We start from the raw sequence: 69167 nt of genomic DNA on the forward strand, positions 1-69167 counted from the left end.
CACAACAAAAACACAAGATGGCGCCAGTGCCTTAATGATGTCAGATGATGATTTCATTCCATATATTCAGACTTTCATTCAATATATTCAGACTTCCATTCAATATATTCAGACTTCCATTCCATATATTCAGACTTTCATTCCATATATTCAGACTTTCATTCCATATATTCAGACTTTCATTCCATATATTCAGACTTTCATTCCATATATTCAGACTTCCATTCAATATATTCAGACTTCCATTCAATATATTCAAGGTTCATTCCATATATTCAGACTTCCATTCCATATATTCAGACTTTCATTCCATATATTCAGACTTCCATTCAATATATTCAGACTTCCATTCAATATATTCAGACTTCCATTCAATATATTCAAGGTTCATTCCATATATTCAGACTTCCATTCCATATATTCAGACTTCCATTCAATATATTCAAGGTTCATTCCATATATTCAGACAGACAAACCATAAATATATATATTATTTCCTAAACGGCATGCCATACCATATATATATATATATATATATATATATATATATATATATATATATATATATACACACATACATACACACATACACACACACATACATATATAATAATATTGAGGCCAGATGCTACAACCTGTTTCTATATGTATATTTTTTACATTTCTTTTTTCCCCTGTACAGTGGGTATGGAAAGTATTCAGACCCCTTTAAATTTTTCACTCTTTGTTTCATTGCAGCCATTTTCCAAAAATCAAAAAAGTTCATTTTATTTCTCAGTAATGTACACTCAGCACCCCATCTTGACAGAAAAAAAATGTAGAAATTTTTGCAAATTTATTAAAAAAGAAAAACTGAAATATCACACGGTCATAAGTATTCAGACCCTTTGCCGTGACACTCATATTTAACTCAGGTGCTGTCTATTTCTTCTGATCATCCTTGAGATGGTTCTACACCTTCATTTGAGTCCAGCTGTGTTTGATTATACTGATTGGACTTGATTAGGAAAGCCACACACCTTCTATATAAGACCTTACAGCTCACAGTGCATGTCAGAGCAAATGAGCATCATGAGGTCAAAGGAACTGCCTGAAGAGCTCAGAGACAGAATTGTGGCAAGGCACAGATCTGGCCAAGGTTACAAAAAATTTCTGCTGCACTTAAGGTTCCTAAGAGCACAGTGGCCTCCATAATCCTCAAATGGAAGACGTTTGGACGACCAGAACCCTTCCTAGAGCTGGCCGTCCGGCCAAACTGAGCTATCGGGGGAGAAGAGCCTTGGTGAGAGAGGTAAAGAAGAACCCAAAGGTCACTGTGGCTGAGCTCCAGAGATGCAGTCGGGAGATGGGAGAAAGTTGTAGTAAGTCAACCATCACTGCAGCAATCCACCAGTCGGGGCTTTATGGCAGAGTGGCCCGACGGAAGCCTCTCCTCAGTGCAAGACACATGAAAGCCCGCATGGAGTTTGCTAAAAAACACCTGAAGGACTCCAAGATGGTGATAAATAAGATCCTCTGGTCTGATGAGACCAAGATAGAACTTTTTGGCCTTAATTCTAAGCGGTATGTGTGGAGAAAACCAGGCACTGCTCATCACCTGTCCAATACAGTCTCAACAGTGAAGCATGGTGGTGGCAGCATCATGCTGTGGGGGTGTTTTTCAGCTGCAGGGACAGGACGACTGGTTGCAATCGAGGGAAAGATGAATGCGGCCAAGTACAGGGATATCCTGGACGAAAACCTTTTCCAGAGTGCTCTGGACCTCAGACTGGGCCGAAGGTTTACCTTCCAACAAGACAATGACCCTAAGCACACCGCTAAAATAACGAAGGAGTGGCTTCACAACAACTCCGTGGCTGTTCTTGAATGGCCCAGCCAGAGCCCTGACTTAAACCCAATTGAGCATCTCTGGAGAGACCTGAAAATGGCTGTCCACCAACGTTTACCATCCAACCTGACAGAACTGGAGAGGATCTGCAAGGAGGAATGGCAGAGGATACCCAAATCCAGATGTGAAAAACTTGTTGCATCTTTCCCAAAACGACTCATGGCTGTATTAGATCAAAAGGGTGCTTCTACTAAATACTGAGCAAAGGGTCTGAATACTTATGACCATGTGATATTTCAGTTTTTCTTTTTTAATAAATTTGCAAAAATTTCTACATTTCTGTTTTTTTTCTGTCAAGATGGGGTGCTGAGTGTACATTACTGAGAAATAAAATGAACTTTTTTGATTTTTGGAAAATGGCTGCAATGAAACAAAGAGTGAAAAATTTAAAGGGGTCTGAATACTTTCCGTACCCACTGTACATCATCCGATGACAAATATATTTAAAACCACCACCATTAACTGAAATGCATTACTTTTAGGAAACTCTATAATGTGGCACGCGAGAACTACAAGACCTTGGGCCGAGTACAGACAGCAGCTTTGCAGAGAGCACACAAACCAGACAACATTTCATTTTGTTCAGCAATCAAGTTACAGTAACCTCTGAACAGCGAACTTCATCAGACTTACAGAGAAATAAAGTTGTTACCTTGTGCATGTCCGTCATCATTTCTGTGTCCAGCTCCTGTGAATAAAGACAATTTTAACACAGACTGTAAGTGATCACACATGAAGTCAATGACATGGTCTAAATCTGCATCAGACTATCAGTCTATTGACTTTTAAAATACACAGGGTTAAAGTTCACAGTTTGAACTTTGATTCGATTTGAGGACAACATAAAGTGTTCACTTAAATTGTTTGAACTTAAAATTTTCAAGTTTGATTTACTTAATTATGAGGTGAAAAATAAGAAACACCCTTGCCACTTAATGACTGACAGGACAGCTATTCGATGTGACCTCTGAAAAATCTCATGAAGTCCTTCATGAATTAGTAAGAGATGATTTCACACATACACACCACTTCCTTTTGCCCTGCTGTAAGTACTTAGTAAGTGATGTAAATACAGTTTACTGAATACTGTATTACAGTATCATTTAGGGAAAAACTCAAATTAATAAATAAACCTAAAAAAAACACAACCAAAAAATACAAAACAATCATTCATTAACTGTAGGGCTGTCCCCGACTAAGGATTTACATAGTCGAGTCGGAATCGCACCCCCATATCGCCAAAATGGCGTGAACCTTGTTTCACTGCGAAGCTTCGACTGTGAGATTGACAGTCGAATCGGGCTCCGCCCATCGAAGCATTGAATCTTTGGCTATTTGGGGTCAGCCGTAATTAATAGTACTCAAGGTTAAATGTTCAATTTATTGTGATTTTGATACTAGGTCATATTATTCAGCTCTAGTATCATTTATCATGAAACTCTATCTAACTCTATTACTTATTAATGATTATGAAATTCTGAATGAATTCTTTTTAAAGTAATTTAATGTTCAGTTTTTCAGATTGTTGTCAGATTTTTTTTGAAAAGCCGGCTATCATAGATGGAGAGACATTTTTGTGGAATTAAATGTTTTGTGTATTTTCTTTTACAGAATATAAAAAATACATTCCACTCCACTGCTATCTGGTTTATAATGGATGTATATTTGCCACCTACCATTTCTGAATTTACTGTACAAGTAAACAGCCAGCAGCACCACAACGGCCAGCACCACAACAGCCAGCACCACAGTAAGCACCACAGTAAGGATGGTTGATTGTCCAGGTACATCAGGAGGTAGTTTATGATCTAAAACACAGAAAACAATAGTTTTATATTCACTTCACTTTCAACATCATTTCTATTAGTTAGGTTTAATTTACTGTAGAGTTGATACAAACGTGCAGAAGCTGAGTGACAGTATTGCTGCATTTGGTTTAGTGTTGTCACAAGACTGGAATTTCTGATTTCGATACCAGGGTGGAAAACTGACACAACCTTGATTAAATTACTGAATCTAATTACTAAATAATCTAATCAACTTATCTTAGAAATGAAGTAAAGTTAATAGTATATACGGGAGTGATGATGACGTAGTGGATAAGACACATACCTTTGGTGTGAAAGACCAGGGTTCAATTCCCTACTGTGACACATCCACCAGTGTTTCCCTGAGCAAGACACTTAACCCCTAGTTGCTCAGGCATATATAGCAAATGTAAGCCACTTTTTCTTTATCAGGGACAAATGCATGGGACATCACTTTATAATTTATACTAAAGTCACGTTTCGACCATAGTTACCCGGGACTTTTAAGGCCCCAAACTAAAAGGTTCCTTCGGCCCGCTGTTGAGTGCGTTTCCACTGTGGTTTAAAGATCTGCGAAGATTAGGCAAATTAACCAGCTGATGTAGGCTGTAGGCCTGCATGCTGTACAAAGCGATGCACAGGCATCATTATTTGTAACCGCTATCCATGAGAAAAATTTATAAATGAACAGGTCAGGATCAGGTTTGATTGGAATATAATGAAAAACTGAAGCCTATGCTTGACCATTAAAGCTGCTTTTTTGTAGGAGAGTATAATATACACACGATAAAGTTTGTTACAAATTTAATAACAAACTGGATAAAGCCATAAAGTTCTTAAAATAACTCCATCACAGAGAAAGCAGCAGAAAAACAACATCGCAACAGTTTGGAAGGTTATTAAAACATTTCCAGCGACAAGAGCTTCAGACCAGCGGCAGCATCACTTCTGTGTCGCCTGAGCGTCGGAGGAACAGGATTTTAACGAGCTTTATTACCAGCTGTAATCAGCTGTTCAGCTTGTTTTGGAGAGAAAGAGACCGACTTCGGGTCTGTGTAAAAACTTCCTGACTGATGAAAACTTAAAACAACAACTCAGGACCCAGTACTTGGTGTAACTCCATCAGCTGTAAGCTGTAAACACACCGCTGCACGCTGCCTGTTATCTTTGAGCAATATATCTCAGGCGAACATCGGCGAGACACGTGTGCTATATGACATTTGATTGTGATTTATTGGTGTGCAAACAAAGGTGGAAAAGAGACGAGCAGTAGTACAAAAACAGCTGACATGCACCTATTAAAGTCAGTAGCCTCCACTCGCCCATTCAGAAATTCACTGGAAGGCAAGCTCCACCCCCATCAAAGTTCCTCTGGAGGAAACGCAGTGAGTTCCTCCAAAAGGTTCCTAGTTCCGGGGTTTAGTTCCTTTGGTTGAAATGCAGCTAAAGTAGATGCCATGCAGGTTTCTAGCCATGATTAAATTGCAACCCCTGTCCCTGGTTAAATTAGTTCTGACTTTAGTCAAAGTCTTTTCCTATCAACTGAACTCTGCTGTCGCTTGCATTTGGGCTTGTTGTATCCTTTGCCGGCATCCAATCACATGTGATGAGTACCAGCCAATCAAAGAACGAAAGACGCGTAAATAAACCAGAGCGAATAAGATGAGAAAATGGCGGTGGAGTTATGTGGACACTGCAGCGTTTGCTGTCGGGGGAGAAGAGATCATGAGAGAGTGCATTTCAGGACAGATTCTGCGGAAAATAAATATTAACACGATTTAAACCCGATGTTGTTGACAACACTCGTTTGGTCAGATTTAAATAACATGAATTTAAATTTGTGCTGGTGAGAAACAAAAACAAACTCCTTTCTAATAGGAATGTTGTTGTGTTGCCTGATTTGAATTTGTCACCATAACAGACGGACATGAAGGCCAAAGTTAAAATATCAAAGTTAAAATAAACACAAACGATCTTTTGAGTCTTGGGGCTTCTTTGAGGCGAAGACGAAGAACTTTTGCTGAAGAGGTGACGTCAATCATATGAGATGCTTTCTGCAATAATACTAAACAAGCCAAATACCAAAACCAAAGAAGAAGAAGTTTCTTACCCCATTCCTTTTCAACATGTAACCTGGATGCAGGATGAGTCACTTCACAGGTGAATGTAGACGTGTCGCTCCTTAAAATCTCCACACTGTCTCTTCTCTGGAAGGTGTCGTCTTCATTTGGTCGAACGCCAAAATAAAACACTCCGTCCTCTTTAGTTAGAACACGACCGTTTCTCTTGATGTTCAGGATGATGTCTTTTGGGTAGAAACCTGTGGCCAGGCACGTCAACATGACCTTTGACTCAACTGCAGTGTTCTTTGAGAACATGAAGACCTCAGGTGGAGCTGGACAGAAAAAAAGCAAAGTTGTTTGCTGTTGGCCAAACAGAAATGTACAACCAAGGCCCCGTTACCTGAAAGCATCTGAAGGCTACGATGATGATAAGATAGAGGCCTCCTACCCTCTCACAGGAAGAAGATCCTGAACTTGCAGAACGAACCAACTCAAACTACAAGTTTTATTTAAAGCTAGAGGGCAGGACTTTTACAAATGAATTAAAGTCTGTTACCAAAGGAAGGTTAAGATCAAATCAGTCCAGTAAGAACTGAAGAAGCATCTTGGATCAGCGGCGAAACATCTTCATGTATCTTTAAAGTCCAGTTGCATTGATGTGAACCCACCTTGGTTTTCATGACGTCATGTTTATTTTTGTTTATGGCTCCTCTGTTGTTGCCACACGTTTATATAAATTACAAATCTATAAAATGTTTACTGCACATTAAGTTTCATATTCAGAACAACTTCAAGTACAAAACTAATTTAATTATTATTTTACTTTCAAGTGGAGCCGAGAAGCTACTGTGCACTCGCTCTTAAGAAGGGCTTCTGCTTTGGGAAACACATGTAGAAATGGAAACAATATAATAATGAAAACAATTGTTATCAGGAAACAGGCCCAGTTCATTATTTTCTAGAAAATACATACGGGCGGTTTGTAGCTGCGTTTGCTCATATCCCACAAACTTGCTCAACGAATCATGCACTCGTTCTCCAGGTACTGCCTGGTGACTTCTATTAGGACCTGGTTATTCCACTTCCTCTTGGTTCGGATGGCTGCTTCAGTCACAGCAACCCAGACTTTGTTGGTGTCGTCGAAGGACAGGAAGTCGTTTCCATCGTAGCTGTAAATGTCCTTACCACGGTGAAACGTAATGCTGCCGTCAGGCTGCATGTCGCCCTCACAGCCGCTCATCCATTGAAGAACATGGACGTCTGAATCTAGAGAGACGGCCAGATAAGTAAAACAGCACAGTTTATGTATTATGAATATTTTATGGCACACTGACAGCACAGATAAATATTAATTGGGGCAGTTCATATTCAGTTTAGTACATCAACACACACGGGCAAACTGACTTCACTGAACACAAATAAAGGGATCAGTGTACTGCTTGTTGGGTGGTGGAATAGCAAAGATGGGCATTTCAAGCAAAAATACTATTCGATGGTCACTGGGAACTGTTCAACCATTCTTTGAAGAAACCAACAGTCACACCATCTTCAGGCTGTGATTGGTCCGCTGGGTGAAGGTGAGTAAAGAGCCAGGGTTTGAACTTCTCTCTCAGCTCTGCTTTTTCTTTCTTTACACAACTATTTCTGTAACTTTTCGAGTAAACAACCGAGTGAAACATTATGAATGCCTTCCAGGAAAGATGGTCTGAAAATGTGCACCACTCTCAGCATATTTAAACGATACCACCCCTCCATCTATGATAGCCGGCTTTTCAACCTGCCTGTGAGTGTTAATGTTCAGGACAGCATTAAACACAAAAGATTTCCAATGCGGTCAAACAATAAGTTTTAAAAACTTTGTTATGAATGAGCACGCTATGCTAGCTTCTCTCTGAGGATGTACGTACGGTACGGTTTGATGTTAATGTAACCATAAATGATCAAGCTGTTGAACCTTGAAAAGTAAATATTCAAGCCATCAGGGCAATCATAACGGTGTTAAGGGCTTTCCCAAGGACTGAATTACAAAGGGTTGATGGTCCCCAACTCTGCCTAGTGCGACAGGGTTGTTGGACAGAAATTTAGTTCTTTGCTCTGTCATTGCATCTATGTCAGATATTAAACTAACCACACCCCTGTCTCGTTGTTTAATACAGGAGACCAAACAGAGTTCACATTTCATGGATCTTACCTGAGTCACTCTGTCTCATTCGTTTCATCAGGATGTCGAGGTTGTTTTTTAAACTCTGCTGCTTTTTCAGGCGGGACTGTGTTCCTTTGTCCCAGTAATCTGCAGGCAGTCTCTCTTTCATCCAGTCCTGTTTGGGAACTTTCTGCTGGTGATCGCTGTCAAAGTAGTCGATCATCCTGCCATCCAGCAGACCCATGGCTGAGAACTGGTGGATGCCCGGGAGTCCGACAGGTTTGGAGAAAGCCGTGTAGGTGTAAAATAGGGAATGTGTCTCTGAGAGTCACACAGACAGACAGATATTTATTCTCTGTTCCTGTAATTATTCATTACAATGCTAATGTTGATTCTTTAATTTATTACTTTCCTCGGGTTTAAAAGCACAAAAGGCAACAACATTCAAGAAAGGTCAACATCTGCTGAATGTTCTTCCATCCAAACAATTTTCTCTTTAGGAAGTCAATAAAAGCAACCTGGACCAACCTGGACGAGATCTGTCTGTCTGAAACATATTTACACAAATTAGCTATTTATTTTAGTCACTTAGTTGCAGCAGGCAGTAGTAGAGTAAATTAAAAAACAGAACTATTCCTTATTTTATTTGTAGGATCCCATTTCCTGCCTCACGTTAACGGGACTTACCGCTGTTGACTGTCAGTCTCGTCCCGAGCACGATGGAAACTGCAACCGAATAAAGTGTAAACACAAAGATGACTACCTTCATATTTTCAAAACTACATTCCGATCCATTGTTTACATAAATAGTACATAAATAGTATGTCGTGATCCCTGTTCAGAGATCTTTCCCACATGTCTCCTCTATTGGCAAAACTTTCCAGGACGTAGCTACGACATTGTGAAAGAAACGACTGTAAGAACAGAGTAAACTTCTTTTTCAGTCACAGTTCCCCTCGAAAAAACTCGTTTCACTATCACAAGTGATCCATTTGGTCCGAAAGCATTTGGAAAGTCTAGAAGAGCCGCACGATTAAATCATTTTATCCCTTTCAAAGTTAGAGGACTAAAATCGAAAGTAGTTTGTCTCTAGTGCGCATGCTTAGTGAGTATCTTACTGGACGAAGCCACTCCGCTGATTTAAATGAGAGAAGTTTTGGACCAATAAAATACTCCTGCAGAGAACAAAGCAAAAGGAGCTTTTATAAGGTCACGTAGGAATTGGATGGAACAGGGAGAGAAAAACAGCAGATATTTCTTTACCATGGAAAAAAGTGCTTTCTACGAACAACTTTACTCAAAAGATAATAATCTCAAAGATCCAAATGAAATTTTTAACCTTATTAACTCACCTAACTGTGTGGATGAAGAATATAATAAAAGCTTCTGTCAGGACATAACTATTGAGGAGATTAATTGGGGAATAACTCAGTTAAAGAACAATAAATCAGCAGGCTGTGATGGCCTGACTTCTGAGATGTATAAATGTTTCATTGAGTCATTAGGTAAATTTCTTCTGGCTGTCTTCAAAGAATCTCTGGACAGAGGGGAACTCCCTCCCTCTCTGAGGCAAGGCGTCATAACACTTATTCCAAAACCTCCCAAAGACTCGATTAATTGAAAATTGGCGACCCATTACATTGCTAAATAATGACTATAAGATTCTAGCATCTATCTTAGCAAAACGTCTCAAATCTAAATTACACACTTTAATTGATGAATGCCGATCTGGTTTCATGAAAGATCGTCACATAGCCAATAACATTCGCTTAGTTCTGGATCTGATGGAATACAAAGACTTTCTAGATGATGAACACCTTATCTTATTCTTAGACTTTCAAAAAGCTTTTGACACGGTAAGCCACAAATTATTATTGACACCTTAAAATTTTTTAATTTTGATCAGAATTTTATTAATGATGTGAAAACTCTGTACATGGGAGGAAACAGTTGTATTAAATTGGCGAATGGAACCTCACCTAGATTTTACATAAAGAAAGGGATCCGCCAAGGCTGCCCCACATCGCCTCTTCATTTGTGACTGTAGCCCAAACTCTTTGTGACCTAATTCACAAGATTCATTAAAAGGAATTACATTAAATTAAAGAGAAATAAAATATCACAATCCTGTTTCTAATAAATGGATCCCAAATAGGAATTGCACTAAAGGTTGTGAACAAATTCTCTGAAAGCTCAGGCTTGAATCTAAATCTATCAAAATGTGAGCTGTTTTCTCTTAAAAATAAGCACTCAGGTCAAATATGTGGGATAAATATATAGAATTTAGTAACCTATTTTGGAGTAAAAATCAGTCATAATCACAAGTTACACAAGAGTAATCTCTCTTTACTGTATGACTCTATTAATAAAAAGTTTGATTCTTGGCTTACAAGAGATATATCTACATATGGCAGGGTTCTTCTTTCTAAAGCAGAAGGTCTCTCACAAGCAGCATATTTATTTACATCTATAGAAATAACTAAATTACAATGTGCCAATCTAGACAAACTATTATATAACTTTATATGGAGGAAGAAGCCCCATAAAATCAGGAAAAACATCTTGACCAATAAAATTCAGGAAGGGGGTTTATCGGTAATTGACTTCTCACTTTTCAATGAGATATTAAAAATCAACTGGTTTAAAAGATTTTTGAAAAATCCAAACAGTTTGTGGAACATTGTTCCAAACTTTATCTTTGAAAAAGTTGGTAAAAGCACATTCTTGCTTCAGTGCCCATACTCCATCAACAGACTGCCAATCAAACTGTCAAACTTCCATAAACAGGCTCTAACTTGTTGGTCACTTTTGTACAAACACAATTTCTCCCCTCACAAATGTTTGATCTGGAACAACAGGAACATCAGACATAGAAAGCAAGACTCTCTTTATACAAAACTGGTTTAAAACATGACATTGTACTGGTATCCCAACTGTTAAATAACTCAAATCAAATTTTAACATATGACGACATCACTCATAAATTTAACTTCCATCCTCCAAGAAAAGAATTTGACGTTGTAACCAGAGCTATACCCCATGGGATCATCACCCTGCTTAGAGATGAAAAAGATTTGGATCAAATTAATGCATTTTTCTCCAGCAGTGTTTCAATAAATGGTCTATCTTTTCTAGACAGAAAAGTCAACAACAAAGTAATTAAGAACCTTTTATGTGCAAAATCTATCCCTGCATGCAGGTACAAATGGACCCCCCTGGATGAAAATATTAATTGGAATAGAGCATGGAGTAACCCACATAAATTTTTAATTACAAAGTTAAAGAAATGTCATTTAAAATTCTTCACCATTGTTACCCCTGTAACGAGATTATCTCGAAATTTATCCCTACTGTAGACGAAAAATGCTCCTTCTGCTCTCTGGAAACAGAAACGTTGGACTATTTATTCTATAGCTGTTACATAGCTCTTCTCTGTGGAATGATATGCAATGCTTCGTTAATGGACACTCAAACGTACACTTATCCAATTTTGACATTTTATTTTATTTTTCTGATTCAAACTCCTCTGTACAATATATAGTCAATCTATTAATTTTGTTTGGAAAATTAATTATTCATAAATCAAAATTTATGAAGAACAAACCTCTTTTCAATGTTTTTAAATTTGACTTAAAAAATTATATAGTCGTATTTCTGGATTAAAGGGTAAATCAGCATCAAAATGTTTATTTTTGATGTTTATATTTATCTAATTTAACTTTATAATTAATTTAACTGATATTTTTTGTTTGATACTCTGGCTGTATACTTTATTTTTGTTGTTTATAATTGTTTTTTTATATTTTTTTCACTGTTTTTTTTTCCTTATGAAAATGTGAGCTGTAACCATATAATTCTTGTAATAAAAATAAATAAATACTACTACAGGGCTGCTTCCTGGTGACCCCCTGAACACCCTGCTGTGTACGCTAGCGCACTGCATTTTCCTGGCTTTTTAACGCGTTCTCTTTCTTTTTTTTTTTTTTATTGGAAGTATCAAGATTTACAGACAAACACGGCTGCCCAGAATTTGTTTCTACAGAATAGGATAAGTAAAAAATATATCACATTGCATGAGAAAAACACATGGTCCGTAGTTTCGATATCACTTTCACAAAATGTGCATGTGTTGTCATTTATACCAAAGCGAAGTCTTAGTAATTCTTTAGAGGGGTAAATGTTGTTCATTACTTTGAAATGTGTTTCTTTCACTTTGGGGGGTATAGGGAGTGATAGATATAATGTTCTTAGTTTAGTAATTGAGTCTTTATCAAATTTTTGTAAAATGTTGTTTTTTATTTTGTCTTTCAGGGTAAAGGTATTCAGTAAAACAATTTCTAATAAAGTGGTTAGTGCATTTTCTATCCAGAACAGAGATTCCTTGAATTGACAGTGGGGCCAATTGTGGTTGTATTGGATGATGTAACGGTAGGAGACAGAACGGACCCAAATGCAACGCTGAGGGTTTGAAAAAGAGGTTTATTGAGGAAAAAGGGGGACGAGGAGGGACGGGAGGAAAGAAGGAGTGGTAGACGAGGACCCGGGGGACCGAGTAGCTGGAGGAGCGGAAGGTGCTTAGGCTGGACGTTCGAGGGAGGCAGGCGGACGTGGAGGAGAGGACGCGGTGACTGGGGACCCGGCGGGTTGCAAGGGGGGAAGCCAGAGGGCGTCGTGGAGGCGGCGAGAGGAAGAGGCTGGCGAGCAAGCCCAGCTGGCCGAACTGGGAGGCAGAGGTGAGTGAACCTGGCAGGAGGAAACAGACAGACAGAGTTAGTAGGTAACTAGGACGTGAAACAAAGGGAAATTTCAAAAGAGCCAGAATGAAGCGGTGACACCAAGTCAGGAGCTGCGACGATCGAGCGAGGATGGAGTGGAAAGCCGGGGTAGAAATACTGGTCGTGATGAGGCTGACGGCTGGCAGGTGCGGCGGCCGGGGATGGAGGTTAACAAGGTGCAGGTATGGGTAGCCAGACGGGCTCCAGAGCAGAGAGGGAGAGAGCACACAGAGAGAGAGAGAGAGAAGGCACAGGAGAAACCAGAATGCGAGGGAAAGGAGAAACAGGACACTCACCAACAGCCGGGCTGTCACCGCGACAGGGCGGTGGCGCCAAAGGCGCGGCAGAAGGCTCTCCAGACCTGGGATGTGAACTGAGGACCCTGGTCGGAGACTATGTCTAGCGGGATGCCATGCAGACGGAAGACATGGTTGATGAGGAGGCGGGCGGTCTCCAAGGAAGTGGGGAGTTTGGGTAGGGGGACAAAGTGGGCGGACTTAGAGAAACGGTCGACGATGCTGAGGATGAACAGTGTTTCCGTTGGATTTGGGGAGACCGGTGACGAAGTCTAAGGCGATATGGGACCAGGGGCGACCGGGGACCGGGAGGGGGCGGAGCAGACCGGCGGGTGGCTGATGGGAGGATTTGGCGCGGGTGCACACCTCACAGGCGGCCACAAAGGACCGACAGTCCTTATCCATGGAGGGCCACCAGAACCGCTGGCGAAGTAGGCAGAGGGTGCGGGCCATCCCGGGGTGGCAACTGAATCTCGAGGCGTGCGCTCACTGGAGAACCAGAGAGCGGACGCTCGATGGAACGTAGAGGCGATTAGGGGGCTCGAGGCCGGGACCGGGTTCAGTGGACTGGGCGCGGACTCCACCTCCCAGACCACAGAGGCGATGAGGCAGATGTGGGGCAGGATGGTGTTCGGGGGAGTGTCCTGGAATAGAGTCAGGAGAGAGTGTCTGGTTTAGTGTTTCGGGACCCAGGACAGTAGGAGAGGGAGAAATTTAACCTATTGAAGAACAGGGCCCACCGGGACTGGCGGGAGTTTAGTCTTTTAGCGGTCTGGATATAGGAAAGATTTTTGTGATCTGTCAGGACTAGAAAAGGGTGTTCAGCCCCCTCTAGCCAGTGCCTCCACTCCTCCAGGGCCAGCTTAATAGCCAGCAGTTCTTGGTCCCCCACGGTGTAATTACGTTTGGTGGGGGACAGACGGCGGGAGAATAAGGCGGAGGGGTGAAGTCTGTTATCCTTGGGAGAGCGCTGGGAGAGGCAGGCGCCGACGCCCACGTCCAAGGCGTCCACCTCAACCATGAACTGAAGGGAGGGGTCAGGGTTGGTGAGGACGGGGGTGGAGGTGAACAGGGACTTGAGGTGGGAGAAGGCTGCAGCGGCCTCTGGAGACCAGACGAAAGGGACCGAGGTGGAAGTGAGGCGAGTGAGAGGGGCGGCGACGGTGCTGAAATTGCGGATAAAGCTGCGGTAAAAGTTAGCGAAACCAAGAAAGCGTTGTAGTTGCTTTACGGAGGTGGGAGTGGGCCAGTCCGCGACCGCCTGGATCTTTGAGGGGTCGGCACGAAGCCGCCCCCTTTCATAACGAAACCGAGGAACTGGACGGAGGGTGTGTGAAATTCACATTTATCTGCTTTGACGAAAAGCCTGTTCTCCAGAAGCCGCTGCAGGACCAGACGAACATGTTTTGTGTGTTGGGCAGGGTCGCGGGAGAAGATCAGGATATCATCCAGATAAACGAAAACCAAACTGTGGAGAAAATCACGGAGAACGTCGTTAACTAAGGCTTGGAAAACCGCAGGGGCGTTGGTAAGGCCAAAGGGCATGACCAAATACTCGTAGTGACCGGATCCGCACCAGATGGTAGGCATTACGTAAATTAGTAAAAATGGTAGACCGGGAGAGGGATTCAAAGGCCGAATCCATGAGCGGGAGGGGGTATTTGTTCTTAATGGTGATGGCATTGAGCCCCCGGTAATCGATACAAGGGCGGAGGGTCTTGTCTTTCTTGGCTACAAAAAAGAAGCCCGTTCCTAACGGGGAGGGCGAATGATGCCAGCGGCTAAGGAGTCCTTGATGTACTGCTCCATAGACTCCCTCTCCGGACGCGACAGGTTGTTCAAAACATATCTGTTGTTCCAGAGTACAGATGTGTGGGGTGAGAAGTTATGTACATATAACATTTTCCAATACAAGAGTATTTGTCTATGAAACTCTGACAACGATATAAGTATTTATTTGTCAACATTAAAATCCGCTCTAAGAAGAAATTCTAAGCCTCCAATTTTCTTGAATAAGGCATTTGGAATACAGTACCAGAAGGAGTTGCTGTGGGGGTGAATGTTTTATAACTCACCTGTTTAAATTATATTAAGCCTTAAAGTTCTGCATTATTAGGGGCGTGGCCGCATTGAATGACAGGCGTCTCTGGCCCCTGTCACTGCTGGCACTTGGTTCGCCGTCTGTTAGCCTCACTGAGCTAATACATGGAGCTCTGAGGCTCAGCCTGTTGGAGCCGTTTGGACGGTTCTACATGCAGATACCAGATGAATAATGGCAGGCTGTGCAGTTTATTGGAGAGAGAACCACCAGGAAGTCCGTGTTCCAGTTGGTGAGTGAAGTTCCTGTCCTTTATTTATGTGTTAATATTTAACTGGTATTGCTGTTGGCAAATAGCTTGCGAGGTTAGCTCGTTACGCTAAAGCTGCTAACGATTCTCAGTTAACGGGAGTTAGTGTGTTCTAACCGCAGCTTTTAAGGAGTCAAAGACAAGTCAGCAAGAAGAGAGAAGCCAAAATATATTAGATTAACCTTAGTGTTAGACATTAGGGTGATAATGCTTTGAAGAAAAGGCGAGTGTGAAGTTGTAAAGTAAAGGCTCAGTCAAATGTCTCTGGCTCAGCTCTGTTAGATGACGTTATGTTAACGGCAAACTTTACAAATGGGCAATATGAGATTTCGTCCTGTAACGTAGTAACTGTTCAGTTAGATACTATTGTAATGAATAAATGCGGGGAGAGTCTCCATCGCCTTGTAGACACTTGAATGGAAGGATTCTTGTAGTGATGACTGGTTACTCTCACCTGTGTTTGGTCCGTGGCTGTGGTTTTTGGCACGCAGCGGGACGGTGCAACTTTTAGTGCTGCCGGCAGTGAAGAAGCAGGCAGGGGGTCTGTTCCTGTGTTAGGAGGGGGAGGCACGCGTCTCCTTTAGGTAGAGAGGGATCGGGATCTAGTAAGTGCCTGTACCTGTTCTTCACGGACGGAAGCTGCACGAGGCTGCACACCCTTCCACGGCAACACGCCAATCCAAGTGGGGTGTCCGCAGCCGGGGTCTGAAGCTGAACGGAGTGTGTCTGTGGCGCTTCCTGGTCTACGGGAGATTCCATGTCCGCTCCCCACAGGGGTGGGGGGGGGGTGTGGGGGGTATGGTCGTCAGACCCAGGGCAAATAAGTTTTAAGCTTATACATTTCTGATGTTGTATGTTGTCTTGTCAAGAGTTTTGTGTCTTAGTCTTATTATGAGTTATCTTAAAAAGGTTTTAGTAAATTGACACCCATTAGAGGTGTCCCTTTGTAAAACAGGTAATCCCTCGCTGGTGGCAAAGGGGGCCCTCTGCCTTCCCTATTGGTAGAAATTGTTCTGACCAGCTTGTGGTTTGAAGTGGTCCTTATTAAATGTGGTGCATTTTTATATGGTGTCTCAGTAGTTTGCAGTGTACAGGTTGCGGTGCTGTGTCATAGGGTGGTAGGGCGGCTCTGGGGGCCATTAGGGGTTGACCTTTGTGAGGGCTCTCTGCGTGCGGTGTCCCTTTTTCAGATGAATATGTATTTCCAATAAAGATTGTATTTTGTATTACATTCCTGTCTCTGTGGTTCTGTTCTCTGCCTCTGATGCAGGACCAGACCAGGTAAACAAAGGTGGTGGCAGCGTTGTGCTGCCTTAAAATCTTTAATAATCAACATTTATTACACTATTATAAGTGGCTGCATCTGAACCGGAGGGACATGAAGGGTTTAAAGGCAGAGAGCGGAGGGAGGAGCGGCTGCAGAGTTCTGCCTGAAACTGTTACGCCACCTGGCCGGGGAGAGCCGTGCACCTCCGAGTGTAACGTTACTGTTCAGTTCTTTGTGGGGTTCATCAGTAGGGATGATTGATTCAAAGTACATATAGAAAAAGGTTTAGTCATCAATAAGTTATTACACTTAGATGTAGCATTCCTTGAGATTCAGTAAACAGTCTGAGGTGATAACTGCGTTTGATCAGCAACGTTTCAGATAAGGAGTTTAAGGCCCCATGAACCCACACTATTCTGTATTCTGATCTCCGTCTACATTAAAACGACTGAAAACGCACAGCTAGGACCCGTTCACGTACACTGGCATGCGCGTGTCGGTGTAAACATGAAGCAGATGATTTGGTGAAAGAATAAATAAAGACAGACGAAGCATCAGTGCAGTTTTTTTGTTGTTGCATGCACCAATAACGAGCTGGGACTGTTACTGAATGTAACATGGGAGTGTGGCGGCGGAAAATAGACATAGACAAATAGCCAGGAGAGTGCGGTGTCGGTGATGTTGGAGTAGGTTTCCAGTCGGGAAAGAAGAGTGGAATGGTTGACGGTGTCGTAGGCTGCAGTGAAGTCGAGCATGATGAGGGTGGTGAGGTGACCAGAGTCAGAGGAGAGGAGGAGGTTATTGGCGACTTTGAGGAGGGTTTTTTCAGTGTTGTGTTGTGAGTGGAATCCAGATTGAAATGGTTCAAACTGGTTGTTAGAGGTGAGCTGGGTGGCGGGGAAGCACTGGTCTATGTTGTGTGCGCGCCGCGGTCGGTCCGGGCGCTGCTCTTCCGCGGGTTACGCTTTTTGCGTTCCGTCGGCATTACGTTGTCAACTGGCATTTGGGTCGGCGTCTTCTGCGTTTGCATCGCGGTGCATCTGGGAGTCTTTGTTTTTTTGATTGATTTATTCTTTTTCTTTCTCCCACCCCTATTGGCTACTGGGGTTCTTGCCTGCCTGTTGCTGGGGTAGGTGTGGCACAGTCGTGACGTCCCACTCTCACTAACAACTACATTCTTTAACAGGTTTATGCGCACACACACATGTACACGCACACACATACAGACACACACAGTCTCACACACAAACAAATTTAGGTTGTCCCTGACAGAATTATTCCTGATGCTTTTCTTCCAGTTACTTATTTAAATGAATTATTATTCCAGACAAAGGAGTATATTAATACTCTCTTGTTAAAGTAAAATCTGTCTGGCACAATATGGTATCCAGCTCATCATACTCTATACCAGGCTGCTGGACAGGACAGGTTTAAAAAAAATAATAATTGAGTTTTGGTTTTAAATTGAGCAGCGATAAGATGATAAGAGGGGGAGACTGAAGATAGATGGGAAGTTGGAAATGATGTTGGGGATCAGACCAGGTTTCTTGATGATGGGGTGACAGCTGTAAGTTTGAGTTGTGAAGGAACTGATCTGGAAGTTATGAGGAAGAATTAATGATTGTGATGATGAGTGGATGGGAGACATCTTGGGGTTCCCAAAGAGATCTGTAGGGCCCTATATCAAACCAAAGTGAACCCCCCAACCCTTCGGCAATCAAATCAGACACCTCATTCCAATCTCCAAACATTTGTTTGCATTACCAGGTTAGTTTTAGAAAGTGCACACACATACTTATAGTAAATTTAACATGCAAACGTCCACCATCTTGTGCTAAACACATTTTTTAGTTAAGAAATTATATTTAAAAATTGGAATACACATTCATATTAACAATACGCAATTAACAGACAAAAAAAGTGCCTTGACTGCATAGCACATAAACTTTAAATCCAAACATCCACCATCCTGATGAACAGCTGGAGAAAATACAGCATAAACAGGCCACGTTTGCAATTAGGAACACAAAAATGTAAAAAAAAATAAATGTGGGGATCTTATAATAATCCAATAAGACATTTTGGAGATATCCTTTGGAGGTCAACATGTTATGGTGCATACCGCCACAGAAGCTCTTTACAGGTGGGCACTGTGTAGCAAACCAGTGGGGGGGAACCACATTAGGGGGATTCCAGCATAAGAACAATCATAGAATTTAAAGGGACACTCACGGTTATTATTGCTGTGGGTTAAGTAGGCCTACATAATCAGCCCTTCTCAGGGCAATATACAAGTGCCTGCTTTGCCTACCTGGTCGTAATAGTCGTACATAGTCTCTCTCCGTTGCATGGGTGCCACAGCGGCCGCCCCCGACCATTTCACTCTGCAGCCGAGAGGGAGGCACAGTGGGACCTGTGGAACGAGTCCTCCCTTTGAACTGATGGACCAGGCGGACCAAGATGTTGTATATAGAGACAGTGGTAACTCTTTACTGCAGGTTCAACAACCATTTTGTTATGATTGCCTTTATTTAACATGAGCACATGTTTCAAACACCACAACCCCCAAACAGGGAACATTTAAAGAGACAACACAAGTAAAAGGGGAAATACTAATGTGATCATGTTTTGGCTTTGGCCTTTTAAAGAAAACATACAAAAAATAGAATTGAATTTCTATCCTAAAATTTTGGCACACAGATTCACAATTAAATATTAATGACTAATTATAACTTTTTAGACAGTAGCTGCAAATATTTAATAATCTCCACTACAGTCTTACAATCCATGTTATCGCTGACAAACTACATAACATAATGCAGACTTTAGGATTCACTGGAGATTTCTTCAAATGTCATATTTCATTTCATTTCCAAAGAAAAAGAGATATTTAAAGAAATATTATCCCCAGGAGTGAATGTTACACCACAGGTAAATAAGCAAACGATCCTCACACTTTAAAAAATAAACAGCTGGATAATAATATTTCCATATTTTCTGACTACATAAGTGCCAAAGAACAAATAAAAAATATATTACATTTGTTTAAGGCAAAAACCCCACCAAAAACAATTTACCAGTAAGTCACTAAATTAATGTGTTTACAGTAAAACTCTGCAAACAGTATTAGTTTAATCTTGGAGTAAAAAACTGATCAAATTCAGTGATCAGTGAGCATATTTTATAGTGACAGATAAACAGGCGGTAAAAAGGCACTTTTTAAGAGCTTAAACAATAAAAACATTATTTACAACAGAGTATTAAATGAATTTAAGCAGTAATTTGCTTTAAATGATCAATGTTTTTCACCCATCTGAAAATACATTGATTACTTCTTTTTAATCCAGGCTGAACCCTGTGACTACTTAAATGATCATACCAGTGTATTTATGCATTTTAGCTCATTTACTACAAATCACGTTTACTGAACTAAGCGCTAAAAGCTTCTTTCCAATTGTGTGTTTTGAGGTAGCCATTGGTTTCCATGCACTTTTAATCTTGTGGAATTTAAAACATCCTCAGGTTGAATAATCCACAACAACAAACATCTGTTGTATTTATTGTCAAAGTTCCGTTTCCTGTTGTGGATCATCTGCAGCAAGTCTAAAGTCACTGTTTTCACAGCATAAAATTAAAATAAATTGAGTTTTCCTGAGGATTGTTAGCAGTAATGTGAAGCATACTATGATTTGTAGTAAATGGATTCAATTATGCAATTATATAAGTAAAGGACTCAATTTCGTCAATATGATATTAATATATCATAGTTATATATAATAATAAAAAATGTCCATTAATTTAACCCCCCCAGTGTCCCACCCACCTGCAATACTGAAAACCTTTTTTCACTGACAGCGTGACGAACAAACACCTGTTTCCATCACTGACTTTATTCCATTTACTTTCAGCGCTGGTGTCTCCTCTGCAATCTCTCGTTACTAACTCTAGTAAGATTTGATAAAAATTCCTCTCCTAATAATTCCTTAATTCACACACTGTTGTAGAAATTTAGTTGTAAATGTTAGCATTTAAGATCTCTGATCCAACAACATATTTTTTTCTCTTTAGGTGCTTTAATTTTGTCATACTTTTCTAAATCATCCTGAATCCAAACCTGACCTACGATCTTTTAACCCTGACAAAAACAAGCTCATTCAACTTTTAACTATTTTAGATAAGCACTATAACTTTTACTTAGTGCTCATCCATCTGTTGTTGTTGCAAGGTACAATGTGCTACAACACAACAAGTCGGTGCTGTTTGAATATTGAAGGTTCACGGTTTACGTTTGTATCCCACAGTAAATGTATCTGTTGAATTGCTAAATTAGGTTCCAGAGAGCAAAGTGAATCTTCATGTATGTAATTATATTATCTGCAGAAATTAAGCAGTTCCTCATTATTTCTTCTGTTTTCATCCAGAACACTATTTGTCTAGCCGTCGGTGTTGTTACTGGGCGAGTCGTCGGCTGTAGGAAAGAAAATAAGAGGAGCCAGAGCCACCGCTGCTGAGAGACGATTTTGACCCTGTGAAGAAAAGAAAATGTATTTATTAGTTACACCCATACTGAGAGGTGTGGTGTCATTCACTGTGTTACTGGGGTTAACACACACACACACACAAAATATTTTCGTAGTCTTTCATTCAAGCACCCAGCAAAAAGCACACAAACCAGACAACATTTCATTTTGTTCGATCATCAAGTGACAGTAACCTCTGAACAATAAACTTCATAAAACTTGAAGAAACATAAAGTAGTTACCTTGTGAACTGTTGTCTCCAGGTCCTGTTAAAAAAAGACAATGTTAATAGATCATAGATGAAATCAGTGGCATGGTCTAAATCTGCATCTGTCCTTCCAAAAGCATGTTGACTTTAAAAATACACAGCGTTAAAGTTCACAGTTTGAACACAGATTAAATCTGAGGACAATCAAAAGTCTTCACTTAAACTGTTGATTCAGAAGTCAGTGCTTCCCCACAGGATTTTAAGAGACTATGGTGGGCGGGCCTTGGACCGTCTCGGAGCAAATTTTGTACATTTTAAAGTTAAATGCATTATTTGGTGCAAAATTAAGAGGCTATCTATGAAACACTTTGCACTCTTGTAGACAATGTTGTGCTCTAGTAAACTATTTGATCATAAAACCACTGTATCGCTATAAATGGTGATGAAACAGCAACAAAAGTCAACAAATTTATTCAATGTTTTTCCAGCAACCCTAAATCAAAGAATAGATCTTAATCTCCATTTCCATACTGTATAGACACCGTATTTTGAAAACCTGTGTATCCTCCTCAAGCTAAATTCATCCAGTTTGATAAATAATGTTGTATGTGGTAACATGAAGACTTCACAGCCTCTGTTCAGGCAGGACTCTCATACTGCAACACTTGTCTTTGCAAAGAGACAAACTGACAGGATAAAGTCTCTAACCTGTCTGTCAGCTCGCTCTGGGCCGTTTCAGTTACCATAAAGGCTTTAATACGTGTGCACTCCAAATTTAGGCGCGGCTAGCTTAATCGCCTTCCCACAAAGTGACAGAAACAAGTGTGTGAGCGTGCGAGCTCACAGCAGTGCCTACAAATCACAACATCAGAGGTCTGTAATGTAATTATGAGATGTTTTTCAGAATATTTTTGAATTACTATGGCGGAACAAATTAGACTGATGATCCGCCATGGTCTCGTTAACAGGAAACCCTGGAGGTGGACATTTTGATTCTCAACACTGGAAACTGTATTGTGGAATTTACTTCCACAATACTGTCATGCAGGGACGTGCACAGGAATTTTGAAGGGCAGTTGCTCTGACCTGAAAAAAGGCACTAAACACAGTATCCAAAATGTATTAACAATATAAATGTCACCAAAATACATATGAGAAAAAGAGTTCCTTATATTATTGTTTATTGTTTTTTTTAATCATTATTATTTTTTATTTTTTTTCCTTTTTTTTTTTATTTGAAAATAAATAATCTAGATTGAATTGACAGATGGGGAAAACTCGCTTCTAATAAAATATTAAATAAAAAAACGCTTAGATTTCGGAAAAAAATACAATCCTTTTTTAACCTTTTGGCTTCCCGTACATTCAGTTGCGCTTCTAGCTCGTATTCACTTCTGTTGGTACGTATCACGTATGGTAACTGGGCAAAACTACGCATGATTTGTTGTAGTATGATTGCATAAAGGAAGGAAACAGGAATTCCGGTAGGGAACAGAATCGACTGACGTGCAGGCAGCGCTGCAGCAGTGCAGCCACTTAAACAGAGTTTGCCCTTCCCCTACTGACTTTCACTTTCGGTGCCCGAATGGAAGTGAATGAGGCTTTGCGATCGCGATTATTTTTTTATTTTATTTTTTTTTCTCGGAAGGGTGAGTCGGAAGGGCAACTTGAGTCAGGAAAGGCAAACGGGCAGTTGCCCGGGCAACCAGAGCAACCCCCCTGTGCACGTCCCTGCTGTCATGACATTTACATGCTTGCAGTTAACATGGTAACATGCTAATGTTTAACATGTTGGTGATGGGGTGGGTGATACTGTTAAAATCCTCTATCACAGTATTGAGTTTTATGTTGTGGCAGATCATTTATATTAAGATTATTAATATTTAGTAAATAATCACATGGGAATATTTGAAACCTACTCATCAATGAGCAACTCTGTCTCTAGTGGCCTGACAACTACAGATATTTAACAGATGCATATCTCAGTGCAAACAACAGGGTAGAACACGCCTCTAGTCTCACAGTATTTATAGTCCTAACACTAAACTCTAGCTATTAATATGCTAATAGGCATGGTGGGTTGGCACGACATTCCTACTGCGGGGCTAAAGAAGATGAAATGAACTCCATCAGTTATCCTGCTGTTTACTGCACGCTTTAAGCCTCTTTGACTGGAGTTCTGAACCAAAAAGAAGCTACAGGCTAAAGGAAATCCTTTTTGTTATGGTGGTTTTTATTGGCATTTTATAAGAAATATAGAAAGATATTTAAGTACTACAGGTAGTAAAAGGTATTGTATGTATCTTTGAAACAGAAAACAACAAAGAACTATTAACTGTGAGGCAGAAACCAGGAAGCTCCCAGCAAAATTTCAATTGTTCATCATGGAATTCGATTATTACATATTAATGATTTGATGATGTCCTTGTTGGTAAAATGTTAATATGAAGCATAAACCACGATTTACTGTTAAAGAACCACGGCTGTTCTTTAAGCACAGAACTTTACTGTTCAGTTTGTTTTGTTTTCTCTTAATAAAAGAAATTACATTGTTTGTGTATTTTATTAAAGAATATAAAACTAATTTTAGAAAAAAAATGATTCCAGTCTACTGATATCATGTTGTCAAGAGAAGACGATGGTTACATATAAATGCCACCTACCAATTATGCCTTTTTTGTACAAGACAGCCAGCACCACACCCCACTACGCCCAACACGAGCGTGAACTCTGCAACCCCAACAATGATGGGTCCAAGTCCTCCAGGTCCAGGAGGGAGTTTATGATCTAAAACACAGAAAACATTCACATTAGTTTTATATTCACTTTGAACATTTTTTTCAATATACAAAGACAATGTAGAAGGTGAGTGATAGTAATGCTGCATTTGAATACATTAAACAGAAAAAGAGGATGTTCTGAGAGGAGACCATGTCAAGTCTCAAAAAAAAAAAAAAAAGGTTCTTTTCTTCTACAAGTTCAAAATTTTTTTCTTTTGTTTGTAAAAACTAGGGCTGAACGATTAATCGTTTTCAAATCGAAATTGCGATTTGAAAGAACGCCATTAGCTAATTGTGAAGATGGCGATTAAAATGTAGGTTAATTATCCCGCACATCTGACAGTCAGGCAGTAACAGATTAATCATTCCGTTGTCATCCTTGTGTGACAGACCATGCAAGTTCAGATTTTGCTTATTTGTTGAGTTGTCCTTGATTTTTGTGCTTCTTCCAGGATTAAGTAGCTACGAATTGTTGTGGTCTGTTTTAACTGTGTTTATTGGAGTCTGCAAAGGGTGTTTTATTTTGAAAATCAACCAGATTCTCTATGCCATTGTGTCTGACTTCTAACCTGGTTCATCTGCTCTGTGCTGCTGGACGCGGCTTCAGTCAAAAATAGACTGTCAGTGAATATTGAACTTTAGCTAAAACTTAAATTAAAAAATTACAAATTGAATCTAACCATGATACAAAAATAAATTCATCAAGCACCATCTTCAATCACTAATTAGACAAAATAGATAAAATTATAATCTTAATGATATGCAGCTTTTACCGCACTGTAGCTAAACAAAGACATTAACTCATGATTTTAGATTTTTCCTGTCATGTAAAGCACCATTCTGATCGATTGTAATGTGGATCTCATCGGTTTCTTAACTTTCTAAATGTTGTCGCGGTTACTTCCCTTGTAGTAAATGTTGTGTTTCCTGATATGAATTTGTTACTGGAACAGTTAAGACGTGATGGCCAAAGCTAAATCTCAGGGACTTCCTTGTGGCTTAAGACAAAGAACATTTGCTGGTACAGTGATTTCAATCATAAGAAACACTTTCTGCAATAATGTAGAAACAAATGGTAAATAACTTTAAAAGTTTCTTACCCCATTCCTTCTCTACATGTAACCTGGATGCACGGTGAATCACTTCACAGGTGAATGTAGACATGTCGCTCCTTAAAATCTCCACACTGTCTCTTCTCTGGAAGGTGTCGTCTTCATTTGGTCGAACGCCCGAGGTAACCACTCCGTCCTCTTTAGTTAGAACACGACCGTTTCTCTTGATGTTCAGGATGATGTCTTTTGGGTAGAAACCTGTGGCCCGTCAGGCACGTCAACATGACCTTTGACGCAACAGTGGTGTTTTTTGAGAACATGAAGACCTCAGGTGGAGCTAGACAGAAAAAAATAAATGTTATTGTTTGCTGTTGGCCAAACAGAAACGTACAACCCAGGCCCCGTTTCCACAAAGCATCTTAAGGCTACGATGCTGATAAAATACCTCCTCCCCACTTGTAGGAAGAAGCTCCTGAACTTGCAGAACAAAACTCAAACTATAAGTTTTATTTAAAGCTAAAGGGCAGGACTTTTACAAACAAATCTCTAATCAAAGGAAGGTTCAAATAAAATCAGTCCAGTAAGAACTGAACAAGCTTCTGAGCAAAACATCTTCATTTATCTTCAACCAAGTCGAGCTGCCCTTGAAACAGCCCTGGTTCTTTATTATCTACAAAACAAACTATGAAAAAATTCTGTTGTACATACGGGCATTTTGAAGGCGCATTCGCTGATAAGCCACAAGATTCCTCAACGAATCCATGCACTCGTTCTCCAGGTACTGCCTGGTGACTTCTATTAGGACCTGGTTATTCCACTTCTCCTTTGTCCGGATGGCCGCTTCAGTCCAAGCAACCCAGACTTTGTTGGTGTGATTAAAGGACAAGAAGTCGTTTCCATCGTAGCTGTACATTACCACGGTGAAACGTAATTCTGCCGTTGGGCTGCATGTTCCCCTCACAGCCGCTCATCCATTGAAGAACATGGACGTCTGAATCCAGAGAGAGGACAGTGAAACACAGTTTGAATATTTGTGGATTATGGCAAAACTATTTCTGTAACTTGTCATTTCAACAACTGAGAGCAACACTATGAATGCCTTCCAGGAGAGATGTCTTAAAAAGTGCACCGTTATCACCACATCTAAACAACACAAACCTATGGCGTCTGGCTTTTACCCGTGTATCATCCGATCATTTAATTATCCCCATTTAATCTGGCAACCAAATACAAATCAATATTTAGTTTTACATTTTACAGTTTTACTGCTGTTTAGAGCCTGTCGGGGTGCTGGAGATTCAAATAATCAGTGACGTTATGCAGCTGTACCTCGTGCGTAAATACGCACAGCATCTTTAATGGGGACACGATTTATCCTATTTCACCCACCCCTCCCCCTCAATACTTATCAGGTTCATTTTTATGACAAAGACAAAGATATAACTGCACATCAGTAGAACCCACCTGCAGCACATCTCGCTAATGCACCCATTAAAAAAAAACACTGTTAAAGTAAGGCAAAAGTAGTTTAAAGCATTACAATTCAGAGACAGTAATAACTAATTACTTTGAAATGACAGTAACTAGTAATCTATAATATATTACATTTTGGAAGTAACTTGCCCAACACTGATCCTGTGTATGTGCCAGCCCAGCAAGCACACACACACACACACAGTAGAATAAGCAATTGTGTTAGCAGTGATCAGCGAAGTGTGGAAACAATATAGGAAAAAATAAGTCTTGGAAAGAGTATAACATGTTTATAAGTTTATTCTTTTTTTTTTTAATTCAAAAACACCAAAGTAGAAAGGTAGGTAGAAACAGTGAACCAGACGCCAGCTTTATTCTGAAACGTAGAAACTATGCGTTCTGAAATTTGCAGAATAATATTTGGAGATATGTTATGAGAATAAAGTCACAGTCTAATGAGAATGAAGTCATAATACTTTAACAAAATCTACCCGCCCCTCTGCTGTGGAATTACCTTGCGTTATTGTGCTGCTGATATGGTGGTTATCCCCTTTATATCGTCTGACAGACACAGAGCCCGTCTAGGACTGTAGGCTACTGGATGAGACGAGCGGAGGTGGAAAACCTCAACACTGATCAGACAAATCTCACAAGTCTACACATCCACACAAATGTAAACTTCAGCACCTCTGATAAAGTGCAGCTCACAGTCGCTTCAGAGGGAAACATCCTGGAGCAGAGAGACGGTCAAAGAGAGCAAAGGTGTCTCTGAGCGATGAGGACAGAGACACAGAGAGACAGGTGTCTGTGTCAGGGTCACAACTTCAAACAAAATGAAGCAATATTATTGCGAGCAGCCTCCGTTCTTTGTAGACCTGGGGGCCAATCTGCATCAGGATTATTAGGCTACATATTAATACGGAAAATATTGACTTACATTTGGGGCCACTGTCAAAACAATATAATGATCTCAGAATGGGTCTTTAGTTTGTCTACCGTCTGTGGGAAATCAAAGAAAAATAAAGAAAACGTAAAGTCGACCTATTATTTCGTTTTGGTTTCCCATGTCGAACTGAAAGCAAGGAAACAAACGTCAATTTTCATATTTGGTTCATACAGAAAAACGAAATATTGATTCTTTTGGGTTTGCCAGATTAAATGGAATATTTGAATGATCGGATGATACAGGGACCCTAAAGAGCACCGGAACAGTGAAACAATTCATATTCAGTTTAGTAAGTAATTTGATTAATGCGTCGCACCAACACACACAGGCAAACTGACTTTGCTGAACATAAATAAAGGGATCAGTGTACTGCTTGTTGGCTGGTGGAATAGCAAAGATGGGCATTTCAAGCAAATATAGCCTATTCGATCAACCCCAGGCTGATTCGATGGTCACTGGGAACTGTTCAACCATTCTTTGAAGAAACCAACAGTCACACCATCTTCAGGCTGTGATTGGTCAGCTGGGCGGAGGTGAGTAAAGAGCCAGGGTTTGAACTTCTCTCAGCTCTCTTTTTTCTTTCTTTACACGACTACTAACTGCTGTTTGCAAAGCCAAGAACTCTTTTAATGAAATATTAAGCTAACATGGCCACAATGTCCTGAAAGTGGACAGAAAAATATGAATTTAGGATCCAAAAGCTGGAACAGCTGCTGAATGGACCTTTTAAGGAGTTTGTTTCTTCAACAATTATAAACTGTGTGGCTATGCAAATATATCTTGTTCCTGACTCAAAGAACAAACCAGCAGGAGTTTCATGCAGAAAACAAAACATACAGTTCACATTTCACAGATCTTACCTGAGTCACTCTGTCCCGTCCGTTTAATCAGGATGTCGAGGTTGATTTTTAAACTCTGCTGCTTTCTCTGACGGGACTGTGTTCCTTTCTCCCAGTAATCTGCAGGCAGTCTCTCTTTCATCCAGTCCTGTTTGGGAACTTTCTTCTGGTGCTCGCTGTCAAAGTAGTCGATCATCCTGCCGTCCAGCAGACCCATGGCTGAGAACTGGTGGATGCCCGGGAGTCCGACAGGTTTGGAGAAAGCCGTGTAGGTGTAAAAGAGGGAATGTGTCTCTGAGAGTCACACAGACAGACAGATATTTATTCTCTGTTCCTTTAGATATTTGTGACATTCTTGTTGTTGTCGTCTTGTATGTATTACTTCTCTCTGACTTCAAAGCACAAAGGTAAGAACATTTAAGAAAGGTCAACACCTGCTTTTGCTGCTTTTGCTTTAATCCAGATCATTTTCTCTTCGGGGAGGAAAAAAAAAGCTACTTTTTACTGTTACTGACATGTTATAAGATAAAAAGTAAAGATTTATCAAACATAGCCTATTAATCTAATAATAATAATGTCTTGTAGGCCTATTTGGACCACTCTTAGTCACTTAGTTGCAGTAGGCCTGTGGGATGAGTGTAAATTAAGTTTAAATTAAACAGAGATACTTAGCAGGAACTGTAACAACAATCCCTCTTAACTCTGCCAATCACAGGTACCAACACAGTTGAATGACAGGCTTCTAAGTAGGGATATGTCGCAAATTCAGTGACATTAACAGACTTTCTCAGCTACAGCCTGATTCTTTTTTCTTTACCATTTCTCGCTTCTCATTAACTGAACTCACCGCTGTTCACCGTCGGTCCGTCCACGGGCAGGAAAGAAAATGCGCAATACAGTATAAACACAAAACTGACTACGTTCATGTTCTTCAAGCTGCATTTCGCTCCGTGATGCGCATTAACAGTAGAACTACTCCGTAATATCCCATCTGTCGAGGGAACTTCTCGTCAAAATTGCTCCATATAACCAACTCTTCAGTCTGAGGAGCAAAGCGAAAGCGGAAGCCATCCTGAAGAGGTAGGCAAGCAGCAGAAACATTTTCTTTCATCAGGGGGCAGCAGAAACAGTCTGCGCTCAGTTGCAAGTTTCCCTGTTAGAATGAGGTCAATTGTCATGAACTTTTTGTAAGTTTGTGAGTTTCCAGAATCTATTACTGTTACTGAACAGGACATCAACAGGAGGGAATTCACACGGCAGAGCATCCCCGCAAAACTAGATGAAGGCCTATCAGGTAAAGTTATGAAGCCTATAGGCTAATTTTTAATTAAGTTAAATAGGCTACAGCTGCAAAAAGCTGTTTCCATGGTTACTATCCATTGAGCGCCTGCCGTACGTGCGGAGCGCTGCTGAAGCTTCTTGTTTGGGAGGGTTATTTGCAGGCTGATCTCACCCCTCCTGTGGCCCAGGGTTTGACTGTATGTGTATTCAAAATAATAGCCTAATAATAAAAAAATAAACTGTCAACATGCCATAAAATTAGGAGTTCATTAGGTTAATTCATTAACGCGATAATAGTGGCCAGCCCTAATATAGATAGGCCTATAGGGGAGAGCCGGGACGAATAAAACACAGTAGCAGAACCGGGAGAAATCAGGTGGACACAGAGTTGTACAAAAAAAGCTGTTTACGGAAAGTAAATTCACTCAAGCGATAATTTCTTTGAATGACGAGTTGTGTTTATTGTTCCATGGTCGTGATCACGTGAAAGATTAGTTAGTAGGCCTACTTTAACACATCCTGAAGTTTTAAATGTCAAAGTTTTACAGTTTAGAAGCTAGTGATGTTGAAAGTATTATAAAGTTTAAAGCGGGAGGGGGGCAGAGGCCACCAGGCTGCAGGCTGGACCACCGGGATACTCACAGCCAAATAACAGGATCTTTACAGTAGACCAAGAGAACAGGCTGCAGATGTAGTCGTGTCAAGCTTTCTAAATAAAAACAAGAATAACAAACTATTTAAATGTATATTGTTGTGTTTCATCCGTCCCAATGAAACAATGCGCAGCCTTTGTTCAAAGTGAAATTATACTGAAGTCGTTCCACATTTTAACTAGATAGCACCTGGTTTTGACAGAACACACACTGAGTTGTTGATGACAACAACAACAAATGATTTCTGTCTGTAACGTTATATTTTAAAATGACGTGAAAAGGGTTTCAATCGTCCCGGCTCAAAAAAACACAAGTCTTTTATTTACAGACAGGGTCGAACAAATGGCCCAGGAGTTTGGTCAGCCCACTCTCCGGACAAAGTATTTGTCGGGGGCTCTGGGTCTTTAGAGAACTTTATCCCTGCATTCTTGAGAATTTTACATAACTAAATGAGCCACATTTTCAAAACTAGAAAAACCTCTTTAACACTCCTAAAGTAAAGAAATCAACTGAGCTGAGCACTTGGAATACAATAAACAAATAAAAAAATAAGCCATATCATCATCAATCTTACCATAAACTGCTGATTTGGGCAGTGCTGGCTTTGACTCTGTTCTGCTCTTGCCTTGTCTCATGTCAGCCTAAGTACTGGGGCTGCTGGCCAGTGGTGGGTAAAAAATCTTAACTCAAGAAAAAGTACAATTACTCTCATAAAAAGTAAAAGAAAAAAAAGACAAATCCACTCAAGTACAAGTACAATATGTTTAAGAATATATTTCATCTGCTGGGCAACATGGTTATTTTTAGAATGCTATTTGCTTCACTTGTTTATTATCTGTAATTTAGCTATTTCTGTTTAACACAGTTATTTTTCTTTTGAAGTCTCCATTAATAAGATCACATTAAAATATCACATTTGCTGCTCAGCCTGTGTTTGTTGCTTGTGTCTTTTATTATGGCCATGTAGCCATTTTATTATGGCCAACCAAACCTCTTGCTTTGCAGTAGCACAGGGAGCCAAAACAATCTGATTCTTCCTAAATCATCTAAATTGATTGATTGTGGCAGTAACACGGAGCAGCTCGTTGTTGAAGCAGGTAAACCTACATACAGAGGAAGCTGCGCGTCATGCGTAAAACCCAACAGAACTGTTTTACCCACCATATTTTCTCTCTGTGTGCATCTCAAAAATGATTGTTTCCTGAAAAAATAACAATAACAATAATAAATAAACAATAACAATAATGAAATAAGCCTAGATTAGGTTCATAGGCAACATTCTGTTTACTCACCGTCGGACATCGCTGAACCAATGTGAAAGAAACAGGCTAATGCCCATCAAAAGAAAGCGATGCTCTGCTTAACAACAGGATAACCTACTGTTAATATATCAGAATGTTCAAAGAAGACTCATTTTGGTTAATGAAGCAAAATGCAGAACATTGGTTAAGTAAACCCAGGAAAACTGAGTGGATATTTCCTATATGTGGGTCTGTTCTGGTACTGGCTGAGGCTGGATGTGGATCACCTGCTTGTACTGGCTGGAGTCTGTTCTGGTACTGATGATCCAGCATCTACTCAACTGACAAACTAAAGCAAAGCCCTTGTAAATTATAGATATATACTAATGTTATCAGCTGCATCAGGTCCATTCAAACTGTCTCCTTCAGGTTTCTTTCAATACATTTTCAAATATAAAACACTACTTATAAAATGACTGGGCTGAATATGTGCTGCCCTTAAATGGGATCAAGTTAGACACTTTATTACTGTCTGTAGTGGCTATTTGTCCATAAACTTAAACAAAAACAAATAATAACAAACTTCTCAAATGGCCACTTGAGGCTACGTCATGGTTAGGCTTTACGCAGGTTCAGAGGTACCAAAGCAAGGTAATGTCCATAACAAGACTGAGTTTGAGGAGGTTTATTCACACACATAAGCAAGCTTACAGACATTTCTGCTGCCTCTCTCACGCTGGTAAAAAACCATATGCCCTCGTGCCTGCGGCACCTCTCACCTTGACCTACTTATGCAAATGAACATAACACCATGTGACCAACAAACGACAATGCAAGTAAAGCATAACTACAAAATAAACCAAATTAACTTTAACAAGAAAAGAAAAGAAATAAATTGGGCTATAAATTAACTTAAGCCAAAAATAAACAAAAATAAGAATATAGCTCCAACAACCCAGCCCCTAATTGTAACGGTACTTTACCCACAATTAACCTTAGCTTTAACACACAGGAGCTATTTTCTAATTGTAGCTTAAACATTAAACTGGAATCTTCACATCTTCAGATTCTCCATATCTGAAAGAAACAAACAGATGGAAGACAGAGATAGGAGAAAGAATGAGTCGTCTAGTCAATTATTAGCCTCCAAGAGAAGACAGAGCTTGGTTATTGGTCTGTCCAGGATGCTGATCTTCGTTTGGACCATCATCCATGAGCCTCTTGGAGCTGTGGCATCAGCGATTACGACAATATCTCCTGGAATAAAGTTTCTCTTTTGCTTCGTCCATTTTTGCCTTTCTTGCATTACAAGCAAATACTCTGCTGTCCACCTTTTCCAGAAAAGTTCCGCAACGTACTGCACTTGCCTCCATCTCCTCTTAATGTACAGATCAGATTTCTCGAACAGACCTAATGGCAGAATGGGCTTGCCTTTTAACAGGAGAATGTGATTTGGAGTAAGCGCTTCTAAATCATTGGGATCTTCTGAAGCCTTAGTTATTGGCCGGTCATTGAGTATCGCTTCCACCTCGCAAAACAGCGTTTGCAGACCTTCCTCGTGCAGCAGTTGATGTCCAACAACAGAGGTAAGTACACTGCGCACAGAGCGAATCAGACGCTCCCAAACGCCACCTTGGTGAGATGCAGCTGGGGTGTTAAAACTCCATCTCATTCCTTCCTGCACAAAAGTCCTGTCAATTTTAGAGTGATTTAAAGCGGCCAATGCTTGCCTCAGTTCCTTCTTCGCACCAACAAAATTTGTGCCGTTATCTGACCTTACACTTGTCACAGGTCCTCTTCTGCAGATAAATCTTCGCACAGCATTGATGCAGGAGTCCGTGTCGAGGGAATGCACCACCTCAAGGTGTACTGCATACAGGTAAATATCACTCCATATCGCTTCAGCACAGTTCTACCTCTCCTCACCTCCAATGGTCCAAAATAGTCCACTCCCGCATTTGTAAAGGGTGCGTTATCAGGCACAACTCGTTCCTCCGGTAAGTCGGACATCTTCTGTTCTCCAAGCTTTCCTCTGTACCTTCTGCACACTGTACATTGTGAGAGAATCTTCCTGGCCGCAGAGTTGGCATTTATGATCCAATACTTCTGTCTCAATCTGTGCAGCATGTGATTGCGTCCAGCATGTCCAAGTTGGCAATGGATGTAACGCAATATGAGCTGGGAAACATGCAAATCCTTTGACAGAATCACAGGATGCTTTACCTCCCACGGCAGTGCAGATTTAAACAGACGTCCACCAACTCTGAGGATGCCATCTTCGATGAAGGGGTCGAGGCGATACAGAGGACTGTCTTTAAAAACAGTCTTTGGGTCATGTTCTAGTGAGGAAATTTCAGTACTGAATCTTTGGTTTTGTGCAAACTGAATTATTGCCTTTTCAGCTTCCTCCAAGCGCTTGGTGTCAAGCTGGATTTTCCAAGTGCGGCTTTGAATTTTTTAATCTCCTTTTCCACATTCTCATTCTGGTTGACCACATATTCTTTTCTCTTTCGGCTCAAAAGTAAAAGTCTTACTTTCAGCTCCAACAGCCAGGCCACTGATGTTTTAAGCTTTCTCCAGGATGAAAAATAGTGAACGAGCTGACTGAGAGGATTGTCACTGTGTATTGTAACAACATTCACCTTAAGTTCCCTTTTCACCTCTGCATCATCAGATGGAATGGAAGAGGAGTCCAAGTCGAGTTTCGGCCACCTGGTGGGGGGCAAGTGCAAAAAGTCCGGTCCTTTTAGCCATTTTCCTTTCCCAAACTCCTGAGCTCTTAGTCCTCGAGAAGCTTCATCTGCAGGATTGTCTTTGGTGTTTACATACCTCCACTGATCTTTGTCTGTGGATTCTCTTATGGTGCTGACACGATTGGCAACATATGTGTGAAAGCGCTTTGTTTCATTGAAGATGTACTTGAGAACAGTAGTGCTATCGGTCCAAAAAACTGACCTTTGCAATGGCAACTGTAGCTCTTTCAACAGCATTGTGTTCACTCGAACAGCAAGCACAGCTGCAGCAAGCTCAAGGCGTGGAATGGTTAGTTGCTTTAGAGGAGCGACACGAGCCTTGCCTGTGATAAATGAAACATGCACGTTGTCAGTGCTCTCCAATCTCAAGTATGAAACCGTGCCATATCCTGTTTGACTAGCATCTGAAAAATGATGCAGTTCTGCTTTCACTTGTGTTCCAAAGTTTTTGGGTTTAATGCACCGTTCCACTTTAAATCCACTCATATGCTGAAGTTCAGAGAGCCACTCAGACCAGTGTTCGGAGACATCACGGGGAACTGGCTCATCCCATTTGAAGTTCATTCTGCACAACTCCTGTAACAGTAACTTGGCAGGGATTATGAAAGGAGACAGAAAACCCAGCGGGTCGTAAAGAGAGCTCACCACAGAAAGGATGCCCCTCCTAGTGTGTGGACGTTCCTGCACTGCAGTCCTGAAGCTGAACGTATCTCCTTGAACACACCATTGCATCCCCAGAGCTCTTTCCACAGGGAGTTGGTCCCTGTCCAAATCCATGTTCTCCAAACCCACTGCTCTGATCTCGCTAGGAATAAGTGCAAACACATTTGAGTTATTTGTGACCCACTTTTGGAGATGAAAGCCGCCTTTTTTACAGAGAGATGTTAACCCATGTATGAGCTTCACTGCATCTTCCTCTGTCACAGTGGACTTAAGACAATCATCCACGTAGAAATTTGTCTTAACTGTACGAAGGACATCGGGTGAATATTGCAGTGCATTATCCTCAGCAGTTCTCCTCAGTGCATAGTTTGAGCAGCTTGGAGAGGATACAGCTCCAAACAAATGCACGCACATCCTGTATTCCTCTGGCTCCGCTGTAGCGTCTCCATTGGGCCACCATAGAAAGCGCAAGAAGTTAACGTGCTTATATGGAACCCGGACCTGATGGAACATGGCGTTGATATCAGCCATAACAGCGATGGGCTCTTCTCTAAACCGAAGGAGGACACCAATTAGCGTGTTAGTGAAGTCTGGGCCCTGCAGGAGCTGACTGTTCAATGATATACCTTTGTAAGTACAGCCGCAATCAAACAACACGCAACTTTCCTTTGGTTGGATGACGTACACCATGGTGGGGAATGTACCACACCTTTCCTTGTTCCAGAGTGGGCTCATTTGTGGGAACCCTTTCTGCATATCCTTGCTCCAACATGTTGTTAAGGAAATCAACGTATTGAGCCTTGAATGAAATGTCTCTATTAAATCTCCTCTTCAGGCCTTGGAGTCTTTGTAGTGCAATGCAGCGATTATTTGGCAAAACAGGATCATCAACTCTGAAAGGTAAGTCAATGTGATAATGTTCATTGTTAAGCACTGTCGTACTCTCCACAATTTTCATGAATTTAATGTCTTCTCTTGACATCTCAAGTTGTTCATCACTTGTTCTTTCAGTAAAGTCATGATTATACTGTTGTATCAACATACTTTCCAAGTGTTCCACAGATATGTGATTAGCAGTTACAACAATGCATCCTGATTTGACACCAGTACCTTCAGAGTCTCCAGCACGAAGAGGCCCATTTATGACCCAGCCAACTCTGGTCCTCACTGCATACGGTCCACCACATTGACTGTTTATCAGTTCCCATGGCTCCAAAACTTTAGGAGAGTCGGTTCCAATGAGCAAGTCTACATCTGCATCTACTTCATGTAGCCTAATGCTGCTCAAATACGCCCATTTGGCAACATCATCCTGACATGGCACATTGACTTTAGATACAGGCATTTTTGTTTGTGTCAGAACAGATGGTAGCTCAATAAAGTCATCTGTGTCAAATCCAGACACCTCCAGACCGGTTACTATAGTAGTGTTGATGGTTTTAGTCTGCCCCATTGTCCTTAACACTACATTACAGTTTTTTCCTGATACTCCCAGCCTTTCAGCCATACTTGTAGTACAGAAGGTACCAGAGCTCCCAGGATCCAGGAAAGCATAAGTATGCACAACTTTATTACTTTTCTGACTTTTCACCTGCACAGCCACAATGGAAAAAACAGCAGTATCCTCTTCACCAGCACCAATATGACCACACGTCTGCTGCTTCCCGGATACAGTGCTCACAGTTTCTTTGGAGGTTCTCCTTGTAGTATCCTCCTTCTCCACATGCAGGACAGATGGGTGCTTCCTGTGACACACTTCACAATCCAAACGACTCCTGCAGTCTTTGCTTGTGTGTCCATGTTTCAAGCACCCAAAACAAACGCCCTTCTCCTTTAGAAACTGAATCTTGTCCTGTTGTGTCTTTCTTCTAAACTGAAAGCATTTTTCCAGAGTGTGATTGGTAAGATAGCAGAATATACATTTGAGCTGGTTACTGTGAGCTGTCATGTTTTCCATTTCTTTATGTCCATCCTTTGGTGCATTAATGCTGGTGGCAAATGTACCACTTTTCCCTTTCTGCTTAACTTGCATGGATAGCTTTGTATAGCTTGCTGGAGAAACATCATTAATATTTCCAAACAGAGGATCTGAAACAATTTTGACTTGTTTTTCAATGAAATTCACAAAATCAACAAACACTGCTCTGCTTCCAGTTTGTTCCAGTATGTCACATGCCACATTTCTCCACTTTTCCCTCAGCTTATATGGGAGTTTCATTAGGATCGTCCTGAGGTTAGCTGGCATGTCCAACTCCTTCATATACTTTACATGATGTACTATATTGGAGCAACCTCGAAGGAACAAAGCAAATGACTGCAAAGCATTAACATCCTCAGGTTTTATTGAGGGCCAGTTGTTGATTTTGTCCATGTAAGCCGAAGAGATTTTATGTTCACTGCCAAAATGTTCAATCAAAAGCGTTTTTGCTCTTTGATAACCTGGTTCAGAGGGCATGTGCTGACAACTTCTCACAATGTCTCTTGGTTGCCCTCTAGTGTACTGTTCTAGGAAGTACAGACAATCACTGAAATTTTGAGTTTTATCCTCAATGCAATTTTCAAAGGCTCTGAGAAAAGATTTGAAATACAGGGGATCTCCATCAAATACAGGTATATTTCTCATAGGCAGAGCAGAGGCTGTGTTTTGTTGGACCAACAGCGCGGTTATTTCATTTTGACGCTGCATGATGTTCAAAATGTCCGGAGAATTGATGGATGGATTATCGTCACAAACATCTTGCAAACCCGGTGATTGTGTATCTTGCCTTTGAAACACAGGAATGACATTAGGTATGGGTAGTTGTTTTACAACATGTTTGGGTTGAACACCAACAGGGACAGAATTTAACAAGCGACTGGAGGTAGGTTCAGAGCTTTTATTGGTGGGCACATAGCGTTCAGCATTCGGATTTAGTTCATATGTCCTTTGAGTTTCTGACCTTTTCAAGTAAGAATTCATGCCGTCCGATGTTTGAGATGCACATCTTGACACTTTAGAGCCACACTTTGAGCTTACTTCCAGAACCTCCAATTTTGCATTTGTCACCTTTAATTCTGCCTCCAGAGCAAGTTGTTCCTTTTCTCTCCTTAAATGTTCCCGTTTCTTCCGTAAGTCCTCTTGTTCAAGTCGTATTTGTTCCTCCTGATCCTCCAAAATATGCCTTTGTTTTAGAGCAGCCATGCGTTCCTGTAACGCTGCTCTTTCTGCTTGCACTAATATTTTTGCAGATGCACTGGATGAAGTCTTTGACAGTTTAGAACAAGCCTTTGAACGCGTTTCAGAACCTTTATTGGATACACTGTCCTCAGGCCCAATATCAGTTGGATTATCAGGTGGTTTAATTGGAAGTTCATATGAATGGCCTGTGTTTGATAACCAACCTTTGACGTCATCAATAAAGCTTGAAAAACACTTTTCCTTTTGTTCAAAATATTTATCTTGTTTCTCCTTCTCCTCCTGAGGTATGTCCAGTGACACAAATGACAAATGATGTTGTTTTGCCTCATCAACACATATTATTATTGATCCAAAAGAGACTTGACTGCATCAATATTGTCTGCAGACTGCATCAACTTATCCATCTGATTCATGTACGATTTGGCTCGTCTGCATTGCACCGATCTCTTTTCCTGACACGTCTGCATAAAAAACATCATTCCTTTAGCAGTAAAACTTGCGCGTCTTCTTGTAGGAAGCGCCGTGTCGCTTGTGGCTTTAGATGCAACGTCAGACATTTTACCCTTTGTTGATGTCGGTCATGTACACACACAGTTGCTTGCAAAGAGTGAGTAAAGCACATACCTTGTGGAACTTCATTTGTTGCGGTGGTTGCCTTTGTGCACGGAATTGAATGCACGCAGTAGCTGTTGTTGCGCGCGGCTGTGCGCATCACCTGTGAAGGCTTTGGGCCTTTGCGAATTCAAATTGCAGCAAATAATATCCTCCACTCCGTAGTGCAGCTCCAGCGCTCCAGTAGCTTCATCGTTATCCAGTACGGTGTCCAGGGAAATTTTACACTGTCGGATGGGTCGTATTATTCGATGTTTGCACTGCATCCAGCCCCCTGGCTCCGTCACTCCTAGGCCCTTTCCTTTGTTTGTCTCCCACATCCAGGTGAATAATCCACTTTCGAAACGGCAATTCAGCAAACGACAAGTCCAGTATCCACGCAAACCAACAATATATCCAGGGCAGGTTTTTTACTTAATGTAGTGGCTATTTGTCCATAAACTTAAACAAAAACAAATAATAACAAACTTCTCAAATGGCCACTTGAGGCTACGTCATGGTTAGGCTTTACGCAGGTTCAGAGGTACCAAAGCAAAGTGATGTCCATAACAAGACTGAGTTTGAGGAGGTTTATTCACACACATAAGCAAGCTCACAGACATTTCTGCTGCCTCTCTCACGCTGGTAAAAAACCATATGCCCTCATGCCTGCGGCACCTCTCACCTTGACCTACTTATGCAAATGAACATAACACCATGTGACCAACAAACGACAATGCAAGTAAAGCATAACTACAAAATAAACCAAATTAACTTTAACAAGAAAAGAAATAAATTGGGCTATAAATTAACTTAAGCCAAAAATAAACAAAAATAAGAATATAGCTCCAACACTGTCTTTTATAAATAAAAATACTTTTTAGATATATTTACACGATAAATAAATGTTTTATTATCATTAAAACATTTTTCAAACGTGTCAGATTTCAGTTTTGCAGAGTCGCCCCCTGCTGGCTGTTGCAAAGAATGCAGATTTACTCATTCAGGTTCAGAGCTTCCAGCTTGTTCTGAACAGATGAAGGAGCTGCTGCCACAAATAGATTCTTCCTCACAAAGCTGGTATCTCTTTACTGCAGGACAGCTCATTAAACACCACTTCAGTTCAACAACCATTTTGTTATGACTGCCTTTATTTAACATGAGCACATGTTTCAAACACCACAACCCCCAAACAGGGAACATTTAAAGAGACAACACAGGTAAAAGGGGAAATACTAATGTGATCATGTTTTGGCTTTGGCCTTTTAAAGAAAACATACACAAAATAGAATTTAATTTCCATCCTAAAATTTTGGCACACGGATTCACAATTAAATATTAATGACTAATTATAACTTTTTAGACAGTAGCTGCAAATATTTAATAATCTCCACTACAGTCTTACAATCCATGTTATCGCTGACAAACTACATAACATAATGGAGATTTCTTCAAATGTCATATTTCATTTCATTTCCAAAGAAAAAGAGATATTTAAAGAAATATTATCCCCAGGAGTGAATGTTACACCACAGGTAAATAAGCAAACGATCCTCACACTTTTAAAAATAAACAGCTTGATAATAATATTTCCATATTTGCTGACTACATAAGTGCCAAAGAACCAAAAAATAATATATTACATTTGTTTAAGACAGAAAAGCCACCACAAACAATTACTAAATTAATGTGTTTACAGTAAAACTCTGCAAACAGTATTAATTTAATCTGGAGTAAAGAACTGATGAAATTCTTAATTCAAAAGTCCTATAAATCAATCAGTGAGCATATTTTATAGTGACAGATAAACAGGCGGTAAAAAGGCACTTTTTAAGAGCTTAAACAATAAAAACATTATTTACAACAGAGTATTAAATGAATTTAAGCAGTAATTTGCTTTAAATGATCAATGTTTTTCACCCATCTGAAAATACATTGATTACTTCTTTTTAATCCAGGCTGAACCCTGTGACTACTTAAATGATCATACCAGTGTATTTATGCATTTTAGCTCATTTACTACAAATCACGTTTACTGAACTAAGCGCTAAAAGCTTCTTTCCAATTGTGTGTTTTGAGGTAGCCATTGGTTTCCATGCACTTTTAATCTTGTGGAATTTAAAACATCCTCAGGTTGAATAATCCACAACAAACATCACATCTGTTGTATTTATTGTAAAAGTTACGTTTCCTGTTGTGGATCATCTGCAGCAAGTCTAAAGTCACTGTTTTCACAGCATAAAATAAAAATAAATTGAGTTTTCCTGAGGATTGTTAGCAGTAATGTGAAGCACACTATGATTTGTAGTAAATAAAGTTATAGAAGTGATATTTGTTAAAGCAATTTCTTCTTCCTCCCTTTGTAAAGACTTGATTTCTTCTATTTGATTATCTTAATTTATAAAAATGTTATATTATATAATAATAAAAAATGTCCTGTATGTAGTTCAATGCTGATTAATTTAAGTGTCCCACCCACCTTGAGTGCAATATTGACTCACACAGTTTTATCTATTTAGTTTTAAATGTGAGCATTTAAGATCTCTGATCCAACAACATATTTTTCTCTCTTTAAAGGTGCGATTTTCTGAATTCATTTTTTTCATATATTTCTATTCACTTTCCTGAATCCAAACCTGACCCACAATCTTTTAAACCCTGATAATAAAAACAAGCTCACCCATCTGCTACAACACAAGAGTGGGTTGATGCTTGTATCCCACAGTAAATGTAGTTGTTGAATTGGTAAATTTGGTTCCAGAGGGCTCTGTACTCTGATGGAAATTATATTGTCTGCAGAGACTTCAGGCTTGTTGCTCTTCATCCTGTCCCAGAAGACTTTGGGACTCAGGGCTGGAGTTTTTGTTATCCGCGCCATTTCCTTCAGGGATGAACAAAAGTGTTAATTTATAAATAACACAATAGATAATGAAAACAGAAGACTGTTTGCTGTAACTTTTTCCATGTATTTTCTATGGTAAATACAGTCAGGGCCATAAATATTGGGACATTGACACAATTCTCATCTTTTTGGCTCTATACACCACCACAATGGATTTGAAATGAAACAAACAAGATGTGCTTTAACTGCAGACTTTCAGCTTTAATTTCCAAATCAGGTGTACGGTGTAGGAATTACAACAGTTTGTATATGTGCCTCCCACTTTTTAAGGGACGAAAAGTAATGGGATAATTGGCTGCTCAGCTGTTCCACGGCCAGGTGTGTGTTATTCCCTCATCATCCCAGCAGATAAAAGGTCTAGAGTTCATTTCAAGTGTGCTATTTGCATTTGGAATCTGTTGCTGTCAACTCTCAATACGAGATCCAAAGAGCAAGCCATCATTAGGCTGAAAAATCAAAACAAACCCATCAGAGAGATAGCATTAGGTGTGGCCAAATGAACTGTTTGGAACATTCTTAAAAAGAAAGAACGCACCGGTGAGCTCAGCAACACCAAAAGACCCGGAAGACAACTGTGGTGGATGACCGAAGAATTCTTTCCCTGGTGAAGAAAACACCCTGTTGGCCAGATCAAGAACACTCTCCAGGAGGTAGGTGTATGTGTGTCAAAGTCAACAATCAAGAGAAGACTTCACCAGAGTGAATACAGAGAGTTCACTACAAGATGTAAACCATTGGAGAGCCTCAAAAACAGGATGGCCAGATTAGAGTTTGCCAAACAACATCTAAAAAAGCCTTCACAGCTCTGGAACAACATCCTATGGACAGATGAGACAAAGATCAACTTGTACCAGAGTGATGGGAAGAGAAGAGTATGGAGAAGGAAAGGAACTGCACACGATCCAAAGCATACCACCTCACCAGTGAAGCATGGTGGTGGTAGTGTCATGGCGTGGGCATGTATGGCTGCCAATGGAACTGTTTCTCTTGTATTTATTGATGATGTGACTGCTGACATAAGCAAAAGGATGAATTCTGAAGTGTTTCGGGCAATATTATCTGCTCATATTCAGCCGAAGGCTTCAGAACTCATTGGACGGCGCTTCACAGTGCAGATGGACAATGACCCGAAGCATATTGCGAAAGCAACAAAAGAGTTTTTTAAGGGAAAGAAGTGGAATGTTATGCAATGGCCAAGTCAATGAATCCGATTGAGCATGCATTTCACTTGCTGAAGACAAAACTGAAGGGAAAATGCCCCAAGAACAAGCAGGAACTGAAGACAGTTGCAGTAGAGGCCTGGCAGAGCATCACCATGAAACCCAGCGTCTGGTGATGTCTATGCGTTCCAGACTTCAGGCTGTAATTGACTGCAAAGGATTTGCAACCAAATATTAAAAAGTGAAAGTTTGATTTATGATTGTTAATCTGTCCCATTACTTTTGGTCCCAAGTGGGAGGCACATATACAAACTGTTGTAATTCCTACACCGTTCACCTGACTTGGAAATTAAAGCTGAAAGTCTGCTGTGAAAGCACATCTTGTTAGTTTCATTTCAAATCCATTGTGGTGGTGTATAGAGCCAAAAAGATGAGAATTGTGTCAATGTCCCAATATTTATGGACCGGACTGTATGCATATATTCTCCCATTGGCCCATTGCAGTTACAGCAAATGCAACTGAAATGGTTTGCTGTGTTAATCATCTTTACAAAGATACTCACTGGGGACGCCAGAGTCACCGCTGCTGAGAGACCCATCTGACCCTGTGAAGAAAAGAAAATGTATTTCATTTAACAGCTCAATGCAACACACACACTTTTTAGGCCTATCTGTTACAACCTGTTTTTTTTTTACGTTGTCTTTTTGTTTGTACATCATCTTATGATGTCTTATGTACGTATGAGCGTGACAAATAACTTCACAACAGAAATGGATTACTTTTAGGAAACTATCTCATAGGACATGCAGGAACTACAAATGTATAAAGTTTGGTTTGTGCAGACTTTTGGGTTTCCTCCTTTTAAATCAGGGTTGTCAGTACAATATAAATGTAATCTGTACAAAAACTTTTAAAATTACAGGAATTGTTACAATACAGAGCAGAAAAATAAATCACTTACCTTTGGGATTTGTGACTGCATCTGGACCTGTTTCTGAAGTGAAAACACACACAAAATAGGCTTATTATTTTTACCCAATTAGAAATATTTGGCTAACTTAAAGGATAAGGTTTTGTTCAGTCATGAAGTTACAGTAACCTCTGAACACTGAACTTCATAGGATTTAAATATGCATATATTCTCCCATTGGTCCATTGCAGTTACAGCAAATGCAACTGAAATGGTTTGCTGTGTTAATCATCATGGGGGAAATGACAACTTTACAAAGAAACTCACTGGGGACGCCAGAGTCACCGCTGCTGAGAGACCCATCTGACCCTGTGAAGAAAAGAAAATGTATTTCATTTAAACAGCTCAATGCAACATCATGTCTTGGTTATATCTTTCTAGAGGAAAACACTTACCCTTGAGAGATTTGGTCTCTTCCTCTGTGTTATCACACACACACACACACACACACACACACACACACACACAGTAAATATTTAGGCCCATCTGTTACAACCTGTTTTTATATGTATATTTTTTTCCATTGCCTTTTTATTTGTACATCATCTTATCACTGTTTTCAGGCTAATCGACAGCACAACTGTATAATGGGACATTAAAGAAATTAAAGAACTACAATGTATAAAGTTTTGTTTTGGGTTTCCTCCTTTTGAGTACGGGTTGTAACAATATTAATATAATTTGCATTTAAAAATGACAGGAATAACATTTTTACCAAAGGAGCACAGAAATAAAACACTTACGTTTGGGATCTGTGACTACATCTGGACCTGTTAATGAAGTTAAACACACAAAATAAACGTATTATTTTTACCCAATTAGAAATATTTGGCATTGCCCGTGTACAGCTGACTAACTTAAAGGATAAGGTTTTGTTCAGTCATGAGGTTACAGTAACCTCTGAACACTGAACTTTATAAGACTTCCTGAGAGACAAAGTAGTTACCTTGGGCATGGTTGGCTCCACCGTTGGTAGCAGCTGTAAATAAAGACCATGTTAAAACAGACTGTAATTGATCACAGATGGAGTCAATGGTGTGGTCTAAAATCTACATCCGTTCTTCCATAAGCCTACTGACCTTTAAAATACAAAGTGTTTAAGTCCACAATCTGAACATTAATCACAAAGTATTTGCCCTTGACCAATGTGACGTACATTGATAATTTAAATAGTTATCCAGAGATAAAAATAAACTGGATGTGAGCTGTGGCCCCGTTGCTTGTGTTATTGTACACAGCCACACACAGGAAATGTTAAGTCACGTCATCTTAGTGTTATTTTAGGCCCATCGACAGCACGTGTGAGCATGACAAAATCACTTTAAAACAACCACTACTAAAAGAAATCCCTTTTATGTAACGTGCGTTTCCTCCTCCTGAGTCAGGGTTGTAACAATATAACTATCAATTGCACAAAAACACTTAAACGCTTTTATAATAAAGAGTAGAAAAATAAAGCACTTACCAGGGACAATAATCACAGATAAAGGTTGTGCTCCTGTTAATAAAGACAAAACAGTTTTTATCCATTTAGATAGTTTTGGAATAGCCCGTGTAAGGCTGACTAACTTAAAGGATAAGGTTAGTGTTATTCACTATTTTTCTTTTTGTCAAAAATTCATATGAAAAGACCAAAACAACAATGAGTTCAGTGGAGGGATATCCCCATCCCAAACATTTAGTATTGGATATCTGCTGATACTTAGATTTACCTAAAAAAAAAACAAAGCTGCACACTCAAGTCAGTGCAACTAGTCCCAGTTTAGGCAGCACTCATAAATAAATACCTCTGGATTATTACAAAAGGCAGCGTCACAGCTTCCTTCTAGCAGCTTACATTTTAAATGAAATTAAATAACTCAAATATAAATAGATCTTACAAAGCTCTAACCAAAACAAACAAACACATTTTAGTGCTGTTTGAAAGTACAATTATTCTGTTGGACGTCTTATTGATACAAATGAAAGGGAGAATGTGACTCTGGAAACTAGAGAAGAGGTGTCACTCTGTTGGGAGGGACACATCGTGGGAGAAATAAAAACTCACAAAAGACCTTTGGCTTAATATTAAGAGCAGCTAGCAGAGAGCACACAAACAACATTTCATTTTGTGCAGTCATCAAGTTACTGTAGCCTCTGAACAATGAACTCAATAAGACTTATAGAGAAATAAAGTAGTTACCGTGGGAAGAGTTGGCTCCAGCTGTGCATCTAGCTGGAATAGAGATAATGATAACACAGACTGTAAGTGATCAGAGATGACAATAGCATGGTCTAAATCTGCATCCTTCCTTCCATAAACCTACTGACTTTTGAATACACAGCATTACAGTTCACAGTTTGAACTTTGATTCAATTTGAGGACAATCTAATGGCTTGACTTAAAATTGTTTGAAATCAATTTTACTCTCTCAATTATGAGGTGATGAGGGCAAACTGCATGGTAGAGAAAAAAAACAAACATTAAAGCACAGTAAAATTATCTTAGTTCCACATGTCCACAGCTCTTGTGCCAACAATGTCTTTTTCACATAAAATGTTTAGTTCTAACAAAATCAATAATCCCCACATGTATGACAGAGATCACAGATCATACTGAAAACGGAAGCAACTCTTGTGTTTCCTCTGGATTACAGGTGGACGGACTTTTGTCACAGTAAGTTTCATGACTTTTACATGCTTACAGTGAGCATAACAAAATGCTAATGTTTACTGTTAGTTATGGGGTGGCTTATAAAATCCTCTCACACAATTTTATGTGTTTTATATTGTGGTGGATAAAAATTTATTGCACATTTCCCAAAATTTCAGTAAAGAAAACATGTAAAATAACAGCATAGGCTAATTCAGTGAATTAAACACCAAAAAACATTTTCATCACATCCTGTATATTAAATAATGCCATTCATTCAGACCTGCTCATCAATGAGCGACACTGGCCTAACAGCCCGGAGACATGAGGAAATATTTAAGGGATTGATAGCTCAGTATAAACAGCAAAGTAGAACAAATATTTCTGTAGTCTCACACTATTCAATGTCATAACACCAAACTCAAAGCATTTTAGCATGTTAACATATTTACAGTAGAAAGGTGGGTTTAGAACGACATCACTACTACATGATAGTAGTGGGGCTAAACCTGCTAGAACTGCGTCTTTATCCTACTTTTTATTGCATGCTTTAAGTCCTTTTTATTATGGTAGTTTTTAAATTGCATTTAATAGAAAATATATTTATGTACTACAGGCAGTAGGAGTTATTGTGTGCGTCTAAGAAGCAGAAAACAGCAGAGCACTATAGTTGACTGTGAGGCAGAAACTCAACACCATGAAGCTCCCAGCACAAATTTAGAGTTTTAAAATAAGTCACTGTTAACTTTCAGTTCAGTGAATTAAAAATAAGGAACACCTTCGGCACATAATGACTGAAAGGACTACTCTTCGATGTGACCTCTGAAAACCTCCTGAAGTTCCTCATAAAATAATAACAGATGATTTCGCACTACATCCTTCTGCCTTACTGTGAGACTGTAACATCAAGTACTAATTTTTGAGGAATTTCTTACAGAATAATAATAATAAAAATTCTACCTCACTGCTATCTTGTTGACGATGGTTATATAAATATATGCCACCTACCAAATACACCTCTTTTGTACAAGAGAACCAGCCCCACACCCATTGCGATCAGCCCAAGGACCACAAACACCCCAGCAATGATGGGTCCAAGTCCTTCAGGTCCAGGAGGAAGTTTATGATCTAAAACACAGAAAACATATTAGTTTTATATTCACTTCACTTCGAGCATCATTTCTATTTGTTAGGTTTATTTACTATGGTGTTGATGTACGCTACAAAAATGTAGAAGCTGAGCGACAGTACTGCTGCAATCTGATTATAAGAAAATAACATTAATTTAGTAATTTGTGCTGGTGAGACACAGAAAAGAGGATGTTCTGAGAGGATGTCAAGCATCAAAAAGGATTTTTACCTTCTACAAGTTTGGAACTCCCCAGTTTCCAAAAGAATATTATTGTAAAAACATTAGCCTTGTTTAGTATGCTCCAACAGTTTCATCACATGTAACATATGATACAAAAATACATTTTTTCAGCACCATCTTCAATGACAATGATGATCTCCAGTAGAAGAACGTATTAAAATCATATTAATATGCAGCTTTTATGGGACTTTTACTGCAGTGCACCAAATGATTTACTCATGGTTTTAGTTTGTTCCTGTCATGTAAAGGATCATTCTGATTAATTATAACTTAATCAGTTCCCAAACCTTCTGACTGCTGTCGTGTTGTCTCACTGAACTTCCTTGTTTTAATGTTGTTGTGTTCCCTGATTTGAATTTGTTACCGTAACAGATAGACATGATGGCCAAAGTCTCAGGACTTCCTTGTGGCTTAAGACAAAGAACTTTTGCTGGTACAGTGATTTCAATCATATGAAACACTTTGTGCAATAGTGGTATTAATCATAGCAAGCACAATGACAAATGGTAACTAAACATATCTGTACCATTTTTCATTTAGTCTATAGCAACATCACCTTCACTGTCTGTACCTCTGTGTGTATATTGTGTAGGCTGCCTCCCTCCTCTCTCTCCTTACATCCCTCTCTCTCTCTCTGTTCCTCTCCTGCCCTCTTTCTCTCTGTTGCTCACTCTCTCTCTCTCTCCTTCACCCCAACCGGTGGAGGCAGAGGTTTCTGCCTCTTAAAAGGAAGTTCTTCCTTGCCTCTGTCTCCTAGTGCTGCTCTTGGTGGGAACTGTTGGGCTTCTGTAAATATCATCACAGAGTATGGTCTAGACCTGCTCTTTTATGAAAAGCGCTGTGAGATAACTGTTGTTGTGATTTGGCGCTATATAAATAAAATTGAATTGAATTAAAAAACTAAAATAAGTTTCTTACCCCATTCCTTCTCAACTTGTAACCCGGATGCAGGATGATTCACTTCACAGGTGTATTTAGACATGTCACTCTTTAAAATCTCCACACTGTCTCTTCTCTGGAAGGTGTCGTCTTCATTTGGTCGAACGCCAAAGGTAACCACTCCGTCCTCTTGAGCTAGAATGCGGCCGTTCCTTTTGATGTTCAGGATGATGTCTTTTGGGTAGAAACCTGTGGCCAGGCACGTCAACATGATCTTTTTTTCAACTTTGGTGTTCTTAGAGAACAAGAACACCTCAGGTGGAGCTGGAAAGAGAAGCCGTAAAGAGAGTTCATATTTGCAGTATGCTTCAGATCAATGCAACCACACAATAAACTTTTTGTACTACTGACGGCTTTATAATAAACTGAATGACACATTATAAAGATAATCTATTGCTACAGCTACTAATTTCAGGTCTTTTCCAAACTATTTTCTGTCTGGATTTAAAGGCCATGATTGTTAGTGAGTATGGTGTTCACAATGGTTGGGTTGAGATAGCCGGTTCCATCTTGTTTTGGCCAGTCAGGCCGCCACCTAAAGCTGTAGTGTTTCTACCTCTCAGACCCAAAAAAGCTGATTACAGATATCAAATGTATCTTCTGTGACATTATTTTTAACTTTACTTACAAATTCTTAAAGTTAAATCGGAGTGGATTTGATATGGGAATTTATAGAATATGGATTTGATGAAGATTTGGTGTAAATCCCAATTGTTAGTTTCAACCTGCACAGTACTTTCACATCAATGCTACTTCCATCATCTGTAGTAATAATGAATTTCTTCCATACATACAGGCAGTTCGAAGCTGCATTCGCCCATAGTCCACAAACTTCCTCAACCACTCCATGCACTCGTTCTCCAGGTAGCCTTTGGTGTATTCTTTAAGGACCTGGACCCCATCCCACTTCCTCTTGGTCGGGACGGCCGCGTCAGTTGGGGCGACCCAGACTTGTTCGGTGTCGTTAAAGGACAGGAAGTCGTTTCCATCATAGCTGTACATGTCCATGCCGCGGTGGAACCTAATCGTGCCGTCAGGCTGCGTGTCGCCCTCACAGCCGTGCATCCACTGAAGAACATGGACGTCTGAAACCAAAAGTTATGCCAGGAAAGTTTGATAAATGACTAACAACAAAAGGATAATTACAAAGCCAGACAGACGAGAAGAGGTGGGTCAGATTTGAGTATTTGTGCTTTTTTGGTTAAAAATAAAAGAGTAAATGCTTTAATTTTACTAGAGCATTTATCTGTAAAGTTGTTGGTTTCATGGTCTTCATCAAAAAGTGGTCGCTGCCCTTCTTGTTTCATGGATCTTACCTGAGTCATTTTGTCTCATTCGTGTCTTCAGGATGTCGATGTTGACGTTGAACCACTGCTGTTTGCTCAGGCGGGACTGTGTCCCTTTCTCCCAGTAATCTGCAGCCAGTTTCTCTTTCATCCAGTCCTGTGTGGGAATTTTCTTCTGGTGCTCGCTGTCAAAGTAGTCGATCATCCTGCCGTCCAGGCGACCCATGGCTGTGAACTGGTGGATGCCCGGGAGTCCGACAGGTTCGGAGAGAGCCGTGTAGGTGTAATAGAGGGAATGTCTCTCTGAGAGTCACACAGACAGACAGATATTTATTAGACAAGGCAGATAAAATTCAGTCAATGAACCACCACTGAACCAAAAGTTGAAAATACTGTGTGACTCATTATTGGCAAGGGGAAGAACTTTATTAAACTAAAAGTTATCCAACCTCACCTACAGACCGTTTAGGGAACCTCAGGAAAACAAAGCTTGCGCTAAGGGCTTCTACCAACAAGTATTATACCACCCAGACTCATATGATCCAGCACATTGATAATGTAAAAGCCGTCCTGACAGTACTTTTTGTTCATTTATTCTAATTTGTCTTTTAGTAATTGTATTATTACATTTTTCCTCACCCACGCTTGGATAGCCCCACCTCCTCTCACTCACACCACCGCTTTTTGTCTCATTTGCGCCGAAGGTTGATTCTTCCTGACAGAGTTTCAACAAGCCCTGCCATACTGTGATTGGCTGATACTTTTCATTTGTGATTGGATGCTGGTCAATGGATACAACAAGCCCATATGTTTCCCCTTTAAACTTCACTGAAGTATTAAAGTAAACGGTTGTTGATAAGTTAGTTGTCCTGTTACTGGCCCAACAAACATTTGTACTATTAACTTTACTTAGATACATTGATTAGACATTTAGTAATTATATTAAGTAATTTAATCAAGGTGTTATTGAACATGGTATCTCATATCAATATTTACTCAAGGTATTGAATCGAAGTTAGAAATTACAGTATCAAGACAACACTACTCTACCTCAAGCTCGAGTGAGAAAAAAAACAAGAACGAATGAGGAAAGTCCAACTTTGTTTATGAGCCTATTTTGGCTTTGCTGATCAACTCAGATATTTAAACAATGTTGTCTGCCCAGCTCTGTCACAGCAGCCAGAGGGCGGTGAAACTAGCAATAAACACTAAGACCTGGGTGCCAACCTGAGAAGGAAATAAATACCACAGTAACAACCCAACAGCTTTGCTGGAACATTAAGTTCCTCCTGTAACTGACAGATCAATCTGGTTTCTTAAGCACCAATAATCCCCATAAAAACTAAATATTTTACAACTCATTAATTGAAACAATCAGCCTGCAAATCAATTTGTTAGTTAATTAATTGCCAGTTATTCTTATGATCAACTAATTCTTCAATCACAAATACCAAACATTCTCAGGTGCTCATCTGTGTTTAATTCCTGCTTTCTTCAGTCTTTGCTGATGGTTAATTATATATATTTTAGCTTTTGTACTGCTAGTTCACAATACGAAACGTATACCTAACAAATTATGATTTTCACAATTTAAAAACAATGAATCGATGCTGAAAATAAACGTTAAACTTTCAGCCCTAGTGTTTTGTTTTAGCTTTAAACTGTAGATGTATAGAAATACGCTGGAGAACAGTTTTATTTGCTTGATACTGTAACGTTACACCTAACTTAAGGTTATAACGTTGCTTTACATGTTATAAAGTTACACCCTGCCTAAATAACGAACGATCACGGAAGCAGTCAATCCATTTCTCCTCGTCCGTTTTTAATTCAAGTTACCGTAATACCAAATATAAAAACACTCAACGTCCATTTTAACGACATTAAACTAAAATAAATACCCTATTTTTTAAGACGTCACAACTCTCGTCTTGTTTTTACTTTCACTTTTAACCTCGCTGACGTTAACGTGTCAGAAAACTCTTAACTCACCGCTGTTTACCGTCAGTCCTGTCCCCAACAGGACCAAAAATACGACGAGAGACATTTTCTTCTCAAACGAGACCTTCTCGTCTCTAAAACTCGAGTTTTATCCGACTTTAAGACGGTGTTTACTCCGCGCAGGCCGCGGCTCAGCGATGGCTGCTTCTTGTTCCTTATCTCTGAAAATGGCGGCGCTGCGTCTCTGCCGCTCTAGTCTATATGGTGCATTCAGGGGAAGCTCGTTCGGTCGCATTCCGTTCAATTTTTCAAGCCTCATAACTTTTTGCACCATGTGAGAGTTAAATATTATAAACTACTACAAAGCTACAAATACTTATTAATAAAAATATAATATAGTTTACTTAAAATCCTCTGTATTTTTTGCTCACAAAGCATCTTTACACACCACAGCAGGAAAAGCATTTAATAAAAATCTATGTTTTAACACATTAACACCCTTATTAGAAGGTCTTGTTTCTAAATTTTAATACTGAATCACAACAAGCGCTGGGCTATAAAACAATAATGATGATTATCACAATATAATTTTACTCAATAACAATATATCAAATGTTCAATTAATGTTCATTAATGTTTGTATTGTATTGTATTTTGTTGAGGAAAAGGGGAATGAAATAAAGATTTTACTTTATTGTTTTGAATGTTCCACCACAGATTTGTGAAGTGATCCACTGTTTGTTCTGACCATAATGAAAAGTTTAAAACCACAATTAACCATCTCGGCTCTCCAACTTTCACTCAGGAACAAAAATCAGCCTTTAAACTTGAAAGAAATAATGATTTGACAGTTATCGCGATAATTATCGATATCAAAGGATATAAAATGTTTCATCGTGATGACATTATTAGCCATATTATCCAGCCCTACTCACAACCAATCAATAATTCTCTAAAAATATTGTACCTTTCATGGCAAATTTTACATCCATAAGACTTGAACACTTTTCAAGAATTTTCATTTGTTTTTTAATGAATTACAACATCTCTTCAAGTCACTCTCAAAATTACTGTACAACAACAAAACTATCTAAACCTCTCTAATGATTGGCAAAGTACTCATTAAAAAGACAATTAATTTATAGGCTATATTTGAATTTATATCTCCCTCATACAAAGTCTCATTAAAAAGACAATTAATTTATAGGTATATATGAATTTATATCTCCCTCATACAAAGTCTCATTAAAAAGACAATTAATTTATAGGCTATATTTGAATTTATATCTCCCTCATACAAAGTCTCATTAATAAGACAATTAATTTATAGGCTATATTTGAATTTATATCTCCCTCATACAAAGTGTTTTCTGCTCCTTTTGTTTGTTGTCTCTATTTGTCCTGTTCAGATCTGTCTTCTCCTCAACGCCTTGTCTCTTTCTGTATTTAATGTTGTTGTGTTGTGATGTTATTGGTAATTAATGTACATATTCATTGACCGTAATCAGTAAACTGCTGCAGAATCGTGGGGCGAGTTCAATCTCAAAACGTTGCGCAACGGGCTTCAGGTGTTTGGTGGGCGTGTCTCAGGTGTGTTTGGTGGGCGTGTCTCAGGTGTCACCCAATCAGCTGTGTAAAGTTTATAAACACAACGGTGTTAAAAAAAAAAGGCAGGAAAATGCAGTGCGCTTGCGTACACAGCAGGGTGTGTTCAGGGCATCACCGTTTCCGTTGGAAAAAACCGTTTTGATACGTTTTGTCTGCGCTGAACTCGGTTTGCTGTTTGCTGTGATCAAGTTTTCATCCATGGATCAATAAGTTTGTAATAAAAGCCGGGCTGATAACAAGTTTTAATATTTTAAAAAGGTAGTTCACTAAACTTAAAAGGCGTCTAACAAATAATAGAGTATTATATTAATATATTATTTTACAAGAAAACTTATGTTGTTATTACACATTTCTTTTTCATACGTTACCTCTGTTCAGTGCAGAGAAACGACGTCAGAGAAACAATATAGGCTATTAACCATGACTGATATCATTTTAATCTCACATAATATTAATTCGATTAAGATTACAGCTAACGCTTTATGTAATATAATAAGAACATATAACATTATAACCAGTAAACAGTTTTAAACGGTTATATTTCAGGAAGTAACGCAGGGACAGGCCTCACACATGTTGAGGAAGTAGGAAGTTAGATAAAAGGATCAATACATGTCGTCTATTTTCTTAAATATGTCTATGAATCTGTAAGTTATCTGGACAACCTCGTGAAAATGAGAAGTTAAGGTCTTTAAATAAACCTTTGGTTGTAAATAAATTTGGTAACTTTAACTGTGAACTGCTGTAAAAAACTAAGAGACGTTTATTTCCGTTTAACGTTACATGAACGTGACCGACGACAGTTAACTTACCGTTTGCAGCTGCCTCTAAATTCAGCCACAGTAATGGCAGGAACAAAAACATCCAGCTTGTCGGTGAATTCATGGTTTTAAAACGAGAATGATAAAAAAAAACAAGACAAAAAGCTGCTCAGGACGAGAGAAGTGTGCGCTCAGGCTGCTGCTCGACCAATCGACCAATCAGATAATTCAGAACGGGTTGCTAGGCAGATTACAACACGGAAGGTTTTTTTTTTTGGTGCAGACATGTCGTGAGAAGACCAACTGCGTGAAACCGCTTGAAGAAGTATTCAGATCAAACTATAACACTACTTATGCACTGAAAATGTTGCTAAGTAAAAGTATAAAATGGAAAATGTACTTAAAGTGGGCCTACTTAAAGCTGTTGTAGTATAAAATATACTTTCATTAGTTTGTAGTTTACTGTTTTATTTTTTGGATACATGCAATTGTGTGTATTTGAGTCGGAAATTGATTGACAGTGTTGTGAATGTTTGTTTCAGTGGCTGCATGAGGGGAGTTTTTTTCTCCTTTCTCAATAATGACCAGTGTTGGGCAGTATTACATTTACTGTAATATCAATACTTTCCCCAGTAGTGGTGTAATGTACCATTTACAAAACAGTAGCCTAATATTATAGTTACTAATCCAAGTAATGCTGCGTTACAGCGTTACGTTACAGCGTTACTAAAAGGTTGCAGTTGAAGTCGAGAAGCCAGACCTAAAGCCCTGAGTATACTTACTTTTTAACAATCCGTCGGCGTAGACAGGCAGGCGGGAATGCAAACGGCATTGTTCACATACTTGCCTGCGTACTTTGCGTGTACTTGGAGGGTTAAACCTGAATCCACTAGGGGGCAGGCCAGGACCAGATCATCCCTCCCCGACAACCGGATTATCTTTTTACATTTAATTTATTGAAGCATCTGCTGAAGCAGCACAACAATGCGAAACTTATAGAAGGAAACTCTGGCCGCTGCTGCCAGTGATGAGTGGACTCAAGAGAGTGGCGTTAAGTAACGTTTTATGTTATGCAAAAGCACTGAATAGTGCTGTTTGTTAAAGACTGTAGGCCCATAGCCTATTGACAGCCTGTAAAATATTTAATTATAGCATCATCTGGTTTGAGAGGCTGCAGTGTTTTCAGTTTGGCTCATTGATCCATGGTGGATTCATTTCTAAAATGAGCTGCTGAACAGGTTGTCCATCACTTTTTAGGCTGGGAGGGGGGAGATAGTACCGTAACGAGTAACGAAACTACTTACTATCAATACCAAGCAATAAGTAACGTAGGCTAATATTCTTACTTTAAGGAGTTATAAGTAACAAGGAACAATTTCTGAGTAACTTGCCCAACACTGATAATGACACCAAGCACATCATCTAACCTACATCATAATCTAGGGTGACTTTAGAAACACAGGCTACATCCACACTACTACGTTTTCATCTTAAACCACAGACCCTTTTGCTACGTTTGCAACTACCTTCCTAAAAGACTTAAACGGCGAATCCGAACCCCTAAAACAAAGAAGTTTGAAAACGCTGCTGACCCTGTTTTTGTTTTTAAGAACTCCGGGACAGACAGGCGAAAACGGAGGACTTTAAAAACAATGAGGCTACGCTCACATTTGACTTCCTGATGTGAGATCGTTGTTTTCGTTTTAGTGTGGATGTGGCCACATCAGACAGACAAGAAGACTGACACACCTGTGCTCATTTCCCATTTGGACACAGCAAACCATGCACACAGGCTGGCAGATGTGCTGTGAGCACTGCAAGCGAAGCGAAGCCTGTAACAAAGACATCATGGCAGGGTGGGCCTCGCCCGGTGCCCCTCTACAGCTTCACAGAGAGGCCTGGCGTTACTCAGTGGCATGCATGAGAAAAACACGTTGGACTGTTTGCACGAAAGGTGCATTATTTCACTGTTCTGTGCATATTTTATTGAAAACCTGCAAAATGATGTAAAAAAATAGGGGTTTTATTTAATTTTTTTTTTGTTCAAAAACTGTTAAGATGGTTGTGTAAGGGGTGATTATTAATAATAAATCACAAATCTAATTTTCATTTTTGAAATTTTTAACTGTATTGTACATATTTAACTCATACTTCCTATATAATTACACTAGATGCATGCTTATATTAGCTCAGGTTATTCTGAATCCATAGATATCAATGGTATTGGTAGCAACTAGACTGCAGCTAATGATTACTTTCATTCGGGATTATTCTGCTGATTATTTTCTCCTTTGATTGGTTGATTGTTTGGTTTGTAAAAAAATAGTGAGAAATGTCGTCCCAATTACCCAGAGCCCATAGTGACACCTTTCACAATGATTGTTTTGTCCGGGAAATAGTCCAAACCTCAATGCTATTAAAAATAAATTAAAATGATTAAAAGGAAACTCAGCTAATCGTCAGAAACAATTATCATAACTTCAGCTGCACTTGTGGTTGGTTGTTTTAAACAAAACACATTTTAAAAGCTTTTCACATGTTTTGTGTGTAGAAAAAAATCTTAATTTGTAAAGTAACAAGTAACTAAAGCTTTCAGATGAGTGCTTTTAATACTTTAAGTAAATTATTTCTGATTATACTTTTTCGATGCTGTAACTTGTAACAGAGTATTTTTACAGTGTGGTATTAGTGAAATAAAGGCTTTGAATATATCTGGTGAAACGTCCATACGCTGTTTGAAAGAATCAAACATCTGACCCCAAAATCCGTGTTACAGTCTGCAACTCCCGACTCTTTATTCATTGCTTATGGTCAAGCCAACAAATTAACACATTTACAAAGGCCTACGTCCAATATACAGTATATGTACATGATTTATTACACTGGTGGTGTCTGACAGAGATACATTAACATTTACATTCACTTTTGCAGAGAAGCTTTAACATCGGATGAGTGGACATGTCCTCTTTCTGTCTTTCTGTACATCCAGTCACTGCTTTCTTTGTCACAGAAGCAAAGACAGTGTAGCGGTGTTGAATCCATATCCGTGTATATTACTCTTATTTTCTTTTGTATAGTTTTGTTTAGATGATGGTGATTTTGCAATTAAATCATATCTGTGTTTTGTTTTGGTCCTCCTGTTCTATCGAACTTTTCCTGGAGCTTTAGTGCAACCTGCCCTACACATTGCACTGCATCTTATTTTCAAGGCAGTGATCGAATGGGCAACTTTTCAAGCAACACTTTTAAAAATCATTTAAATACTCCTGCATGTCTGTGTATTGCCTGTTGCTGGAAGCCATCTTTGCTGCCTAGAAAACAGCTGAGTGTATCGCCACCCGCTGACTCATCTCCTCTCAGCTTCACCCTCTCTATCTCCCGTCAGACTCCTTCCCGTCGAAACCCCTCCCTCATCATTTCCACTTATTCTCCTCTGTGCTCCCCGTCCCTTCGTCCGTCCATCCATCTTTTCCTCCCAAAGCGGAAACCGAATCCTCCTTTCTCCCGGCTCACAGCTTGGAGTCCTCCAGCGATGGAGGTCAGAGCGTCATTCCTCTTCCCTGCTTCCTCCCCCTCTCCTCCCTCCTGATAGTGCATGCTCTCCAGAGAGTGACCCCCGGGGAAAGGAGAGAGCGGCTGGGCCATCAGGTCTCCTCTCTGGGCCCTGAGCAGCGCCTCCTCTTCCCAGGAATCGCCCTCCTCCTCCCCAGGCTCCAGCGGGGCTGGCCGGGGGTCTTGAGGCCACTCGGCCCAGGCGTCGGGCCGGACGAGCCAGTCGTCCCTCGGGTCTTTCAGGCCCGACTCCAGCTCAGGTCCATCCGCCGTGGGCAGGAGGGCGCTGGGGGAGAAGGGGTATGATGAGACAGTCCGTGGGATGGAGCAGAGGAGGGTGAAGAAGAGGAGGGTGAGCTGTGAGGTACCGGGATGGAAAGAAAGTGTCATCTGGAAAGATAAATATAAAAGTGTAAAATAAGAATAAAATAAGTTACTTATGTCTCTATAGGGGAAAAAAAACTAACAAGAAAAATGTGTCCCAAATTCACACGTCTTACCTTGTGTTGCGGTCTAACTTGTTGTATCTTCTCTAACACTCGTCGCCTCTGGCCTTTTTAAAAACTGCCCGCCCTCCATCCTCCCCCCCCCGCCAGCATCAGGTCACAGGCTGCTGTCACCCATTGGTCCTTCGCCCCTCTGACGCACACGAGTCAGCGTCGATCCTAACAACCTTCATTCTTTCAGCTGAGAAACCTTGGCCCACCTCAGCGACGAGGCCCGGAGTGTCGCCCGTAATTACCGCCGCTTGATTGGGAAGGCAATTCACAAAGAGGAAGCAACCAATTCATTAAGATGTTTCTGAGAAGAGAAAGTCTCAGAGAGAGAGAGAGAGAGAGGGGGAGGGAGGAGGCAGAGAGGAAGACCATGGCGGTTTGTGGTTTCTTTTGTCATTGTGGTCGTCACAAAGGTCGTCTCGCTGGGAAAACACAGACACACCTGAAAGAATGTCATTCAAGCTGTCTGGTTTTGAGGAACAACAAACCATCAATCATTCTAAACTCTAACTTAATTTGCCACCAATTACCTGACAAAGGATCTTCAGAGCAGCTGGTTGCGCCGATTCTGAAGCGGGATTTTGCCATCAGGCTATTTTAAGATTGATGCTTGTTAAGGATACATTTGATGATATAAGAGGAACAGGCTTAAAATCCTGGTTTATTACAACTTATCTTGGTAGTTTCGTCCATCATTTCTGTCAGAGTTAACAGCTGAGATCTGGGAACACATTGTTAGGGTGATGTCACCAAAATGAGGTGAGGCGGGTCAAGAAACAAACGAAGGTGAACGGCAAAAAAAATAGTTTACAGACCAACTTCATGGTTCTACAAGACAAATCCGATTGCCGGTACATATATAAAGTAGTTTCAAAGTAATGTTACTATTGTACGTCACATCTGGTTTCCTGTTTCTCTGTAAGTTCTTATTTTCTTATGAGTGGGTTCCTGTTTTGTTTGCTCTCACACACACACACAAATATACACATTCCTGCAGCTGGTTTCGCACAGTTTCACTCTCTAGATGTGGTGGTAAAACACCAACGCACACAGCATCGGACCAACAAAGGCAGGGAAGAAGAGGACAGCTGGATTTGTGAGACAATGCAGGTTTTAAAAACACAGAGAAGCAGAAAATCCAATTAAATAAGATGCTGGAAGATATCTGACAATGTTGCTTTAAAAACTTCTTAAAAGATTGAATGATTAACAAAATAACAGCAAATTAATTTTCTGTTCATCAACTTGTCGATGAATCAGCTAACTGCTTGTGGTGCACAAAGAGGAAGCTTTGAGGAAGGAAATGTGGGAAAACAACAGCTGATGGTTTATTCACAGTTGTCACACAGAAAGAGCTTCATCACACAGGAAGCAGAGAAGCACAGCACACAGTCGGGCTCATCATGTGACTTAGGTATTTAAGGAAATAGAAAACTACACTTTCAGTGCTGTCATGTGACGTGATGTAGTCCTTTACCTACTGCTACTAATGATTTGTTACTATTGGTTCATCTATCAGTATTTTTTAAATATCGTTCCCAGTACGAGTTCAAAGTGACATCTTCAAATTAGGGCTGCAACATTTGCGATCGCTTCGTGATCTTATTTCACCAACAAAAAGGGGTAATTAAGCAAAAAGGGGTAATTAAGCATGCGTCTATTGTCTATTTCTGATAATATCCGTATTAATATTGTAGTATTGATCTGAACTATACAGCCCAGCCCATACTTTAATTGATTATAACAGTCAAGAAACTCAAAAGTAGTGTATTTACAGTTATTAATCAGTTAGTGGTTGAAGTGTTGAAATGCTTAATTAAACCCTAACAAGAGAGTTACAACCTCTGTTAAAGTTATAATCCTTAAGATTTTTTAAAAACCCTGTTATTGACATACTCTCAGCATTTGTTCTGCAATTTAAGCCTTCAGTGATTTATATTATAGCCAATGGACAAAAGTTCTGGGACACCTACACATTACTTTTATAACATCTCATTCTAAATCCATACACATTAATATGGAGTTGGTCCCCCTTTGCAGCTTTAACAGCTTCAACTCTTCTAGGAAGGCTGTACACAAGATTTTGGAGTTTGTTGTTGGGAAGTTTTGCCCGTTCATCGAGAAGCATGGGCATTTGTGAGTTTAGTCACTGATGTTGGATGGACACGAGGTCCTGGGCTCTGTCAAGGTCTTCCACACGAAACTGGGAAAACCATTTCTTCATTGAGGTGGCTTTGTGCACGGTGGCATCGTCATAATGAAACAGGAACAGGCCAAACACAAACTGTTGTCTGTTGCATTAAGAGTTCCTCTAACAAAGACCACACCATGAAAAAACTGCCTGAGAGAGGGGTGTCCCAGTACTTTTGTCCATATGGTGTACCTCTCTATATAATAGATTTCATTGTTAATCCGCCATTTTTCCTTCTCACACACGAGTGATGCAGCGAGTAGTTGCTGTAATTTGATCAAACTGTTGACTGTCCTCTCTCCGACAGATGGGTAAGAGCCAGATTAAATTACATTTCCTGCTGATCTCCTTCTCCTTCACATTAAAAACTCACATGTTAAAAGGATTAAAACTTTAACTGTTCTCTCATTTTGAAAAGTTGTTCCTTGAAGTTAAAGAGGTGGTATTATGCTCATTTTCGTACCACAGCAGGTTTACATGGTTACATTTTCAAAAATATTTTTTGTCATTACATGCACAAAAAAGATATAACTCAATAAAATGTAAAGGAGAGGGAAAAAGCCAAAAAGCATAATAACACCTCTTTAAGGATGGACGTAACGACCCTCGACTAGCAGTAATGTGAACCAAAACAACTATCAGGATCAACTTCTCCCTCCGCTCCTCCTCCTGCCTCTCCAAAGTCCTCGTAGGCCTCCAGAGAGGAGATACACCCTGGTGCACTCTGGGAATCGTAGTCCAGGAAGAAGGCCGGGTTTTGCAGCTGATGTGACTGGTTGATTGCTGGACTCAACGGCGGGTCGCTGAGCGGGGCGGTGAGCAGGGAGAGCTGCAGATGGTCGATGGTGCTGGTGGAGAAGGGCTGGGATTGGTCGTGTGGGGAGCGGGCCGGCGGCGGGGAGCTGGTTGCCATGGTTAAGCCTCTGGTGGGAGCGGAGGGCGAGTTGACCTGAGAGTCGTCTGAGGTGAGGGAACGTCTCAGTTTGGCCCGAGCATTTTGAAACCACACCTGAGAGAGAGAGAGAGAGAGAGAGAGAGTGTTCACAGGTGAAAGAAGGACATAAAGGTACACGAGTGTGAAGGTTTCTCACAATGCAGATTTTATTTTACTCATTTCATTATATATGTAGGTGTGCAAACATCATTTTTATTTGTCATTTTAGTGTTACTTTTACATACTTTGTTCTGTATTATTGTTTTATTCTATTCTAATATAAAGTATTTGAATATTTGTCGGCACTTTTTCTCTGTGTGTAACATGGAGGAGCCTAGAACTGCATTTCACAATTTATAATATGTACATAGTTTAATCTCCATCAGAATAAGTTTCTTTGTGCCGAATCATTATAATAATAATGCACCTTATTAAGAAGCTCTGACTATAACTATGTGCTTCATTATGTCATAATGATTCATAGGAAGTACTGAAATGATAAGTAAATGAATCATTCTACGGATTGAGAAAAAAGAAATCAATGACAATATTAAAAATTATAACCAGTGGCTGAAGCCTTTATGAAAACATTCAATTCACACTGAACCCCACAGACAAGTTTTCAGACATATATATAATCTGCATGGACTATTTCTGTGTGTCTGTTGTGTTTTTCCCTCCTAAATGTGTAATTAAAAATTACTTCTATACCGTCTCCAGAATCTATGAATATGCAAATACTATTCATGTTGAAAACTGCTGGACACAATATGTCTCACACTTCACTGAAAGGTTATTTCTCAGTGTTTGTGACGTGAAGGCTTCATGTTTCCACAGCGCACAAACATTATTCTGCAAAGTGAAGTAATGAGGAGACTTTAAAATCTACAATATATTTAAATTCCTAATAGTAATCTCTTCTTTTTCTGTAAACTACACTGGATAGGTGCTGCTAAAAACCTGAAAACAGTAGCTTTGGGATGTGTTTACCTAGCTTAGCACAAAGACTGGAAGCAGGGGGAAACTGTTAGCCTCCATGAAATGTACCAACAATGCAGCTTTTCAGCTTTGACACTGTGGTTTTAGAAGCAGATAACTTTATACTTGGACTATAACTTTAATAACTGCTGTTGACTTATTTCAACTTTACTGTCCAGAGTAGTGTTGTGTTGTTCAGTGAACGTTTCGTTCATAAGACCTAATCGTGTGTATGACTCGTGAGGAACGGGTTGTCTCAGTGAGTAATTCGTTCATTTTCACGCATGCGTGAAGGATCTTCGACTCTTACGTTGACTCGTCGCACAGCAGCCGCATGAGCTCCGTCAGCACGGGAAACAGAACTGATTAGTTCACGACTCTCAATTGTGGGTCTGTTTGAGTCGTTCATTTGTCACGTGACAGCTACTGTGGAGCAGGAATGAACGACTCATTCAGGGGCTGACCTCCTCAGTCCTCCTCAGTCCTCCTCAGTCCTCCTCAGTCCTCCTCAGTCTTTCGTTCACTCGGCAGGCTGACTGACTGCCAGCGCCAGAGAATGAGAGGCAGGTTGGCTGTCCGGTAAAAGTCACTGGACTGACATTATATAGCTGTTTTGTTAATGATGTGACATTTAATAAAGCATAACGTTATTCCAGCGCAGTGATGTTGTGCTAACTTATAGTTTTAACACAGCCGCACCGTAACTTTAGTCCTGCTAGTGTTAAAGCTGATGAGACTTGTTCTGGGTCCACTTCAGAGCCCTGACAGGGTTCTACCGGGAGCCGAATTACCTTAGAGGTCATCTCCTCTCCAAAACAAACAGACCCGGTCATTAAAACATTAAAACACAGCCGGGTAGCAACGTTAGCGTTAGCCCTGTTAGCCCTGTAACAGAGCCGAGCTGTTGTTTCACAGCTCCTGACTGGTGAACAACCTGCAGTGTTTGAGAGCTCATGTTTGTTTCTCTGTCTGCAGAATTCGGACCTGATGTGGCCCATTCTGCGTCCAGACCTGCCAAACTGCTGCGTTTATATGTGCTTATTTCTTTGTTCCTCTCTCTGCGCTGCAGTTCTTTAAGAACTTGGTAGCTTGATCCAGATTATTATCAAATTGGTTGAATTTTAGTAAGAGTGTGTTTATTCATATAGTGGATCAAGCTTATTACATCAATATATTTACTGCAAATCTGATATAAATATTTTACTCATGCATAGGGACGTTAGGCTACTGTACGAATGAGCACATTAGAGAGTAAAGATAGTAATTATATACATCAGGCTTTATATGGCTGGTCTGGTTGTATACTCGGGAAATATTGTGAAGATGGAAGGATTTAGGCGGAGTAGTGGATTGCATATAGACAACATATTTCTGTGGTTTTTACATGGTTTGAATTTGGTTGTGGGCCCGGGGGGGTTTATATAATGATAGAGAGTGATCAAGAGGTGAATTTGTGCATTATATTTTGTAAATTAAAGCAAGCCAGGCAGCCTAATCGCCCACTAGAGGGCTGCAGCGCCGCAATAACCAGCCTAGTTCAAACGAACGAAATGACTCAAAAAAAGATTTGTTCATTTTAATGAACGAGATTTGAATGAACGAGTCTGTCAAAAGAGTCGAACTTGCCATCACTAGCACAGAGCCGACACAGTAAAAAACATTCTGCAGTGCAGGATGATATGATCATGTTTCTGTACCTGCAGGACTCTCTTGGGCAGCCCGGTCTTATGTGTGAGGCAGGTCCAGTCTTTGCCGTCAGGGTTGTGCTTCTGGGCGAAATAGGACTCCAGCGCTCTGAGCTGCTCGCTGCGGAAACATGTCCTGATTCGCTTGCTCCGCCTGCGGGTCCGCCCGCCTGTCACCCCGTCATCCAATCGCGGCTCTGGACTGCTCACAGACTCCTCCCCCTCACCTGAAACCTGATTTTGAGCTGTCTCTCGCACGCACATACAGGAGAGTTTTGTTAGCTAGCTAAAAGTCTAAACACACCACAATGCTTTCGAAGAAACTCTTTTAGCTCCTGGTTTTGGTTAAATTGCTACACATTTCCTGTCAGGTTTAGTAGCAGGCAGCTGTTTTCATTAAACAAGCTCTGATGAACTCACTCTACACTAACACGTTAGCCAAAACTAATTTATAAGGTGATAGTATGGTTTTTTGGAGCTTGTTGTGGAGTTTTTCCTCCACCTAATGGCCAAAAAAGCAAATTCATGCTGCCTTAAGCCTCAGCCACACTAAAACAAGAGCGATCTCTGTCCACACCAGCGTTATATTCATCTCCGTCTGTATTAAAACAACTGAAAACACACATCTAGTGGCCGTTAATGTACACCGTGCGTGCACGTGCAGATGTAAACATGAAGCAGGTCGTCTACTCCGCAGCTGCAGAAGATTTGGCGAAAGATGAAAGTAATACTACAGATGAAGAACCACAGCAGAGATGATTTTACATGGACCAACAACAAGCTGGAACTGTTACTGAAAGTTACACGGGAGCACAAAGCGACTGTGGTGGCGGAAGACATACGGCAACATGCACAGTACAAGTCTATAAGTGTTTTTTTTTGCACAGTACAAAATATTTTAATAAAAATACCACAACTAAAACTCTGTCAGTAGCATCGCGTTTTTGCTTTGCATGACTGATAAGATCTTTTTCTCCGTCCTCACTAAAACGCTGCCCCGAGTTTTAAACAAAAACAGAGTCAGCAACGTTTTCAAACTTCTCTGTTGCAGGCGTTCGGGTATGCTGTTTTAGTCTGGACGGGAGGCGTAAAAGTAGCAAAAGGTCTGCATTTTAAAACAAAAACAAAGTGTGGATGTAGCCTTACTGTCACATCTGGCTTGTTAATATTCTCCTCTACGGACATCTGTTCTGTTTGTCAGTAAAATTTAAAAAGTAAAATTTAAAAAAAGTTTCCAGGTGAACTTTTGTCACCATTTGTATACAGTAAAAATATTTTACTTTTCAACTCCCTCCTTTTATTGCAGAGAAATGACTCCTGTTCAAATTATTCAGTGTCTCAGAGATGGAAATGGTGTGTTTCTATATAATACGAAAGGAATACAACACACACACAGATCTCTCACCATCTCTCAGATTTGGCTGGGGTTGGACATCGTGTGATAGCGGGGCACTCCCGTCATCATGGTAATGTGACTGACAGTAGAGGTTCTGGCCCTGCATGCAGTACAAGTTCCCCGGTTGTAATTTCACATCACACTCCTGCAAAACATTATACAAATATATGTGCATTTAACACAAGATAAGATAACAAGTTGCTTTTCAGCGAGTTGCGTATCGATATGTACAATGTTACATCGCCAATATAGGTTGGGTGGTGATGGAACAATGGACAAGACACATGCCTTTGGTGTGAGAGACCTGGGTTCAATTCCCACTGTGAGACATCCACCACTGTGTCCCTGAGCAAGACACTTAACCCCTCGTTGCTCCAGAGGCGTGCGACCTCTGACATGTATAGCAATTGTAAGTCGCTTTGGATAAAAGCGTCAGCTAAATGAATAAAAATGTAAAATAGGTGTGTGTGTATGATTGATTCAAAATGTTCATGTTGCACATTTTGTACCTTTATCTCTGTAAATCAGAAAGTTGTAATGATCCACAGATAGACAGTAACCCAATCTAATGCCTTTTGTTTTTTAACAACTTCAGAATGAGGCACAAAATGGGTGATAATGTTTCTGTAAATGTTTCTTGTAAATCTAAACATCTGAGCTACCTGGCAGGAGAAGCAGTGAGGATGGAAGGTCAGGTCACCAGACCTCATGACAAAGGCGGAAGCTGGGATTGGCTGGAAGCAGCGAGCACACTGACCGCCTCCAAACATCCTGAGCAGGAAGAGAAATCAAGTCAGGAGATTTCAACAGACCCAAACTTCAGAACATTAACAAACTCCTTCAGAGGATAATCCTGCTGACCTGCAGTAGTCCTGCTGGCAGTAGATGTTTCCGTCTCTCCAGAACAGTGAGGGGTGTGTCTGCAGCTCGCAGTGACATTGGCTGCAGCGCAGGCAGGCGCCGTGCCACACCCTACCTGCAGCCAATAGGAAGAAGCGATCGCAGACCTGCTCGCCACAGCCGGCACACATCATTGGCTCCTGGATGGACACTGCTGTCAGAGTCTGAGACAGGTTGACAGACAGATTTATTTACATTGGTCTTCTCTCTTTATTCCACCTAGAATTGATATACTAGTGTTTCTGTGTAAATTATTTATATATATTTTAACTTCTACTTTTGAACTCCAGCTGCAAAAAAGCTAAGCTGATTTTTAGTTTACTTTTTTACTCTCTCCCTTTGGATCTCAGATCCGTTTAGACTTTCCTTTGCGTAATTTTTCCCTCTTGTTTCTGTTTTTCTTGTCTTTCTGTCGGTTGTGCTACACAGTATAAATAAAGTTAGTTTGATTTCTGCACCTTTTGCAGGTCAGAGGTCAGGTTGTTGACCTGGCAGCATGAAAGCAAATCATTATACATTTAAAGGCAGCAAGTGTCTCTGTTGCTATAATTATAATTTATACATTTGTTGTGAACTTTCTAGTATTAGCTGATGTTGTAGTTGTTACATAAATAATGTATGTGAAAATAGCATGAATCAAGGGTAATGATAACTTCACCTTTGGCCTCCATGATTGATTCCTTGTCAATAGATAATTGTCTAAAAGACTGTTCTTTGTTGAAAATTAAGTTTGCTGCATTAATAATCTGTTATTTTCATCCTTTACGTTATGTAACTAAATACTTTCACTCAAGTGTTGTAAATCAACTTGCAAATATTGTCCTTTTTACTCCACTTGTATCTCCAGATGTGGTGATGTTGAATGTTTGTGATAAACTGCAGGATGAAGAGTTCTTTACTGGGACGAGAAAATCAAATCCTCCTTAAGCTAAAGAAACAATTTAACCCCTCTTGGATCAGTTGGAAAATGCATATAGACCATGATGCATTGCTGCAGATTTAACTACCCAACAGGATATAAAGGAGTTGAAACGAGCTCAACTTCTGCAGCAGTAAAATGCAACACACACATTAACGCAGCAGGAATATTAATCCAGAAACATCAGATATAATAGTGAAACACTAACAGGAGTATTTTTACTTTTACTTTCATACCTTCTTTAAGAAGGTTTTAAATACAAGACTTTACCTTGTGGTGGAATATTTTTACAGTGTGGTAAAAGTACTTTTACTTAAGTAAAGAATCTTAATCCTTCTTCCACCATTGTCATGCTCACATTGTCTGCAGCAGCACTTTCCTGCGCCCCCTCCGGGACGCCGCCCGGCTCCCCCTCCTCCGCCTCGTCACCAAGGTCACTGCCGTACAACAAGTCCTCGAGGGCTCGGTCGTCTGGCGACATCATGATTGTCCTGAGAAGAAGGTAATTATAAGTCCACTCGGTAATCACAGCCCTCATTAGGGAACTAAAAGCAGACTCATTTCATGTGTCTATTAATAAACAACAACAACAACAACACGGACCCAAACTGTAACACAACAAGTGTGACATAATTCTGTGTTTTTTTGTTCTTGATTCATCTGAGGTCATAAACAGGAAAACTTTATAATCACATGAAGGTCCTGATGTTCACTAGCTGCTGGAATTCCTGCTCCTCTCACTTGACATTCAGGACTTTTCAATTACTTTCAAGGTCGTGGTGAAATTACATATTCACCAACTGGCAGCATTAAAATGCAATCAAATCAAAGACGTCACAGCCATTTTTCATTCTTACATTCCTTCCCTCTCTCTTTTAGACTCAGATTCATAAATTCAAACAGAATGAATCTGTCTCTTTATACTTCTAACTTGGGCTGCAACTAACAATTATTTTCATTATCATATTATTATTTATTTTATTAATCCTCCTATTTTAGTCACAATTAACTGATTAATCATTTAGTGTAAAAAAATTTTTTTTTTTTGCAAAATTCTTATGATTTCACTAGACACCAAAGTGACATCTTCAAATTGCTTTTTTTTGTTTGACCAACATCCCACAACCCAACTACTCTTTATTTACAATCATAAAAGACCAATAAAAAGCAGCATATCTTGACATTTAAGTAGCTGGAACCAGCAAATGTTTGAAATTTTAGCTTGAAAAATTACTGAAACAATCAATCGATTATCAAAATAGTTGGCAGTTCATTTTCTTTCGAGAGACTTTTTAACTGCTGCCTCAGGTCATTGAACACAGCAGCATTATTAAATGTACCCACAGTTTGGCTTCCTGTTCTTATTATGGACTGTGCACATAAATATCTGACGTGCAGCTTCCAAAACAAGACGTCCGCCTTTTGGACTTTTATGTAGACCACACAATAGATAAATTAAATGAGAAAATAATGAAATAAATCAATAAATAATGAAAAGACCTGTTGCAGCACTAAACTATACATACAAATTTAGTTCACGCAAGAATGCAGTAGGTCAATACAGTCACCTGTCTTCTTGAAAGACTCCTGGTTGGTTTTCCACTGAGCGTGCTCGGTAGGAACCTTCAAACAACACGACCTTTAAAGAAGAAGATCTCCACAGTCTTCTGTGGGAAATCAAACCTTTCCCTGCTTTGTGTCTCTCCTGAACGCCTCGCTGTTTAACGTCTCGCACTTGATCTTGAACTGTCCACCACCTGAGCTCTCACTTCTCCAG

The 69167-nt window shown here is 40.0% G+C and overlaps 4 protein-coding genes and 1 pseudogene across 6 annotated transcripts in view; all 5 read right to left on the bottom strand.

Annotated features, from left to right (window-relative positions):
- Positions 1 to 9006, bottom strand: part of LOC119908108 — a 119336-nt gene extending 110330 nt beyond the window's left edge. The window contains exon 1 of the mRNA XM_038725860.1: positions 8590 to 9006. Coding sequence (XP_038581788.1) covers positions 8590 to 8671 — 82 coding nt within the window. The 5' untranslated portion in view covers positions 8672 to 9006. The remainder of the gene's footprint in view (positions 1 to 8589) is intronic.
- Positions 9007 to 19098: 10092 nt separating this feature from the next.
- LOC119908111 lies at positions 19099 to 29617 on the bottom strand (annotated as a pseudogene).
- Positions 29618 to 39897: 10280 nt separating this feature from the next.
- Positions 39898 to 54568, bottom strand: LOC119908110 (class I histocompatibility antigen, F10 alpha chain-like). 3 transcript variants are annotated; one of them, XM_038725861.1, is made up of 14 exons: positions 54390 to 54568; positions 50059 to 50331; positions 49537 to 49827; positions 48722 to 49006; positions 47440 to 47559; positions 45982 to 46014; positions 45265 to 45297; positions 44746 to 44778; positions 44543 to 44569; positions 44195 to 44218; positions 44067 to 44108; positions 43791 to 43823; positions 43392 to 43433; positions 39898 to 41647 (listed from the first exon to the last, which is right to left on the bottom strand). In XM_038725861.1, the coding sequence occupies exons 1-14, from the start codon at positions 54460 to 54462 to the stop codon at positions 41571 to 41573; spliced, it is 1386 nt and encodes a 461-aa protein (XP_038581789.1). In that variant the 5' UTR covers positions 54463 to 54568; the 3' UTR covers positions 39898 to 41570. The 3 variants fall into 3 exon arrangements, with proteins under 3 accessions (XP_038581789.1, XP_038581790.1, XP_038581791.1); XM_038725862.1 differs by lacking the exon at positions 54390 to 54568 and adding an exon at positions 52021 to 52211; XM_038725863.1 differs by lacking the exons at positions 43392 to 43433; positions 43791 to 43823.
- A 2534-nt stretch (positions 54569 to 57102) lies between these two features.
- On the bottom strand, positions 57103 to 58447 carry LOC119907832 (pyroglutamylated RFamide peptide). Its single transcript, XM_038725514.1, has 2 exons — positions 58391 to 58447; positions 57103 to 58280 (listed from the first exon to the last, which is right to left on the bottom strand). Exon 2 carries the CDS (start codon positions 58278 to 58280, stop codon positions 57762 to 57764), a length of 519 nt encoding a protein of 172 aa, XP_038581442.1. The 5' UTR covers positions 58391 to 58447; the 3' UTR covers positions 57103 to 57761.
- A 2290-nt stretch (positions 58448 to 60737) lies between these two features.
- Positions 60738 to 67886, bottom strand: LOC119906803 (LIM/homeobox protein Lhx9-like). Its single transcript, XM_038724165.1, has 6 exons — positions 67790 to 67886; positions 66433 to 66625; positions 66234 to 66342; positions 65581 to 65716; positions 64188 to 64420; positions 60738 to 61587 (listed from the first exon to the last, which is right to left on the bottom strand). Exons 1-6 carry the CDS (start codon positions 67872 to 67874, stop codon positions 61189 to 61191), a joined length of 1155 nt encoding a protein of 384 aa, XP_038580093.1. The 5' UTR covers positions 67875 to 67886; the 3' UTR covers positions 60738 to 61188.
- Between the last annotated feature and the right edge of the window lie 1281 nt (positions 67887 to 69167).

The sequence above is a fragment of the Micropterus salmoides genome, unplaced genomic scaffold (assembly GCF_014851395.1).
Source record: "Micropterus salmoides isolate LMB-PRFRI ecotype aquatic unplaced genomic scaffold, ASM1485139v1 Ms_hic_scaffold_17, whole genome shotgun sequence".
In the NCBI taxonomy this organism is placed as follows: domain Eukaryota; kingdom Metazoa; phylum Chordata; class Actinopteri; order Centrarchiformes; family Centrarchidae; genus Micropterus; species Micropterus salmoides.

Excerpts from the sequence above, each read along its gene's own strand:
- LOC119908110 (XM_038725861.1), bottom strand. The coding sequence starts at position 54,462 with ATGAATTCACCGACAAGCTGGATGTTTTTGTTCCTGCCATTACTGTGG. Across the intron at positions 49,828-50,058 it reads AATGAGACAAAATGACTCAG|ACGTCCATGTTCTTCAGTGG; the intron begins GTAAGATCCATG and ends TTTTGGTTTCAG. Across the intron at positions 44,779-45,264 it reads ATCTGTGATTATTGTCCCTG|CTGCTACCAACGGTGGAGCC; the intron begins GTAAGTGCTTTA and ends CTTTATTTACAG.
- LOC119907832 (XM_038725514.1), bottom strand. The coding sequence starts at position 58,280 with ATGACACTTTCTTTCCATCCCGGTACCTCACAGCTCACCCTCCTCTTC.
- LOC119906803 (XM_038724165.1), bottom strand. The coding sequence starts at position 67,874 with ATGATGTCGCCAGACGACCGAGCCCTCGAGGACTTGTTGTACGGCAGT. Across the intron at positions 64,421-65,580 it reads CCAGCCAAATCTGAGAGATG|CTCAAAATCAGGTTTCAGGT; the intron begins GTGAGAGATCTG and ends TGCGAGAGACAG. Across the intron at positions 61,588-64,187 it reads TGCCCAAGAGAGTCCTGCAG|GTGTGGTTTCAAAATGCTCG; the intron begins GTACAGAAACAT and ends TCTCTCTCTCAG.